Here is a 72089-nt window from a genome sequence, read left to right as displayed (position 1 = left end):
GTAGTGTGTTTGTGCAAAATTTGGTCGCTCTAGCTATTAAATCAAAGGGTTAAATGGCAGAAAAAATTGGCGTGGGCTCCCACGCAATTTTCTCCGCCAGAGCGGTAAAGCCAGTGACTGAGGGCAGATATTAATAGCCTAGAGAGGGTCCATGGTTATTGGCCCCCCCTGGCTAAAAACATCTGCCCCCTGCCACCCCAGAAAAGGCACATCTGGAAGATGCGCCTATTCTGGCACTTGGCCACTCTCTTCCCACTCCCGTGTAGCGGTGGGATATGGGGTAATGAAGGGTTAATGTCACCTTGCTTTTCCCAGTGTGGGATCGGCCATGCTGTCGGCGATCTTCGCGCCAAAGTCGCGTTTCGTATGATGCTTTCAGCGCCATTTCTCAGCCAATGAAGGTGGACGCAGAGTGTGGGCAGCGTGATGACATTGATCTCGGTCCCCACCATCTTAGAGAAGGGCATGACAGTGATTGGCTTGCTTTCTGTGGCATCACAGGGGCTATAAAGGGGCGTGCACGCCGACCGCCATCTTACTTCTGCCGATCTGAGCATAGGGAGAGGTTGCTGTCAGCTTCATCAGAAGCAGGGATATTGTTAGGGAGGAAAGATTAACCCCCAAACTGCTTGTGCTGTAGTGATTTCCACTGTCCAACACCACCTTTTCTTGACATAGGTATTGTCGAGACCCTGGGTATACCGGGTGAGCGCCTCTTACCCCACGCCCCACCCCTTGACCACCTCTCTTTTTCTTCCGTTACCCCTTCACACTCCCATTCACACAAAGACACGTGACAAGAATTATCTTTGGAATAATTTGGCCACAGCAGCCTTTTATTTAACACATAAAATAAATAACAACAATGTAAATATTACTCTTGCACTAGGAGGAGTCCTTGAAGCTACAAAGGATCTGGCGAATATCCAAAACATAACCGTGAACATAACCATAAACACATAGTTACTCCCAGCCGTTACCACTCTGGCTCGGGAGCACCAATAAACCCAAAGGTTTAACTGTTCACAAAACTTCACGGGGATTCGGCCACCCCGGCCGAAAATCCCCACCACAATTCACCAGATCCAACACCTGTTAAACTCCAAAAACAGGGAACCCATATACCGATGGATCCCCATAACCAATTTACACCAACTCCAAGGACTCCCCCCAGCTGCCACCACGAGGGCCGATGACCACCTCAAAGGCCCGAGACCCCACCAGACCGAAAAGCCATGGCCCTTTCAATCCCTTCTTGCAGGCCTAAAGCCCACAGATCACTACCCACCGCATTTAAATGCACACCGTCCCCCAACCAAAAACTCCCTTCAGCCTTCTCTAATTCAAAATGGCGCACCGCCACGCCCCCGTTCCGTGACACAAACGCTGACACAGCCCTATTCACCTTCACCCTGGCCTTGTTAATTTTAACACAAGATCGCATATTCCGCCAACGAGAACGTGGCACAATTTCCGACCAAACGACAGTAAGGCCAGGATACAACACCCACAACCGCAACAAATCCTGCTTGATGTCCCTAACCAATTCCCTGAAAGGTCGTACTCCAAGGTCATTTCCCCCGGCGTGCAACACCAAAATATCCGGTGCCCTATCCAAGCTCACGCTGTTGTGCACTTCTTTCAAAAACTCCGTTCCAGAGCATACCCCGGAAACCCAACCACCGGACCACAGCCACCGCTCGCTCGAAACCCAGTTGTCTCCCCTCTCTCCGTAAGTCCGCACGCAAGGCTCCCCAGTGAACGAACGAGTGACCAAAGATCCACACCAATACCGGCGGAGACCCTGAAACAACAAAAAACAACACTAAACAAAACATCAAGGCAAACAAATACCCCTAAGTCACGAGGCATAACTATTCTGAGGTCACCCACTGAGGCCTAACATAACTACGATACCGAATGGACCGCCACCGTCCGATTCGTCGAATGTCCTCACTACCCAAACCACCCAAAGCGGCCTCAGTTGCCGCCCCAATCCGAAAAGAGTGAGGAGCAAAGCATGAACTGTCCAGCCCCAAAAATCGCACCGCCTTCCTGAAAATCACCGTAAATTGATATCTGGACAGAAACGTACCATCAGAATGACACAATAAAGCACCTTCCCCCATTGGCCGCAGCCTACAAAAATTAGCTAAACAACTCACTGGACACATAACCGAGCTCGCAACTTTCCCCAATACCACTCGCTGACCCCCGACCTTCCTGATCCGTTTTAGACCTTCGCAACCAAAATTCCACCCTCTCAGGAGACAATAACACATCCTTCGCTAGAACGCCCCCAGACACATGTTTACTGGGAGACACCAGCTCCCCAAGTCTAAGCGCCCCGAAAAATGCCAACGAAAATGCCAACCTGAAAAGACTGCATTCAAACTCCGACGAACACACTGAAGGTAAAATCTCCCCCAATCGCTCCAACAGGGCAAACGAAACCGGGCGCCTAGAGTCCACCTGACCTTGCCGCCTCCGAAAACCTTTTACCGCCTGCCTAACCAAAAAGACCTTGGACAGATCTCGCTGCCCCCTTAATTTAAAACCAAAGGCTAGCGCCGCTAAAGTACGTGACACCTTAGCCGCAGACCAACCTTCAGATGCCCAAACACTTAGCCAAGATAATAGTGCCCCCACCTGATCCTCTGTGCTCCCCTCAAAGTGCCTTGCTGCCAATAAACCCTCCCAAGACGACCACACTGACTGATAGGCATCCCACGTTCTAGGCGCGAGCGACGACCTAATCAAACCTTCTGCGTCTCGAACACCACCTGCCAAAGCTCCGCAGGGCATCTCAAGCCGACGACTTCTGCCTCCGGGACCAATAAACGGAAACGGTCGAACTGCGAACGAGAAAGAGAATCAGCAATCGAATTGTGAGAACCTGGCACATGGGATGCTGTCACATGCGCATTCAACGCTAAGCATAACAAAACCAACTGCCTCAGCACGCGCACCACAGGCGGCGATGACGCTGAAAGCCCGTTGATAGCGCAAACGACCCCCATGTTATCACAATTAAAGCGCACACGCCTGTCACGGAAATCTTTTTGCCATAACTGGACCGCCACAAGGATGGGAAAAATCTCCAACAACGCGATATTCCTAACCAAGCCGGCAGCAATCCAAGCCTCAGGCCATTGTTCCGCACACCACTGCCCGCGAAAATACGCTCCAAAACCAATCCCCCCTGCGGCGTCCGTAAACAACTCCAACGTGTTGCTATCCATCACCTCATCCATGATCAATGAGCGCCCATTATAGTCCTTCAAAAACTTGTTCCAGACTACCAAATCCTCCCTCACCTCTGCAGACAATCTGATGAAATGATGCGGGGCACGAACTCCAGCCGTCGCATTAGCTAACCTTCTGGAAAAAACTCTCCCCATGGGCAAAACCCGACACGCAAAATTAAGTTTCCCCAATAATGACTGCACCTCCCGCAAAGATAACTTCTTTAAACGACAGGCCCTGGCCACGTCGGCCCGAAGACCTTCCACCTTCTCCATCGGCAGTCGAAACTCCCACCGCACCGTGTCGATCACAATGCCCAAAAAAGAAAGACACGTGTCCGGACCCTCAGTCTTTCCCGGTGCCAGCGGGACACCGAACAAATCAGCCACCCACTGAACCGCGCTCAACAACCTCCGGCAACAATCGGACCCTGCTGGGCCGATGCACAAAAAATCGTCCAGGTAGTGGATGATAGAATCACAACCAGACACATCACGGACCACCCACTCCAAAAATGAACTAAACGATTCGAATAAGGCGCATGACAAGGAACAACCCATTGGTAAACACCTGTCCACAAAAAAACCCCCATTCCAAAAACAACCTAACAATCTAACACTGGAGGGGTGAACCGGCAGCAAACGAAAAGCTGATTCAATGTCCGTTTTTGCCAACAGCGCCCCTTTTCCACACCTGCGCACCCACGCCACCGCTTCATCAAAAGATACGTATACCACCGAGCAAAGCTCTGGTGCTATACCATCGTTAACGGACAACCCCCGCGGGTAGGACAAATGATGAATCAGACGAAATTTACCCGGCTCTTTCTTAGGCACAACCCCCAGTGGTGACACCACTAAATCCGGCAAAGGTGGCGCCTCAAACGGGCCCGCCATACGACCCAACAACACTTCCTTCCCTAACTTTTCAGTGACCACCGCACCGTGCAACAAAGCAGAACGTAAATTCTTAACCCCTTGTGGTACCACAAAATTAGGTGCCGGTATCACAAAGCCATCCCTAAAACCTGACAATATTAATTCGGCCTTCTCCCTATCCGGGTATCTACTTAGATAAGGGGCCATCTTTTCCAAACTCACTGGAGTCGCCCCCTTGGGTATTACCAGCCCCTGACTTGGGCTTGCCTTTTTTAAAACATTTTGCGGCCCCATGGGAAGAGCCGCTACAATGGGAGCAGAGATGCTTAAATTTGCAGTTGGACCCAAACCTGCACTGCCCCTCATTGAACTGCCAGCATAGTCCCGGCTTACGCTCTCCCGAATTACCCGACTGTGTCCCGGAACCTGACCCACCGGCCTGACCCGAGGATCCGGATCCCCCATGAAAGGAATGCCCGAATTTGTACTGCGCCATGACCCGCAGCCACAAACCGATATCCTTCTGATCCCACCTTATAGCAGGCCGAATAGCTTTCCGCTGCCGAAATTGCTCATCGTACCTGAGCCATGCCTGCCCCCCGTAAACCCGATAAGCCTCACCAATGGCATCCATATAACAAAACAACCCAGCGCCGTTCTCCGGAGCTTTTTCGGCAATCACGCTGGCGAAAATCGCAAACGCCTGCAGCCAGTTCGAAAACGTCTGCGGAATCAGCCGCCACCTCCGCTTTTCCTCATCATCTTTCTTGCTTTCTTCCTTTTTCCCCTTATCCAAATGAAACTTCTCAAGCGGAAGCAACGAAAATATCTCAACGTATTCATCCTTACCAATTTTCTCTTTCACTTCCTTTTTAAGATGGGCCCCCAAAGGACCCTCAAAACATACATAAACTTCCCCGTGAGCCCTATCATCAAGATGCACCCTGCATTCCTTCTCCTTTTCCGTCTGCACCGACACGGAAACCGGAGACGCCTGCACCTGTGCTGTCGCCACCACACCAACTGTGGGCCCGCAAGGGGCTACCCAAGCAGCTAACTGCCTCTGCTCCAACAAACCCCTATCCAACCTAGTCAATAAAGCCTGAGCGCTTTCTAACACCTCCTGCACACCAGCGCCCCCCGCAACCGCAGCCCCATGCACCACATCTACACCTGCCATACTACCCCGCGTTCCACCAACAACCGGTATGGACACATTTGAAATACTTGGACTAGACACAGACATATACTCACCAGGCTGCGAGGAGGCTGTGACTCCTCCAGCCAGAATGCCGGTCTCCTGACGTCCCTGCTGCACGCACTCCTGCCTCGGCGAAACTTGCTGCGATCGTTGCACCTCGTACGAAGGACCCGGTGCCACCGCTGACGAATAGGGTGTCCCTCCGCTTCCGGACGACATGCTCGCCGGTCCTGGTGCTCCTGCCGAATCCCACTGTGTGACACCCGCCCGATCAGGCAGCGCTGCTGCGCCCCCGCTGCTGTCCATTTGTGCAGGATAGCTCCCTGCTCCCGACGACCGGACCGGCACCTGGCTGGGCCGCCCATCACCGTCCGCCCCCACGCTGGCTCCACCGCTGTTCACATGAAAAGGGACAGGCCGTGCGACAGGAGCATCGCCGCTGCGGCCCCCCGCACTGCTGCGCCTCCCTCGCTGCCTGGCGCGCGCTGGCTCTGCCCCCCTTCTGGCGCGAGACTGAGGCCCAGCAGCCGCCGATGATGCCTGCCCGGCGGTAGGATTCCTCCCAGGCCGGGGCCTGCTGGCAACGGTACTCACCGGCGCCCAGCCTGGAGGGTCCCTGGAGGGGCTCCTGCGCCTGCGGGAGGCCCTGGGAGCCATATCTGGGGACAATCTTTCCGGAGGCCTGCATCTCCGCGCACGCCGCTCCGGCGGGGACGCCGCTGTCGCCACCGTGCTCCCGCCGAGGATTCCTGCCACCTGCGCCTCCAGCCAGCCATCAGGGTGTCCAGCAGCCGCTGCCCTGAGGCTCTCCAAGACCCGGTCCAACGCCGACATGGTAGGAGATATGCTCCGGGGGTTAGAAGAGCGGGAACTGACAGACCCCACCCCCAACTACCCCATATAACCCCCCATCCTTAGTTCCTCCTCCCAATTACCCTAAATACCCACCTCCAACCCCTTGTCATGCTGGCCTCCGCTCAGGCCTTGGTTGAGGGGGTTGGGCGGCCCTGCTCCAGCCATTACTTTGCAGGGACAGTGGAGACTAGATTTCTGTGCATCAGCTCTGTAGCTTATAAGGCTCCCTGATAGCTGCATTGCTGTGTGTACGCCGCTGTGTAAACCAACTGCTTTTTTAAAAGCAAAAGTCCTGTTGCTCCTTTCTGCACAGTTCTATTGTTTATTTGTCCCCACTTTTGTGTGCAGCAGTCCTTTTTATTGCTGGCTGCCATACCTGTCCTGACTCCTGAGATCATTGTAGGGAGATTGTTATTGTAGTACAGTCCCTTTTTTTTATATGTCTTCCAGCCACTTTCTGCCACTTATACTGTGTAGTGTAATACAGTGGGCCTGTTTTTTTTTTTGCAACAGTCTCCCACACATAAAAAGGGAGATTTATATTGCCACTAAGTGCATCTGCGTCAGTTCTGTATGGCGTATAGCTGCCAGCCACGTTCTGCCACTTATACTGTGTAGTGTAATACAGTGGGCCTGTTTTTTTTTTTGCAACAGTCTCCCACACATAAAAAGGGAGATTTATATTGCCACTAAGTGCATCTGCGTCAGTTATGTTTGGCGTATATCTGCCAGCCACTTTCTGCCACTTATACTGTGTAGTGTAATACAGTGGGCCTTATTTTTGCCACCGTCTCCCACACATAAAAAGGGAGAGTTAAATTCTCAACAAGTTTACATTCACCTTCTACCTTGCTTTACAGTACAATATAACGGTTGATAGTTTGTTTACACTTTCCCAAAAATGAGGAAGTCTGGTGGAAGAGGCCGTGGGCGGTCATTGCCAGCTGGTAATGATGGTGGTGGTGGTGGTGGAGGAGCATCTGGTGGTAGTGGGAAAAGCAAAATAGCACCTAAGGCTCAAGTTGTTGAGCCAGCATCATCATCTGGCTACAAAAGGCCTTTTCTGGGACTAGAAAACCGCTTTTAAAGCCGAAGCAGCAGGAAAAAGTTTTGGCTTTCCCTGCTGACTCAGCCTCTAGCTCTTTCGCTGCCTCTTCCGAAAGTTCCAAATTTAAAAGCAGAGAGTCGTCAGTGGATGCTCACGGTCAGGAACAAGTCGCTTCCTTGTGTCCTTCACCCAAAGCAAAAGTGAAGGATGCGGCAGGTGACACTACAGTTTACTCCATGGAGCTCTTTACACATACCGTTCCAGGGTTAGAAAGGGAAATATTTCACAGCCCATTACAAGATGAATCGGACATGGAGAGCACAGATGCACAGCCACAGCTAGATTTTTATGCTGTTCCACTGACTCAGATCACAACATTGCCCTCGCAGTGTACTGAGCTAGAATCTGACCCTGATGAGACTATGGTGCCCCGTCCCGAACGCTTTAGCACCTTACACGGTGACACAGAGAAAGGTGCACATGACATTGAAGAGGAGGTGATAGATGACCCAGTTGTCGACCCAGATTGGCAGCCACTAGGAGAACAGGGTGCTGCTAGCAGTAGCTCTGAAGCGGAGGAGGATGAGCCGCAGCAGGCATCAACATCGCAACAGCTTTCATCTGGCAGGCCCGTATCAGGCCAAAAACGTGTCGAAAACAAAACCAGTTTTAGGACATCGTGGCCATCCGGTGACAGCAGCACAGCGTGCAATGCCTGAAAAGGTATTCGATAGTAGGAAGAGTGCAGTGTGGCAATTTTTTAACCAAGATCTGAATGATCAGTGCAAAGTTATCTGTAAGAAATGCTCAAAGACCTTTAGCAGAGGGCAGAATGTAAAAAATTTGAATACAACGTGCATGCGTAGACATTTAACCAGCATGCACTTGCAAGCCTGGACTAACTACCAAATGTCCCATACTGTTGGTGCACCTGCTCAGAATGAAGGTAGTCAGCAACGCTACATTGCTTCCCTCACTGTAAGCCCACCGGTTAGGACACCACCAGCAGCAAATGTGGAGGTATCGTCGCAAGGCCAAAGCAGTCAGGGAATCACAAGGTTTTTGGTAGGAAACACAGTATGTAGGTAAACATCGAGAATACCATCACCAACCCTCTCTCAATCCGCCATGTCCACCACCACCACCACCGCTTGTTCCACCATATGCACCTCTACAGTCCAGCTCACCCTACAAGAGATTCTCGTTAGGAAAAGAAAGTACTCACCCTCTCATCCGCGTACACAGGGTTTGAACACCCACATTACTAGACTAATCTCGTTAGAGATAATGCCCTACCGGTTGGTTGAAAGCGAAGCTTTCAAAGCCCTGAAGGCCTGAGCAGTACCACGCTATGACCTACCCAGTCGACACTTCTTTGCGAGAAAAGCCATCCCAGCCCTCCACCAGCATGTCAAAGACCACATTGTCCATGCACTCAGGCAATCAATCAGTAGAAAGGAGTGCAGCGCCCCAGAGTCCTTGTCGTTGCAGTAATGTCGCTTTTCCACAAGGGGGAGTGATGTTACGTCTGATGGCACTAAAGGAGTTCACCTGACCAGGTATCACAGTCACACACTACACTTCACACTCCAACCACCAGGGGGAGCAAAGAGTTCTATGTATTAGGCCACTCCTCACACTCGGGTAAAACTGGGGGTTGGATAGGAAGTAAGGGGAGAACGCTACTGGGTGAGACTCAGGAAAGACCTGTCAGGCAGACAGGGGGAGAAGGAGGAACATCTGAGCTGCAGACAGAGGTCCCTGTCAGGGGTGGGATCCTGGCAGAGACTTAGCAAGAGATAGAATGTTACAGAGCTGCGCCTGCACCCCATTGCGGCAGCATCCTAAGAAAGGACAAGAAGCGGAGTATATTGTGAAGAAACGAGCTCAAAGCACAAGGAGATAATACCGGGAGGAGTTTTGCCTTAAGATCGGCAACATCATTCTGAGGCGCATAGCCGGTGGCCGGAACACCGAGGGAGTAATAGGCTCTACGCATTACTTTAAACTACGGCAGGACAGTTAATTCCAAGTTGGCTGCCCAACCTTTAACCTAATGAAGACAACGGAGGCAAATTGTGGGAGAGGGGCGTCTCTAGGGTCCCTATAAAATAGCTCCAGGCCTACCCCGTCATACAGGTCATCCTATCCATACCATCTGGGGGATGGAGAGAGAGAATATCAGAAACATACACCACAGTTGTGAGGACTATCCCATGGTGCTCAGCAGGGAGGTACTACAACACACAGGCACAAGTAGGCAGGCTACTGATTTCCACCTGCAAAGGGAACTCTGGATGTGCCTTCGGACCGGCCAGATTCAGCCAGCCCTGTTAGCAGTGCTCTGGATTGTGGATGCTGAAGTCTTCAGTAAAAGGTAAAGAGACTGCAACCCTGTGTCCTCATTATTTACTGTGACCTACATCATCATCATCTACCTTACTGGGAAGCCCTGGGGACATACATCACCTGTGAGAAGGTATACCATCTAGCTGCCATTCCATCACCCCAGTGGACCCCTAGCAGCGTCGGTCATCCTGACCGAATACCACAGGTGGCGTCATGAACACCGTACAAACAATTAACTACACCTTTAATTGGGCGCCCCTTAGCAGGGCCACGGACCGGGTCGGGCCACCGTGACATCCTCAGAACCGAGACAGAAAGGACCCGGTACAGAGTACCCCACTGCCCTGTGCCTGGGGGCGATCCAGGTGCACCTCACAACAGATGCATGGACCAGTAGGCATGGCCAGGGATGTTACGTGTCCATCACGGCGCACTGGGTTAATGTGGTGGATGCAGGGTCCACAGGGGACAGCCATAGTGGGACAGTTCTGCCTAGCCCAAGGTCTAGGAAACAGTTGGCAGTAGGTGTTCGACAACCCTCCTCCTCCTCCACCTCCAGAAGCGAAAGCTCGTCCACAGAGCGCAGTCACCCTACCACTCCATCCGCAGCTGCCAGTGTTGCACACGAGGTGTCCCATTATGGAATAGCTAGTGGTAAGCGTCAGCAGGCTGTGTTGGAAATGAAGTGTTTGGGCGACAACAGACACACTGCGGAAGTTCTGGCCAAGTTCTTGCAGTAAGAAACTCAGTCCTGGCTGGGCAGTGTACATCTTGAGGCAGGCAAGGTAGTCAGTGATAACGGAAGGAATTTTATGGCTCCCATAGCCTTTCAGAACTGAAACACATACCTTGCCTGGCTAACACCTTGAACCTGGTGGTGCAGTGTTTCCTGAAAAGTTATCCGGGGTTACCAGCCCTGCTCCTGAAGGTGAGAAGACTTTGCTCGCACATCCGCTGGTCGCCCATACACTCCAGCCGTATGCAGAAACATCAGCGATCGTTGAAGCTTCCCCAGCACCGCCTAATAATCGACGTTGCAACAAGGTGGAACTCCACACTGCACATGCTTCAGAGGCTGTGCGAACAGAGGCATGCTGTAATGTATTTGTGGGAGGATACACATACACGGGCAGGCACTTGGATGGCAGACATGGAGTTGTCTGGTGTGCAGTGGTCGAAGCTTCAAGACCTCTGTCAAGTCCTTCAGTGTTTTGAGAAATGCACACGGCTGGTAAGTGCAGACGACACCATCATAAGCATGAGAATCCCACTATTGCGTCTGCTGATGCAAAGTTTGATGCACATTAAGGAGCAGGCATCTGCAGCCGAGGAGGAGGGAAGCCTTGATGACAGTCAGCCATTGTCTGCCCAGGGAACTCTCCTGGACGAGGTGGCAGACGAAGAGGAGGAGGAGGATGATCGGGATGAATATTTATGGGAGGAGGAAGCTTCTCAGGGAGCAATAGAAACTGGTGGCATTGCAAGGTCAGGTACAGGGTTTTTGCGGGAGACATCTGATGTTGATTTGCCAGAAAGTGCTCCTCAACCCAGCACAAGCAGTGAATTGACACCTGGAACATTGGCCCACATGGCTGATCATGCCTTGCGTATCCTAAAAAGGGACCCCCGCATTATCAAAATGATGACTGATGACTAGGGTTGAGCGAAACGGGTCGGCAATTTTCAGAAGTCGCCGACTTTTGGCAAAGTCGGTTTTCATGAAACCCGACCCCTGTGTGGGGTCGGCCATGAAGTCGGCGATCTTCTGAATCTGGAATCGGAATTCCGATACCGATTCCCGATATGTTTAAGATATCGGGAATTGGTATCGGAATACAGATTTAAGTGTAAAATAAAGAATTAAAATAAAAAATATCGCTATACTTACCCTCTGATGCGCCCTGGTACTAAGCGGGAACCTTCCTTCCTTAGAATCAGCCTTCCAGGACCTTGCGGTGACGTCGCGGTGACGTCGCGGCTTGTGATTTGTCGCGCGGCCGCCCATGTGACCGCTCGCGCGACCAATCACAAGCCGCGACGTCACCGTGACGTAACCGAAGGTCCTGGAAGGGCTGATTCTTAGGAAGGAAGGCTGCCGGAAAGAAGCAGGGCGCGTCCGAGGGTGAGTATATACCTAATAGGAATATACTCACCCTCGGCTTCTTTCCGGCAGCCTTCCTTCCTAAGAATCAGCCCTTCCAGGACCTTTGGTGACGTCACGGTGACGTCGCGGCTTGTGATTGGTCGCGCGAGCGGTCACATGGGTGGCCGCGCGACCAATCACAAGCCGCGACGTCACCGCGACGTCACCGCAAGGTCCTGGAAGGCTGATTCTAAGGAAGGAAGGTTCCCGCTTAGTACCAGGGCGCATCAGAGGGTAAGTATAGCTATATTTTTTATTTTAATTCTTTATTTTACACTTAAATATGGATCCCAGGGCCTGAAGGAGAGTTTCCGCTCCTTCAGACCCTGGGAACCATTGGAAACCCAATGCACTGCATTGGGTTTCGGGTTTCGGCCGACCCCGACCCCGATTTTTTTATAGGATCGGCCGATTTCACTCGACCCGACTTTTGAAAAAGTTGCGTTTCGTGAAACCCGACCCGATCCTATAAATGTAAAGGTCGCTCAACTCTACTGATGACGATTACTGGTTGGCCTGCCTCCTGGATCCACGCTATAAAGGGAAATTGCAAAATATCATGCCACATGAGAACCTTGAGCAAATATTGGCTACCAAACAAGCAACTCTTGTAGACCGTTTGGTTCAGGCATTCCCAGCACACAGCGGCTGTGATGTTTCTCACACGACCTGCAGGGGGCAACATGGCAGAGGTGTTAGAGGTGCACAAATCAGAAGTGGCATTGGACAGAAGGGTTTTATGACCAGGTTGTGGAGTGATTTTGCAATGACCGCAGACACGACAGGTACTGCTGCATCAATTCAAAGTGACAGGAGACAACATTTGTCCAGTATGGTTACGAACTATTTTTCCCTCCCTTATCGATGTTCTCCCTCACCCGTCATTCCCCTTTGATTACTGGGCATCTAAAATAGACACCTGGCCTGAATTGGCAGAATATGCATTACAGGATCTCACTTGCCCAGCTGCTAGTGTGCTATCAGAAAGAGTATTCAGTGCATCTGGTTCAATAATGACCGAAAAAAGGACTCATCTGGCTACCCAAAATGTTGATGATCTAACCTTCATTAAAATGAACCAATCATGGATTTCAAATTATTTTGCCCCACCTTCCCCTGCTGACACGTAGCTTTCCTGTAAAAAGGTCTTGCTTTTGGCCTCCTCTTACTGACTACTCCAATTCCTCCATTTGCAGCTGCTGAATGTCCACCATAGGCCATTTTTACACCTCCCTAAATGGGCTGACTCCCTCCACGGGGCTGTGGTCACCACTTGGCGCAAGCACCTTTGCGAGTGCCATTTGCCTGGACAGGTGGGTGTGCCCACTTTTGGGCGACGGCACTGGCACAGGGTTCTGTTATGATCCTAGTGGCTGAGGATCACAAAATGGACTAGCTAAGTTTATGAACATAGACACGAGCTCTAGGGAGGTGGTAACTGAACTGACCGCAAACCTGATCCTAACCAACACACTAAAGGTAGTTGGTGAACGTGCCTAAAATCCTGGACGTCTCGACGCAGCCTGAGAAACGATCTACTCCTGGAGGGAAAGTAAGACCTCACTTGCCTCAAGAGAAATCACCCCAAAGATATAGGAAGCCCCCAACAAATAATAACGGTGAGATAAGGGGAAAACACAAACGTAGAAATGAAAACAGATTCAGCAAATGAGGCCCGCTAATACTAGATAGCAGAAGACAGATAGTGAACTGTGCGGTCAGTAAAAAACCCTATGCAAAATATCCACGCTGAGAATACAAGAACCCCCACACCAACTAACGGTGTGAGGGGAGAAACTCAGCCCCCTAGAGCTACCAGCAAGCAAGGAAATCACATATTAGCAAGCTGGGCAAGAAAACAAAAATAAACCAAGAAACATATGACCACTGATGGTCAAAAAATGAATCAAGCAAAACTTAGCTTCTCTTGAAGAGACTGATAACGAAGGACTGCAGGAGAGCTCCAAAATAGCACTGAAGACATTGGCAGCAGGCAACAACTGAGAGTCCAGGTGAACTAAATAGGAAACCAGCTAACAGATAACGAGACAGCTGATCAGCCTCAGACCTGCAGAATGACACAAAGAACCACCAGAGGGAGCCCAAAGACAGCACTACACAGTACCAGTTGTGACCACAAGAGGGAGCCCAAAAACAGAGTTCACAACAGTACCCCCCCCTTGAGGAGGGGTCACCGAACCCTCATCAAAACCCCCAGGGCGATCAGGATGAGCCACATGGAAGGCATGAACCAAATCGGCCGCATGAACATCGGAGGTGACAACCCAGGAATTATCCTCCTGACCATAGCCCTTCCACTTAACCAAATACTGAAGCCTCCGTCTAGAAATACGAGAATCCAAGATCTTCTCCACCACATACTCCAATTCGCCCTCAACCAGCACCGGAGCAGGGGGTTCAACAGAAGGAACCACAGGCACCACATACCTCCGCAACAAAGACCTATGGAACACGTTATGAATGGCAAACGACGCTGGGAGGTCCAAACGAAATGACGCCGGGTTAAGGATTTCCAAAATCTTATAAGGACCGATGAAGCAAGGCTTGAATTTAGGAGAGGAAACCTTCATAGGAACATACCGAGAAGACAGCCACACCAAATCCCCAACAAGAAGTCGGGGACCCACACCGCGACGGCGGTTGGCAAAGCGCTGAGCCTTCTCCTGTGACAACTTCAAATTGTCCATCACATAGTTCCAAATTTGTTGCAACCTATCCACCACAGAATCCACCCCAGGACAGTCGGAAGGCTCAACCTGACCCGAGGAAAAATGAGGATGAAAACCAGAATTGCAGAAAAAAGGCGAAACCAAAGTAGCAGAACTAGCCCGATTATTAAGGGCAAACTCGGCCAATGGCAAAAAAGTCACCCAATCATCCTGATCAGCAGAAACAAAACATCTCAAATAAGTTTCCAAGGTCTGATTAGTTCGCTCGGTTTGGCCATTCGTCTGAGGATGGAAGGCCAACGAAAAAGACAAATCAATGCCCATCTTAGCACAAAAGATCCGCCAAAATCTGGACACAAACTGGGATCCTCTGTCAGACACAATATTCTCAGGGATGCCGTGCAAGCGAACCATATTCTGAAAAAATAGAGGAACCAAATCGGAGGAGGAAGGCAACTTAGGCAAGGGCACCAAATGGACCATTTTGGAAAAACGATCACACACCACCCAGATGAAAGACATTCTCTGAGAGACTGGAAGATCCGAAATGAAATCCATGGAAATGTGCGTCCAAGGCCTCTTCGGGACAGGCAAAGGCAAAAGCAAACCGCTGGCACGAGAACAGCAAGGCTTAGCCCGAGCACAAATCCCACAGGACTGCACAAAGGAACGCACATCCCGCAACAAGGAAGGCCACCAGAAGGAAAAACCACCAAATCTCTGGTACCAAAAATCCCAGGATGGCCTGCCAACACCGAAGAATGAACCTCGGAAATAACTCTGCTGGTCCATTTATCTGGGACAAACAGTCTCTCTGGTGGGCAACGGTCAGGTCTATCCGCCTGAAATTTCTGCAGCACTCGTCGCAAATCTGGGGAAATGGCAGACAAAATCACTCCCTCTCTGAGGATACCAGCCGGCTCTGAAACTCCCGGAGAGTCAGGCACAAAACTCCTAGAAAGAGCATCAGCCTTCACGTTCTTCGAACCAGGTAGGTACGAGACCACGAAATCGAAACGGGAGAAAAACAACGACCAACGAGCCTGTCTAGGATTCAGCCGCTTGGCAGACTCGAGATAAATCAGATTTTTGTGATCAGTTAAGACCACTACACGATGCTTAGCTCCCTCGAGCCAATGTCGCCACTCCTCAAATGCCCACTTCATAGCCAACAATTCCCGATTACCAACATCATAATTCCGCTCGGCAGGCGAAAACTTTCTTGAAAAGAAAGCACAAGGCTTCACCACAGAGCAATCAGAGCTTCTCTGCGACAAAACAGCCCCTGCTCCAATCTCAGAAGCATCAACCTCGACCTGAAAAGGAAGAGAGACATCAGGCTGACACAAAACTGGAGCCGAAGAAAACCGGCGCTTCAGCTCCTGAAAGGCTTCCACGGCCACAGGAGACCGATTAGTCACATCAGAACCCTTCTTGGTCAAATCCGTCAAGGGTTTAACCACGCCAGAAAAATTAGCAATGAAGCGACGGTAAAAATTAGCAAAACCCAAGAACTTCTGAAGACTCTTAACAGATGTAGGCTGAGTCCAGTCATGAATAGCCTGGACTTTGACTGGGTCCATCTCAATAGTAGAAGGAGAAAAAATAAAACCCAAAAAGGAAACCTTCTGTACTCTGAAGAGACATTTTGAGCCCTTCACAAATAAGGCATTAGCACGCAGGACCTGAAATACCATCCTGACCTGCTTCACATGGGACTCCCAGTCCTCAGAAAAGACCAAAATGTCATCCAGATACACAATCATAAATTTATCCAGATATTCTCGGAAGATGTCATGCATGAAGGACTGGAACACAGAAGGAGCATTAGAGAGTCCAAAAGGCATCACCAAGTACTCAAAATGACCTTCGGGCGTATTAAATGCTGTTTTCCATTCATCCCCCTGCTTAATGCGCACAAGGTTATACGCACCACGAAGATCTATCTTGGTGAACCAACTGGACCCCTTAATCCGAGCAAACAGATCAGACAACAATGGCAAAGGATACTGAAATTTGACCGTGATTTTATTTAGAAGACGATAATCTATACAAGGTCTCAGAGAACCATCCTTCTTGGCCACAAAAAAGAATCCTGCACCAAGAGGGGAGGAGGACAGGCGAATATGTCCCTTCTCTAAAGACTCCTTTATATAGCTCCGCATTGCGGCATGTTCTGGTACAGACAAATTAAAAAGTCGTCCCTTAGGGAACTTACTACCAGGAATCAAATTTATAGCACAATCACAATCCCTGTGAGGAGGCAGGGCACCGGATCTGGGCTCATCAAATACATCCTGGTAGTCCGACAAAAACTCAGGGACCTCAGAAGGAGTGGAAGAAGCAATTGATACCAAAGGAGCATCGACATGAATCCCCTGGCAACCCCAACTTGACACAGACATAGCTTTCCAATCCAGAACTGGATTATGGGCCTGCAGCCATGGCAGACCCAACACGACAACATCATGCAAATTATGCAGCACAAGAAAGCGAATCACCTCCTGATGCACAGGAGTCATGCACATGGTCACTTGAGTCCAATATTGAGGCTTATTCTCAGCCAATGGTGTAGCATTAATTCCCCTCAGTGGAATAGGGAATTCCAAAGGCTCCAGGACAAAACCACAGCGCCTGGCAAATGACAAATCCATCAGATTCAGGGCAGCACCTGAATCCACAAAAGCCATAACCGAGTAGGATGACAAAGAACAAATTAAAGTAACAGACAAAATGAATTTAGGCTGTATAGTACCAATGGTGACAGGTTTAGCGATTTTTTTAACGCGCTTAGAGCATGCTGAGATAACATGAGTTGAATCACCACAGTAAAAGCACAACCAATTTTGACGTCTATGATTTTGCCGCTCAATTCTGGTCAGAACTCGGTCACATTGCATAGACTCAGGTCTCTGTTCAGAAAACACCGCCAGATGGTGCGCAGATTTGCGCTCCCGCAAACGCCGATCAATCTGAATGGCCAAAGCCATTGAGTCATTCAGACTTGCAGGCGTGGGGAACCCCACCATAACATTCTTAATGGCTTCAGAAAGACCTTCTCTGAAATTTGCAGCCAGGGCACACTCATTCCATTGAGTAAGAACCGACCATTTCCGAAATTTTTGACAATACACCTCCGCTTCATCCTGGCCCTGAGAAAGAGCCAGCAAGGCCTTTTCTGCCTGGTTCTCAAGATTAGGTTCCTCATAAAGCAGTCCAAGCACCAGAAAAAACACATCCACATTCAGCAATGCAGGATCTCCTGGCACCAGAGAGAAAGCCCAATCTTGGGGGTCACCACGTAACAAGGAGATAACAATTTTAACTTGCTGAGCGGAATCACCAGAGGAACGAGGTCTCAAAGATAGAAATAATTTACAATTATTCTTAAAATTCAGAAACGTAGATCTATCTCCAGAAAACAACTCAGGAATAGGTATTTTTGGCTCTGACATAGGGCTATGAACAACAAAATCCTGAATGCTTTGAAACCCTTGCAGCAAGACAATCCACACTAGAAGTCAGACTCTGAATATCCATGTCTGCAGCTGAACACAAAACCACCCAGCGATTAAGGGGATGAGAGAAGCTGGACAGACTGCAGCAAAGATAGAGAGGAAAAAAAAAATGTTCTCAGGGCTTCTCTTATCCCACTTCTGCGATGCATTAAACACTTGTTGGCCTGCTGTACTGTTATGATCCTAGTGGCTGAGGATCACAAAATGGACTAGCTAAGTTTATGAACATAGACACGAGCTCTAGGGAGGTGGTAACTGAACTGACCGCAAACCTGATCCTAACCAACACACTAAAGGTAGTTGGTGAACGTGCCTAAAATCCTGGATGTCTCGACGCAGCCTGAGAAACTGTCTACTTCTGGAGGGAAAGTAAGACCTCACTTGCCTCAAGAGAAATCACCCCAAAGATATAGGAAGCCCCCAACAAATAATAACGGTGAGGTAAGGGGAAAACACAAACGTAGAAATGAAAACAGATTCAGCAAATGAGGCCCGCTAATACTAGATAGCAGAAGACAGATAGTGAACTGTGCGGTCAGTAAAAAACCCTATGCAAAATATCCACGCTGAGAATACAAGAACCCCCACACCAACTAACTGTGTGAGGGGAGAAACTCAGCCCCCTAGAGCTACCAGCAAGCAAGGAAATCACATATTAGCAAGCTGGGCAAGAAAACAAAAATAAACCAAGAAACATATGACCACTGATGGTCAAAAAATGAATCAAGCAAAACTTAGCTTCTCTTGAAGAGACTGATAACGAAGGACTGCAGGAGAGCTCCAAAATAGCACTGAAGACATTGGCAGCAGGCAACAACTGAGAGTCCAGGTGAACTAAATAGGAAACCAGCTAACAGATAACGAGACAGCTGATCAGCCTCAAACCTGCAGAATGACACAAAGAACCACCAGAGGGAGCCCAAAGACAGCACTACACAGTACCAGTTGTGACCACAAGAGGGAGCCCAAAAACAGAGTTCACAACAGGGTTCCTCATAGTACAATGAAGTGTCTCTGGCGGTGGTGGTGCACACCCAACGTCAGACACACCGTCATATTATGAGTGGCCCTGGGCCAGTACCGCCGCCAACGACAGAGTGTTCCCCCCCAGCTCAAACAGTGCTCTACCACTTGCAAAACTTACCTCTCACTGCTCCACCACTGTTTAGTCTGTGCTGTTAAATCCTTCAATGGCACTGCCAATACAAATTTGTTGAAATGATAGATGATAGTAAAAATATACAGGGGTCCTGCCCTTCATTTAGACCTGTGAATACTGTGTGCGAACTACCACTGTCTGCTACTCAGCAGAGGAACCCACCCCTGTACCTAGCTTTGCCACCTGTTTATTTAGGAACATTTTTTTTGCAGATATTTAGCCCACTTTACTATTTTGGCCAACTATCTGTGTCAGCCACTTCTTCCAGTTGTCCTCCACCGAACAAAGCAATGCTGCCAGTTCACTCCTGTTACCTGTTTTGAACTGCATTTAGCCAACTTTTTTATTGTAGGCCTACAACCTGTGTCTGTCTGCGCCACACATTACAGCTGTCCTCCACTGATTAAAGCAATGCCGCCCGTTCACTCCTGTTACCAGTTTTGAACTGGATTAAGCCTACTTACTTTTTGGGCCTACAAACTGTGTCTGCCCCTCATTACAGCTGTCCTCTGCTGAACAAAGCAATGACGCCACTTTACTCCAGTTACCAATTTTGAACTGAATTTAGCCTACTTTTTTATTTTAGGCCTACTACCTGTGTCTGTCTGCGCCACTCGAATCATTACAGCTGTCCTCCACTGAACAAAGCTGAGCTTCAATCTTCAGGCTTTCGGTCTGTATATAGAATGTGAAACTGCATTTGGCCTACTAGTTTGGTTGGGCGTACTTACGGTGTCTGCCGCTCCTTGGTGTTCCCCTCCACTGATCAAAGCTGAGTGTAATAATTATAGGGGATAACACAGGAGACTCTTTGCGTGGAACAAGACAACTACAGGACACAGTTTTATAAGTGGTAAAGTCTATATTATCACACGGTGATTCAAACAGGTGCAGAGAGAAACTCAAGTCCACAACACTTGGTGCAAATAATAAATGCAGCTTAGCAGTCTATAGGAAACTTCAGAGGAAAATGCAATGAAGCAGAAAGTCTATGAAGCACAGTTATTCTTGAGGATACTTGACACGAATAAATCCTTGTCTTAGTCCAGGCACAGATAGATATTCTTATTAGGCAGTTCAAATCATATCTTAGCTCAACCAGGGAGGCCTGGTTAATAGTCTCAGGTTATTGCAAAGCAGAAACAGCTTACATGTCCAGCAAATGCAGATGGAAGCAACACGAGCAGCAGATGAAGGAGGATTACTGGAAACTTGTGTATGCTGCAGGAACTCAGAGCAGAGTAGCAGGATCACCACACAGGTTCACAGGAGCAGGTGTATAGCCAGGGAGTAATCAGAGATCAGGAGCTGGATGCAAGGCAGAATACTCTAGCACAGACTGAAGGCTGGGGTGGAGTTTTATAGCAGGAAACACAGTGCACATGAGACCAAAGACGCCATCTTGAAAAAGGGCAGTAATGCACAAAAGGTAAAAAATGTTCAGAGTCCTGACACTGAGCTTCAATCTTCAGGCTTCCGGCCTGTATATAGAATATGAAACTGCATTTGGCCTACTAGTTTGGTTGGGCGTACTTACGGTGTCTGCCGCTCCTTGGTGTTCTCCTCCACTGATCAAAGCTGAGCTTCAATCTTCTGTCATGGGGAGACAAGGAGGGCGAGAGCTAATAACCCGGGCCCCTGCAATTTCCCTCAGACTAGGGAAACCCTGTCTGACCCTCTACCTGAAGTTTACACTGAAGGTGTGCATGTTCAGGCCTCCACCCTCACCCTGACTCCTGATTCAGCCCTAGACTGGACACCACCACCCACCACCCAGTGAATGCAATAGACCAATACCCAGAGTAATAACAAACAAGGATAAAGGAAAATATACACCACGCCGCAGTCAATCAGGAATACACTATAAATGTGCACGGCAAAATAAATACAAATATAGGAAGGAGTAAATAAGACAAAGGAAAATACACCACCAGCAGCGATTCTCCACCAACCAGCTCTCCACTCCGGACCGAGATAACTAAGGATAAGACAGAAGCTATAATCGGCGACGCCCAAAGATCCGGAGAACCATTTAAAGGAAATGGGCATGGCCCAGCTTCCAATCCGAGGATCAGATAAATTAACCCCGGAGCAGCCAGACGAAAACTAGCCGACGCCAATGAGCAAACAGTGGTCAAAGAAAAATTACCGCTGTCTGTCAGACGACCTGGTCTGAACAGTGTCAGACATGACATCTTCAGACTTTCGGCTTGTATATAGAATATGAAAGTGCATTTGGCCTACTAGTTTGGTTGGGCCTACTTATGGTGTCTGCCGCTCCTTGGTGTTCTCCTGTGCTTTTCTCCTGTGCTTCAATCTTCAGGCTTTCGGCCTATACTTAGAATATGAAACTGCATTTGGCCTACTAGTTTGGTTGGGCCCTACTAACGGTGTCTGCCGCTCCTTGGTGTTCTCCTCCACTGATCAAAGCTGAGCTTCAATCTTCAGGCTTTCGGCCTGTATAACATATTAAACTGCATTTGGCTTACTTGTTTGGTTGGGCCTACTAACAGTGTCTGCCGCTGCTTGTTGCTCTCCTCCACTGAACAAAGCAGTGACGCCTGATTACTCCTGTTACCAATTTTGAACTTTATTTGGCCCACTTTATTATTTGGGCCTACTAACTGTGTCTGCCACTCATTACAGTTTTCCTCCACTGAACAAAGCAATGCCGCCTGTTTAGTCCTGTTACCACATTTGAACTGCATTTAGCCTGCTTTATTTTTTGGGCCTACTTACTGTTTCTGCCACTCATTACAGTTTTCCTCCACTGAACAAAGCAATGCCGCCTGTCTACATTTGAACTGCATTTAGTCTACTTTATTATTTGGGCATATATCTGTGTTTCCTCCTCATCTTGCCCATTGCCCAGCCACTGCTAGATGAGTCTGCTGGTACATTGACCCAGACCACTACATTCCCCTTGCACTCTACACAGCCAGTATCTGACCCTGCTGAAAGTCTGGTTCCCTTTCCCGCATACTATACCACCTTACACGGGGACAAAGAGGAAGGTGCAGATAAAAGTGCAGGTTCCTTCATCAGGTGGGGGGGCATACTCGTTGGCGACGTCACTGGCACAGGGCCCGTCATAGTACGCAAAAGTGACTCTGCCGGTGGGAGGCGCCCCCGCCGTCAAACAATTCCATACTTTGAGGGGCCCTGTGCCAGTGCCAATGCGAACGATTGTGCCCCCCCTGCTTGCTCAGGATTACAGCACTTGCAAAGTTGAAATACTTACCTCTCCCTGCTCCCCCGCCGTGACGTAGTCTGTGTTTCCTGGGCCCATGAAAAACTTGAGCCAGCCCTACCCCCCCACAGCTTTAGCCAAATGATACCCAATTTTCAATGCCTAACTATTATTATAAGGTAAATTAAGATTGACAAGCTTAAGTAACAAGAATTGATGTTTTTGGCATTAAAATTGGCACTGTAGGTGTTTTCCTGTCCTCCACTCAATGCCGACTTTGCTTCCCCATTGACTTGCATTGGGTTTCGTGTTTCGGTCGACCCCCGACTTTTCGCAATAATCGTCCGATTTCACCCGACCCGAATTTTGACAAAGTCGGGTTTCACAAAACCCGACTCAATCCTAAAAAAGTAAAAATCGCTCAACTCTAGTGTGGAATATGCAAAAAAAAAAAGGGATATGAGATGGTTTAAAACCATGTCTCATATCCTGTCGGGTTTGTGAAGGAGAAATGAAAAGCCGGCAATTGAATTACCGGCTTTTCTGCTATATAGCGCTGAATTAAATATAAATGTATATATATATATATGTGTCTCAATTATGTATATATATATATATATATATATATATATATATATATATATACTGTATATATGTTTTACCGAACATTTGAGGCCATAAATCCCTTAGATGTCGTTTTTGCAAGCCTGCGAGAAAATATCGCAGTACGGATGCCATACGGATTACATACGGAGGATGCCATGCGCAAAATAAGCTGCCACACCCTGCCTACGGATGACATACGGATCACTATTTTGGGAACATTTCTGCGTATTACGGCCGTAAAAAACGGACTGTATTGTCTTACGCCTAGTGTGACGCCGGCCTAACAGCTGCGGGTGTAATCGTGATCCATCCATGGATGTTAACATGTTAAATGCTGCTGTCAAAGTCTGACAGCGGCATTTAACATACACGCACAGGAATGGCGTTATTAACACCACCCATCGGTGCCCGTGTCTCATGACCGCAGGTCGCCGATGGGTTGCATGACAACCTGGGGTCAGCAGGAGAGCCCTGTGGTTGTCATTGCTGGATATTTGCTAGCATATTTGCTACATACAGCAGGGCTGCAGCAATCGGACAAGTGCAGCTTCAAGTCTCCCATGGAGACTATTGAAGCAAGTAAAAAAAAAATACGTTTTTAAAAATATTTAAAATAATAAAAAATTTAAAAATAAAAGTTCAAATCACCCCCTTTTGCCCTATTTAAAATAAAACACACAAAAAAAGCAAATATACATATGTTTGGTATCACCACGTTCAGAATCCCCAGATCTATCAATATCTAAAAAGTATTAATCCAATTGGTAAATGGCGTAATAAGAAAAAAATCAAAACGCCAGAGTTACATTTTTTTGTGGTCGCTGGAACATTGAAATAAAATGCAATAACTGGCGAGCAAAATATCAACGTCAGATTGGCACGCAAAAAATAAGCCCTCACACAGCCCCAGATCCTGAAAAATGGAGACGCTATGGGTCTCTGAAAATGGCATTTTTTTTTTTTTATTTTTTTTTACAAACGTTGGATTTTTTTTTTCACCACTTAGATAAAAAGAAAAGGGACCTAGATGAACTCAAAATGACTTGGAAAATCATAATGGCAGGTCAGAACCTACTAAAAAGCCAAACAAAAACAAGTGTGTCATTGCACTTTTTTTGCAATTTCACCACATTTTGAATTTTTTTTCCCATTTTCTAGTACATGACATGGTAAAACCAATGGTGTCGTTCAAAAGTACAACTCGTCCCTCAAAAAAGCAAGCCCCCACATGGCCATATTGATGGAAAAATAAAGTTATGGCTCTGGGAAGAAGGGGAGCAAAAAATGAAAATGCAAAACCAAAAATACCTCTGGTCGTTAAAGGGACACTGTCACCCCCTCCAGCCGTTATAAACTAAAAAAGCCACCTTGTTCAGCAGTAAAGCTGCATTCTACCAAGGTGGCTCTTTTAGTTTTTGTTGCTGTTATTCCCAAAATAAAGCGTTTTATATCTTCTCCAAAATACCTTTCTTTAGACCTGGAGGCAGGTCTGAACCCCCCTCTTTGAAGCGCCAAACTGCCGTCAGTCATATCTTCTGGGGCGCTGGTCGACGCCCCCTCAGCGCTGTTTTTCTCGGAAATCCGGCGCCTGCGCTGTGCTCTTCTGCCTTGGGCAGGCGCATTGAGCATTGGCCGTCTGACCTCACCTGCTGGGTTGCAGACTGCGTCTGTGCGGGCAGTGCGGCCACCCAGCTACTGAATCCCTGCCCCGCAGTGTGTTATGCATTATGCACAGTGCGGGGCTGGGATTCCAGGGCATGCGCACTGCGCTTGTCAGATGCTCCCCCAGGTCCCCAGCCTTCCAGCCCCGCACTGTGCATAACTAATGCATAACAGTTCTTCAAGTATCCCAACATATTCCGTTAAGTAGATATGGCCAGCGCAGCAAAATAATTTTAAAAAGACCACTGTATGAAGCAGAAACCTAGATGGAAAGAATAGAACAGTGGTGTTGTGCAATTGCTGTTACCACCACTGGTGCAATCAGGGTACTTAGAGTAACAAGAGCATGTTATTGAAGGACAGTTTGGAAAATGGGCTTGCAGGATGTGACATTTTGAAATTCATTCAGTAGCATCCAAAAACAATAGAACTAAGCTAAAAAAAAGGTCTAGAAGTTCTTAGCAGCCTCTCTGTCATTTGCTGTTACTGTATAACTGTAATAGACTTTAGTTTGGGATATTACACTTTTAGTTTTCTATATTTCATTGTCTGTTGAACACAGGGCTGAATAATGAGGTGGGCATTCAAGTAACATGCGCATTGAATGCCAGTGATAAGAAGTGAAAGGAGCAAAACAACAAAACTGACCCAGCAAGTTATCGTAACAGCACCAAGACTAGCAAGACTCAGCTCAATCTTACCAAGTTCAAAGGGAGTCTTGGACAGACTTAAATCAAACTTGTAGGTGGCACAGACAATGCCAAAAGACTAATCTTTTTTTATAGTGGCCATAATCTTAGGGAAGGTGCAGACGACTGTGTACTACCCTCATCAGATAGAATTGGGTCAATTTGTGACAATTATATGGGCACTATGGAATCTGATAGCGTGGGATAAAATGAATCTGAGACCAAAGCGGAGTCAAACAAGGGTATTTAACAAAGTAAGAAGTGGAACAAAAACTAACAGAGATCTTCCTGCAATTGTAACAAAGTGCACTGCACAATATAGAAATGTTCAACAAACTGAATAGCAGGGTGCGACTGGAAATATGAACCAGTCCAGTAGTATAATGACGCTGGAGAGCACACGGCACGTAAACGTGGAAGTCAATCAGTAATATAATCATAAGTGCGCTTGGCACTTATATGTGGAAGCCCAGAAATACACAGGTGGAGCGTTAACAGGAGAATGTCTCCAAATGTACCTTTTAGGCTGAAATGTCCCACTCAAGTCCAGCACCACAGCCCAACAGACACAGTCCAAGAAGAGATAATGTCGGAATTTCTTACTGACCACAGCAGCTCCAGAGGCGAGTAGCTCCTCACTAGAAGTCCGGAAAATAGATGACCCTGGTCAGGATCAAGGAGCTGCACCAAGGACTGAAGGCAACTGAACATGGAGAGGTAGAGCACTGAGTAATGAGCAGCAGCAGCTGCATGGAGTCTAGAAGAAAACAGGCAGAAACTCAGGAGCCAACAGCAGCAAAATACTCAGACAAGTAGGATATCCTGACCCAGTGTTGCGACCAAGAGGACGGAAGAAACGGACAGGGTGTGGACCCTCTGGGTCACGGCACTGAACCTCCAATGGGCGAGCGAACCTAGGAGACCAACACCTATACGGGGATCGTGAGGTGCAGACCCGTGGAGTCAGATACCGCAACTGCTGGAAACTAAGAGGGACGGCTCAGAAGAGTAAGCGAGAAAATACGGACAACAGAGGAATCCAGCCAAAAGGTGAGACAGAGAAACAAGGACGAGACAGATACGGGGCCAGAAGCATGCATGGAATGCACACGATAATCAGGCATCGCTGGTAGGGTGGAGACGCCAGATATACCTGATGCCAAAATCTGATTGGAAAGCAGGGACTGCTGGGAAGAAGCAGAAAAGGGGTAACTAGAACAAGGAGTCCGCGCCCGTGCCCTAAAGCACCTGAATGGAGCAGAGACAGACCGAGAGAATGCAGGAAGAGGAGCACCACGCAGAGGCCCCCTAGTGGCAGAAGAAGAGAACAGAGAACCAGGGAGACAACTGGAGTGAGGAGGAGCCAGCCGCACAGGAAGCTCGGGAACAGTGGCGGCAGCGGCCGCAATGGAGGGGAGGACAGCGAGGCGACGAGAGCGGCGAGGAGAAAGTGAAGCAACGGACATCGCAGCAGAACCCACAGCGGGAACGGCTGCAACTGAGGAGGAGCCAGCACGACGCCTGGACAGGTAAGTAGAAGCGGCAGTAGTAACACCCGGGCTAAAATAGCAGGACATTCAGGATGTTCAAAGGCAGGGCAACGAACCGGACTACATCTTGGACAAGGGCAAAACAGGCTCCAAGGAACATCTGGAACCCTTATAGTATTCCCACCTTAGGAGCAGCCTCAGGACGATCCAGGACCTGGTTTCCCAGGCTATTTTTGATGGAACAAAGCAATCTTTTGAGGAGCACAGATATTACTTACAGGCTCCCAAGAGTTCTCCTCAGATGAATATCCCTGCCACTTAATGAGGTACTGCAACTGATTCCTATGAATCATAGAGTCCAGAATCTTCTCCATAACAAATTTTTCTTGTCTGTCCACCAACACAGGCTGAGGAGGATGTGTAATATGACCCTGAAAAGTATTGAGAGACACTGGTTTTAATAGGGAGACATGGAACACAGGATGTACCTTCATGGTCCATGCTAAATTCAGACGACAGGCAACGAAACTCACGATCCCAGAGATCTTGAATAGGCCAATTAATTTTTGTCCCAGCTTCTACGAGGGAACATTCGATTTCAAATTTTTTCGTGGATAACCACACAGAGTCCCCTATCTTGAACATAGGTGCAGGCCTTCAAAACCTATCGGCAGATCTTTTATATATCTCCTGTGCCATAGATAGTGATTCCATGAGAGTTTCCAGATTCTGTTTCATCGCCGCCAACCTCTCATGTACTGCAGGCACCGATCGGCGATCTGGGAAGAATACTAGGATGCCAGGTTGGCAAAGAAGGGTGTTACCTAAGTAGATGCAGTCTGAGTTGTTGTAGTAAAACTCTGCTAGAGGAAGCAGCTCCAACCAGTTGTCCTGCAAATGACTGACATAGCATAGAAGTCCAAAGTCTGATTAGTCCGCTCCATCTGCCCATTCATCTGAGGATGATACACAGAAGACAGACAAACATTAACACCAAGCGCAGAACAGAATCCCTTTCAGAATCTGGATGTTATCTGCACTCCCAGATCAGAGATTATTTCATCCGGAACTCCATGCAGCCGGAACACATTCTGAATGACCAGATCTACCATCTCCTTGGCTGAGGGAAGACCAGTACAAGAAATGAAGTGATCAGCTTTAGTAAGGCAATCTATTACAACCAGGATAGAATTCTTTCCCCCAGATGTGGGCAATTCCACCACTATAAAGTCCATAGAAATTGACCTCCAAGGGTGAGAGAGGACAGGTCATGGTTGCAGCAATCCATTAGGTGATACATGAGGAGTCTTAAATACATACCTCACAAAAGAGAACGTAGCTCTTCACATCCTTCGGACAGGTAGGCCACCAAAAGAAACTCCGGAACTCCTGTGTCTTCTGTACCCCCTGATGAGCAGCCAACTTGGAGACAAACTTGAGGACCTGCAACTTTATGGCCTCCAGAACATATAAACATTGATCCCAAACCCACATACCATTCTTGAGAACTAAGTTCACATCATCAGTCAGTTTAGCAAGAAATTGGTCCACGTCATAGGCATCCTTAATATTTTCCATAAGTTCTTATTCTGGATGACTCCTACAAAGTTGGCATTCAACAAAATGGTCTTGGACAGAGTCCCAGGTACGGAATCTGTGGCATGGATTCGGGCCAAAAATCCACTTTCCCAAAACGTAAACCTGGGTGGTGCGAAATGACAAAGTTAAATTGATTCAAAAATAGATTCTTGCGAGCCTGGCATCTAGTAGATCTAAGAAATTTCAGATAGTGATGATCCATGAGCACAATAACCTGTTGGGCTGCCCCCTGCAGATGGTGCCTCCATTCCTTAAATGCAGCGATAATGGCTAGATGCTCTTTATCTCCCACATCATAATTCTTCTCTGCAGCAGAAAGTCTATGATGTCTACATGGATGTAACAGACCCTTCTCTCCTGTTCTCTGCAAGAGGATGGCCTCCAGAGCACAATCCAAAGCATCCACTTCCATGATGAAAGGAAGTGCTGGGTTAGGGTGCATCAATACAGGTGCAGAAGTGAAACAGGTCTAAAGAAAATCAAAAGCCTCTTGAGCCTGTGTAAACCACAAGAAAGTATTTTCCTTCTTTATTAGTTGGGTAATGGGTCGAACAATTTCAGAAAAATTACGAATAAACCATCTATAAAAGTTCACGAATTCAATTAAACATTGTACCTCCTTGACATTTTTAGGTGTGGGGCCAATCAAGAATAGCCTGAATCTTACTTGCCTCCAAGTTATGCCCTTGTGGTGAGAGGACATAACCCAGAAATTGAATCGCTGTGCAATGGAACTCACATTTCTCAGGCTTGATGTAGACATGATTCTCTTTCAGGTGTTTCAGTACAGTTTTAACGTGCTCTTGATGTTCCAGAAAAGCCGTACTGGAGCCACTGGCCTTGAGGGAAGGCCGTCATCATAGGGTATCATGGGAACATACTGAGATAGTAGGGTTATGGATTAAATGGGGTTAATAACTTTAGTTTAGGTGGAGCCGAGGGTTGAGTGATAGGGAGGTGGGGCCAAGAGTCCAGCATATAAGGGTCAGCCATCTTATAGTTAGGAACTATTTTAGGTACCCCTTTACTTGGAAACAAGAAGCTGGTATCTGTTGTAATGGAAGTCAAGGCCTTGCTGCAGCAGTTGATGGACGCGACGGGCACTCAGGGCAGTGGGTGGCTGCAGGCATCGGTTAATGGCCTGCTTTGGGGGGGATGATGACTGGAACTGCCCAGGAACCTCCTCAGGGCCTAGGCCTCCGGCGCTCTTGAGCCCGGAGGTTACCCAAAGGGCCCATTGCCGAATCAGGAGACCCTCTGGGGACCCTCCTGCAGGTAGCACAGGCTGCAGGCATAGCATCTCATGGGCGGGAGGAATCGGCCGTGCGGCGGGGCCTACAGCAGGGGGAGGAATCAGCCTCCTCCTCGTCATATGCAGTGCAGGTGGTGACGGGAACTGGAGCAACGGGCATTGGTACTACAGCTGGGCCTGCTCAGCGGAGGAGTCGGTGGGAATAGAGGACATGGGGGCCGTACCAGTCCACCTCAGCATCGGGATCATCGTGGGCGGCGGGCGGCCGGCCCTGAGGTCAGCATGTTGCCAGTGGCAGGGCAGGGAAGCAGCAGCCTGCTCGTGATAGGTCAGGGAGGACATGCGGTGCAAATGGGATCAGCAAAGCATGGGCAGCACTCAGCTGCCTTGGATACGGGTCCAATGAATTCGCCACAGAATCCAGCAGAAATCATTCTCGGCGGGTAGAAGGATGCTGGCCCTGTAAGTAGGTTGGCAGCAACTACAGATCAGAGGGTTCAGCCTCAAGCAGCAGGCAGTGTCAATGGCAGCAGTTGGCTGTCTGAGGGCCGGAAAAACCCAGGAGCTGTGAACACTGCTTCAGATCTTCAAAGGATGGGGCCTCTACAGGATTCCGGATCTTCGGCTGCTGGGTTCACAGCGTCCAGGCAGCTAGGTGAGAGCAGTCATTTGTTATCTAATATCTCAGTGCTGGCTTTCCCTGAGTTTTGGAGTCACGATGCCTTTTTTGAGGGAGTTAGTTGGGGACTAGGGTTAATTTTGCATGATTTGAAAGATTTAGCAATGTTATGGGGTTCTGAGGGGTTTAGAGGCAGGTCGTCATCGTCCGCCGCATGCCTGGGTAATTCTAGGGAAGCTTTGGGGACTGTGAGATCATTGGGACTGTTTGATCGGTTTGGTAATTTAGGTACAGGGACAAATGTTTCAGCATCCTTTGGGGGTGGTGGTGGAACATCCGGGTTTTCTACACCAGCGGTCGAGTCACCAAAGGCAGGCCAGGCTGTGGGGACCAACGGGGAAAAAATAACAGGAAGACGTGATTCATTTGGATGACACTGCAAAGGGAGAGGTATTTGTGTTAAGTGTCAAGATCCCGCCTCTGTACAGGGGGAATCTCGAACCATCTCTGCTGCAGTCTCCCATTCTTCTCCAGTCGCAGTGGAGTCTGCTCAGCTGAGACGTCAGTCCCAGCGTCTAGCTCAGGCCGATACTGGACGACTGGCTACTGCTGCCCTTCCAGGCTCTGTCCTTGTAGCCAGCAATGTTCAGCAGCAAGCAGGTCTTTCTGGGACTAAGTCCTGCTTTTCCCATACTGAGCATGCCCACGGGACGCTCCGGTCCAGTTGCGGCTCCTATTGGTCCATGTGGAAGGTCTTGTAGCACTGCCGCTATAAAAGGTTTGCATGGCTGCTCGGCCATGCGCTAGTGTATTCTTGAAATCGTGTGTGTTGATGAGTGAAAGTCATTCATTAATTATCCCCTCCTTTGTGTTTGACTGCTCAGTGTCTGCTATCTAGCGCCCGGCTGAGCTATCAGCAATAAACACACAAAACAGCGTCTAATTGCTGTTACCGCCAGTGCGGCGCCGTGCACTATTAGAGTGCTTTCCTATCCCAAGTCTGGGGGGTTAGTGGCATCTGCCAGAGCGGCACTACACGCACTCATGTGCATTTAAGTTATTTTGCCGTTACCCTGACACCCCAGTTGTGGTGGCGAGCGCAAGTGGCCTGAACGTACTCTAATCCTGTGTCTTGGGATAGAGTCCTGAGACTCTTTGCTTGCGCTCTTGGTGCGGTACCGCGGACCTGAGAAGCAACAGGGTTTGTTTACTTTATATACGAATTGAGGGGGCACCACGGTCTGTGGGATACACACCAAGACCTATGAAATGACCAATAATAAAACACAAGGAAGCAGAGTAGGTCATATAAATGGGGATCATTACTATATAGGTCTTACATATTTGGCCCATTGCCTACTTTGAGCCAATAATATGCCCTTAGTGTCTTCAATCTTACTCAAAGGCACACACAAGTATATTTCTCTTGTGTTTTGTCCTAGTCATGCCATATTACAAACTTGCTCTCCCTTTGCAGCATTGTTCTTAGGGATGGCTACTTATGGCTGATCAAGGTCTTACGTGGCAGAATATTAAGCAATATTATGGATACATGGATGGACAAAACACAATGTTTATAGCTGAAGTGTTTTAATACACTTTTTAGTTCCTTTATTAAACAGTCCTTTCATTAAAAAAGCTATTAAGTCTCAAGTGGAAAATTTCCCCCCCAGGATTATTAACTGCGTCTCCCTCTCCAATTCAGCTCATTATAAATCGAGCGGATCATTGTTATATTTGATCTCAGCTTTTATTAATCTATGAGCTATGAGAAGATAATGCGCTGTCACCAAACAGTATTACCTACATGTAAATATGGGAGATAGATCAGAGGTAAATGCATTTTTTAGTTTCTTATTTTTTGCACCATGTCATGTCTACATTTTGGCAAATTTTGGCAATGGATTTTCAACTTTTAGAATTCCAGGATTTGAAGGTTGGAAAAACTTGTATTTCCACCATTTTTACTTTCATAGTACTTTATTTTCTTGCATCTTTTTGGTGTGAGATTCTCACTGGATATACTCCACTTTTAAACCAGCATGACCAAGAGATGTGTAAAATAATGAAGAGATCACTCATGAGAACAGGCATATTTTAGGATTTTTCAATTGGGAGAGAGAAATAAGCTGCTACCAGAGAAGTCAATTGAACAGGCATATTAAAAACCAATATGTTTGAGCTTTCCATTGACATTTTATATCTGGAAAAGAAGGTTCAGGACATACTTAATAGTTGACTGTTGAGCAATAAGAAGTCATTAACATTTATCACAGTCAAACACTGCCTACATTCAATGCCAAAAAGGTCCATTATTTGCGGTCTTAGAGAAAATTAGAAACTGAATATGAATAACGCTTATTTTGTAGCAATTTTTAACCTGCTTAAAATATTCTTACCAGTACAATTGGATGCAGGGTAATAATTCCATACTGTGGTTTGAGTTTGTATATAAATTAAAGGGAACCTGCCACCCCCCAAATCGAATGTGAGCTAAGCCCACCGGCATCAGGGGCTTATGTACAGCATTCTGTAATGCTGTAGATAAACCCCCGATGTATCCTGAAAGATGTGAAAAATAGGTTTGATTATACTCACCTGGGGGCGGTCCCGCTGTGGTTCTGGTCCGATGGGCTTCACAGTCCGGTCCGGGGGCCTCGTATCTTCTTAAGTACTTTGTCTAACCTGTTGAGGGCAGAGCAAAGTACTGCAGTGCGCAGGCACCGGGCCTCTCTGACACCCCTCCTCATTACAGAGATGCACATCACCTGATTTACTTAATTGGTAGTTGGCTCTCAAGCCTGAACAGCTTGGAGTAGGACAACATGTATAAAAAGTATCATGTGATCAAAATACAACTTGCCTAATAATTCCGCACACAGTGTATAGAAATAAACACCATACTAGATAAGGTTCAAAAGCCGATGGATGAGATCCACCCCTTAACCTGTACTTCAGCCTTGAAAAGGAGGATGCAATAGGCTAATTGTGATGTCTAAATTTTCATACTGATTCAGAATTTAGATTTTATTTATTTAACATATTGTGGTCCCCCATAAATTCATAAAGACGTTTGGAGCGCAGTTGAATATATATGAATATTTTTTAAATTAAATCTGATTTTACATTGAGAAAACAGACAGCAATAAACCATTTCTGCATTCTCCACAGAAAGTATCCATATGTGCTGCTGCTTCGGTATATTATGTATGACTGTTTTAGAACAACATGGCAATGTAGAACATAAACTGGTGAGACAATTAAAATCAATGAACAGTCTGGAAGTAGAAAATACATCTAAATTTTCTTTGTAAATGAAAAGCGTCATACCATCCACAACTTTAGTGATACAATATAAACTTCCAAAAGTTCAGTGATGTTAGCTAAACACCAGAATTTCTTGTATTTTTCAACAAATTATCAATTTCAAATGTACACTACGTTGCATAGTTTTACTAATTAATATTTTTCTCACTTTTATAGGAATTGGTATCTTACAGAATCCATGACTTCAATGCGACCACAGTAACGGAATTCATACTTCTGGCCTTTTCTGATTTGCAGCGTCAACAGATTTTTCTTTTTCTATTTGTCCTGTTGGCATTTACATCCTGTGTTGTGGGGAACAGTGTCATACTTGTCTTAGTAGAATATGAGCTTACACTTCATACACCAATGTACTTTTTTATCAGTGACTTTGCTCTTTTGGAAATAATATTTGCATCGGTCACTGTTCCTAAACTACTAGCTAATTTAATAGAAGCTAGCCAGAAGATATCATTCATTGGATGCTTTGCCCAGTTGTATGCTTTTAATTCTTTGGGAGTAGCAGAATGTTATCTTCTGGTGGTTATGGCTTTTGATCGGGATTTAGCCATTAACAAACCCTTGCATTATTCCATGATAATGAACAAAACTTTTTGTATTGAACTTGCAGTTGCCCCGTGGATTATTGGATGTGTGATAGCTGCTATACCTACAATATTTACAGTCGAACTTGAATTTTGTGGACCCAATGAAGTCAACCATTTTTTCTGTGATTTGGCTCCAATACAGAATCTGGCATGTTCTAATCCCATGGTCAGCAACCTCGTTACAAGTTCAGCAGCTATTTTTGCAAGTGCTCTTCCATTCCTTATAATTTTAGGATTCTATATCCACATTGTTGCCCTAATCTCACAAATTAAAAGCACTATAGGCAAGAAGAAAGCCTTCTCTACCTGTTCATCCCACCTCATTGTCACCTGCTTGTTCTATGGCTCAGTCATTATCGTATATCTTAGACCTAAAGGCAGTCAACATGACAAATTCCTTGCCCTCATATACACTGTCATTATCCCATTCTTAAATCCAATTATATATACCTTAAGGAACAAGGATGTCAAAGCAGCTCTAAGAAAATCAAAATTAGCAAGAATCCTTGGTCAAATAAGGTTAGCCACATTTGCCTAAACCAATGTAGAAGGAAGAAAGAGGGAAGGATAAAGATGTTCAAATGTTACAAAAAGTTGTATTTTGAATCCTCCTACAATTATATCACTATGTATATCTGGGTTAATCACTCAATCACAAAAAAACTCCTTCTTCCAAATGTTATTTATTAAAACAAACAAAAAAGAATAAATAGGTGAATATTCAAGTTCAATGTCATATAGTGGTTATGTAATTTATACTTTTGCATGAATATATTTTTAATTATTTGAGTTTTGTCAAAATTAAATATATTTTTCCATCCACCCAGTTGATTCTCTTCTTCTCCGTTAGTTCTTTGACATCACATGATTACAAACAGACTAGCTAAATCCTTCTATGTGCTATGTAGAAACATGAGTCTATTTTCCCAGCATGAATCATCATTAGAACTACAATCCTACGTCAGCCAGATAATGACAAAGAAAGGCATTTTGGAAACTATGATAGTTGAAGGAATAGGTTTGTAGGAGTTAATAACAATGTTGGACTCAATGAGCAAAAATTATATGAGGTTTAAGAAGACAGTCTCTAAACCCCTACTAAAATATATGTGCAACAATTACATTAGCCTATAGAAAATCTAGCATAGGCATTAGAAATCAGCAATTCATTAGTTGCATGTGTGGCTATGAAAATCAATGCAGAATGGTCAAAACATTTAGGCTCACCAGAGTATTCAAATTTTCTTTTGATTGACAAAAAATATCTTTTAAATTTATGGGTGGGAGGAGGCTAACCATATATTTTTTCCCTAATTTTGGTAAAGGAAGTAAATGTTCCATTTTAAGAAACATTTTAGTTGCATAAGAGACTGCTTTATTGTTAATTTATTCTTGCCATGTATTCAATGGTATATTGTGTAACTCAAGCAAGTAGAAATATATCTGGCAACTGGTATAGTGTTGATCTAAGGCTACGTTCACATTTGCGGTCCTCGCCGCAGCGTCGGGCGCCGCAGCGGCGCCGCATGCGTCATGCGCCCCTATATTTAACATGGGGGCGCAAGGACATGCGGCGCACTTGCGTTTTGCGCCGCATGCGTCGCTGCGGCGCCCGCGTCGGTGCGCAGAGGACGCAGCAAGTTGCATTTTTGCTGCGTCCAAATTCAATGAAAAAAACGACGCATGCGGCGCAAAACGCAGCGTTGTGCATGCGTTTTGCTGCGTTTTTATTTGCGTTGTGCGTTGCGGCGCCGACGCTGCGGCGCACAACGCAAATGTGAACGTAGCCTTAATGACCAAGTCAAAAAGGTGATGTCACAAAGAGGTTTTCTCGAACAGCTCCATGACATTGGTATTGTCGATGCTCTGGTGGGCACTTCTCTTTAGCTTAATCCTTCCCTGTCCAAATACCCAACCACTCCCCTGACCTAAGCCCCCAAATTAAGAGAATGACACCATATGTTGGATAATAATGGCCACAGCAGCCTTTTGTTTAACCCCTTTACCCCCAAGGGTGGTTTGCACGTTAATGACCAAGCAAATTTTTACAATTCTGACCACTGTCCCTTTATGAGGTTATAACTCTGGAACGCTTCAACGGATCCTGGTGATTCTGACAATATTTTCTCATAACATATTGTACTTCATGATAGTGGTAACATTTCTTTGATATTACCTGCCTTTATTTGTGAAAAAAATGGAAATTTGGCGAAAATTTTGAAAATTTTTCAATTTTCCAACTTTGAATTTTTATTCAATTAAATCACAGAGATATGTCACACAAAATACTTAATAGGTAACATTTTCCACATGTCTACTTTACATCAGCACAATTTAGGAACCAACATTTTTTTTTGTTAGGGAGTTATAAGGGTTAAAATTTGACCAGCAATTTCTCATTTTTACAACACCATTTTTTTTTCGGGACCACATCTCATTTGAAGTCATTTTGAGGGGTCTATATGATAGAAAATACCCAAGTGTGACAACATTCTAAAAACTGCACCCCTCAAAGTGCTCAAAACCACATTCAAGAAGTTTATTAACCCTTCAGGTGTTTCACAGGAATTTTTGGAATGTTTAAATAAAAATTAACATTTAACTTTTTTTCACACAAAATTTACTTCAGCTCCAATTTGTTTTATTTTACCAAGGGTAACAGGAGAAAATGGACACTAAAAGATGTTGTACAATTTATCCTTAGTACGCTGGTAGCCCATATGTGGGGGTAAACCACTGTTTGGGCGCATGACAGAGCTCGGAAGCGAAGGAGCGCCATTTGACTTTTCAATGCAAAATTGACTGGAATTGAGATGGGACGCCATGTTGCATTTGGAGAGCCCCTGATGTGCCTAAACATTGAAACCCCCCACAAGTGACACCATTTTGGAAAGTAGACCCCCTAAGGAACTTATCTAGAGGTGTGGTGAGCACTTTGACCCACCAAGTGCTTCACAGAAGTCTATAATGCAGAACCGTAAAAATAAAAAATCATATTTTTTCACAAAAATTATCTTTTTACACCCAATTTTTTATTTTCCCAAGGGTAAGATAAGAAATTGGACCCCAAAAGTTGTTGTACAATTTGTCCTGAGTACGCTGATACTCCATATGTGGGGGTAAACCACTGTTTGGGCACATGGGAGAGCTTGGAAGGGAAGGAGCGCCGTTTGACTTTTCACTGCAAAATTGACAGGAATTGAGATGGGATGACATGTTGCGTTTGGAGAGCCACTGATGTGCCTAAACATTGAAACCCCCCCACAAGTGACACCATTTTGGAAAGTAGACCCCCTAAGGAACTTATCTAGAGGTGTGGTGAGCACTTTGACCCACCAAGTGCTTCACAGAAGTTTATAATGCAGAGCCGTAAAAATAAAACAAAATTTTTTTCCCACAAAAATTATTTTTTAGCCCCCAGTTTTGTATTTTCCCGAGGGTAACAGGAGAAATTGGACCCCAAAAGTTGTTCTCCAATGTGTTCCGAGTACGCTGATACCCCATATGTTGGGGTAAACCCCTGTTTGGGTGCACGGGAGAGCTCGGAAGTGAAGGAGCACTGTTTTACTTTTTCAATGCAGAATTGGCTGGAATTGAGATCGGACGCCATGTCGCGTTTGGAGAGCCCCTGGTGTGCCTAAACAGTGGAAACTCCCCAATTATAACTGAAACCCTCATCCAAACACACCCCTAACCCTAATCCCAACGGTAACCCTAACCACACCTCTAACCCAGACACACCCCTAACCCTAATCCCAACCCTATTCCCAACCGTAAATGTAATCCAAACCCTAACTTTAGCCCCAACCCTAACCCTAACTTTAGCCCCAACCCTAACTGTAGCCTTAACCCTAGCCCCAACCCTAGCCCTAACCCTATCCCTAGCCCTAACCCTAGCCCTAACCCTAACCCTAGCCCTAACCCTAGCCCTAACCCTAGCACTAACCCTAGCCCTAACCCTAGCCCTAACCCTAACCCTAATGGGAAAATGGAAATAAATACATTTTTTAAATTTTTTAATTTTTCCCTATCTAAGCGAGTGATGAAGGGGGGTTTGATTTACTTTTATAGCGGGGGTTTTAGCGGATTTTTATGATTGGCAGCCGTCACACACTGAAAGACGCCTTTTATTGTAAAAAATATTTTTTCGTTACCACATTTTGAGAGCTATAATTTTTCCACATTTGAGTCCACAGAGTCAAGTGAGGTCTTGTTTTTTGTGGGACGAGTTGACATTTTTATGGATAACATGTTCGGGCATGGGAGATTTTTTGATCGTTTTTATTCCGATTTTTGTGAGGCAGAATGACCAAAAACCAGCTATTCATGAATTTCTTTTGGGGGAGGCGTTTATACCGTTCTGTGTTTGGTAAAATTGATAAAGCAGTTTTATTCTTCGGGTCAGTGCGATTACAGCGATACCTCATTTATATCATTTTTTTATGTTTTGGCGCTTTTATACGATAAAAACTATTTTATAGAAAAAATAATTATTTTGGCATCGCTTTATTCTGAGGACTATAACATTTTTATTTTTTTGCTGATGATGCTGTATGGTGGCTTTTTTTTGCGGGACAAGATGATGTTTTCAGTGGTGCCATGGTTATTTATATCCATCTTTTTGATCGCGTTTTATTCCACTTTTTGTTTGGCGGTATGAGAATAAAGCGTTGTTTTTTGCCTCGTTTTTTTTTTTTTTTTTTACGGTGTTCACTGAAGGGGTTAACTAGTGAGATAGTTTTACAGGTGGGGTCGTTACGGACGCGGCGATACTAAAAATGTGTACTTTTATTGTTTGATTTTTTTTATTTAAAGAAATGTATTTATGGGAATAATATTTTTTTTTTCTTTATTTAGGAATTTTTTTTTTCTTTTTTTTTTTACACATGTGGAAATATTTTTTTTAACTTTTTTACTTTGTCCCAGGGGGGGACATCACAGATCGCTGATCTGACAGTTTGCACAGCACTCTGTCAGATCACCGATCTGAGTTCCAGTGCTGCAGGCTTACCAGAGCCTGGTCTGCACCCGGAAGTAATCCCTGCAGGACCCGGATGCAGCCCCGCGGCCAATTTGGATCCAGGGCCTGCAGGGATAGGAGGTAAGAGACACTCGCAGCAATGCAGTCACATCACGTTGCTCCGGGGGTCTCAGGGAAGCCCGCAGGGAGCCCCCTCCCTGCGCGATGCTTCCCTGTACCGCCGGCACACCGCGATCATGTTTGATCGCGGTGTGCCGGGGGTTAATGTGCCGGGGCGGTCCGTGACCGCTCCTGGCACATAGTGCCGGATGTCAGCTGCGATAGGCAGCTGACACCCGGCCGCGATCGGCCAAGCTCCCCCCGTGAGCGCGGCCGATCGCGCTGGACGTACTATTCCGTCCTTGGGAATTAGGGCCCACCCCACATGGACGGAATAGTACGTCCAATGGCAGAAAGGGGTTAAATAACATACAAAAATTTAACACTATATCACTGGGAGGGTCCTTGAAGCTCTCAAAATCCAGTGACTAACCATACAAATTAATTTGCGGACAAATACAAGACCATTACCGTTACTCCACTGGCTCGAGAGCACCAATACCCCAAGGGGTTCCATTGTCCACTTAAACCTTGGGGATCCGACCAACCATTGCCTAAAATCCCCCCAAAATCACCAGACCAAAATATAATATAATAATAATTGAGGAAGCCATATACCCAATGATCTTCCAGACCAATTTAGCACCAACTTCAAGGACTACACCAACGGCCACAATAAGGGCATTTGACCACCTTGAAAAGCCTGAGACCCCCCACACCGAAATGCTATGGCCATTTATATCCCGTCCTGCAAATCAAGTGCCCACAAATCAATGTCTACAGCATTCAAATGTTTTCCATCAGCCAACCAAAATTTTTCATCCCCTTTTTAAAAATCAAAATGATGGACCGCAACACCCCGTTCCAAGAAACAAAATTGGACACAGCCCTGTTAACTTTTATTATGGCCTTGGTAATCTTTTCCAATAATCTCGAGTGATGCCAACATTTCCATCAACCCTCTAAAAGATTCCCACAATCTAAGCAAATCATGCTTAATGTCCTTTACTAATTCCAGAAATGGGTGAACCCCCAGATCATTACCACCAATGTGAAGCACCAAAATATTAGACCTATCCAGCCTGGCACTGTTATGGACTTCTTGAAGAACCCTGCTCCAACCCATTCCCATGAAACCAAGCCACCTGATAACTGCCACGTTCCTTGAAAAACCAAGCTGCCTCCCCTCACCCCGCAAATTTCCAGTGGACATATGAGTGGTTCAAGATCCAGATCAACAAAGGGTTGGAAGCTACAATAAAAAAGAAACAATTTGCACCACAAACTCTTCCCAACAACACGCCAATATAAATCACCTCAAGTGCACAGCTCTGCCCCAACTCCCGAGGCCTATTATAACTCCTATATCACCTGGAATCCTATCTCCCTATTTGCTTCACTACTTCTGGGCCTTGACCACCAACTGCTGCTTCCGTCACTGCCCCAATCCTGAAAGAGTGAGAAGCAAACCTGGAAGCATCCAAACCCAACAACACCAACCCCTTCCTGAACACTGTACAAATTGGAACTTTGATAGAAAGGAACCATCAGCATGACACAATAAAGGCCCCCTCTTACCAGGCCGAAAACCATTGAAAATTTGTAAACAGCGTATTGGACATATCAAAGATCCCGGCAGCGCGCCCAAGACAACCCGCTTCCATTCCGTTCCTGATCAGTTTTTGACCACCTGATCCAAAACTCCAACTTCCCTTTCGTGATTACCACATCCTTGACTAAAAGACCACCCCCTCTACTTCTACTGGGGGACACCACTTCCCCTACACTTTAAGCCCTTAAACCCTTTTAATGCCTGCTTTACCAAACACAATTTCATCAAATCCCTCTGACCCCGAAGTTGCAAACCAAAAGACAAAGCTGCCCTAATCCGCGATACCTTCGACGATGACCTCCCTTCTGCAGGCCCTGGATTCAACCACAACAACAAAGCTCACACCTGATCTGCAACAGAATCATTACCCGCAGACAACACCAACCAGCTTTCCCAGGAGCACCATACCAAGTGATAAGCAGCCCACGTGTTAGGAACCAGAGACAACCGAATCAAAGATTCTGCAGCCCGGAGACCACACTCCAAAGTCCTGCCAGGCACTCTAAACCTGCTTTTTCTGCACCCGGGGCCAATGAAAGCACTCCCACTGCAAACAAGACAGCGAATCAGCAATGGAATGCTTCACACCTGGCACATGAGAGGCCATAAAATATGCATTTATGGACAAACAGGTCAAAACCAACTGCCAAAGAGCACGAATCACAGGAGGTGAAGATGCGGTCAAACTGTTAATCGCACACACTACCCCCATATTGTCACAATTGAAATATACCCTCCTGTCCTGAAAATTCCTCTTCCACAAATGCACAGCTACCAATATAGGAAATATCTCCAACAATGCGATAATCTTGACAAGGCCTGACAAAAACCGCTCCTCATGCCACCTAGCCACTCACCACTGATTTCTAAAGTATGCCTCAAAACCAACCCCACTTGACGCATCTGTGAACAAATCCAAATCTCCATTTTCCACCGCCTCTTCCATGAGCAAAGAACGGCCATTGTATTGCTCCAAGAACCTATCCCAAAGCTCCAAATCAGCCCTGTGCTCTCCTGATAACAGAACAAAATAATGTGAGGCCTTAATTCCTGCAGTGGCGCTAGCCAACTGCTGACAAAACTCTCTTCCCATTGGGATAATGCAGAAAGCAAAATTCAGCTTACTGAAAAGCGACTGAACCTCCCGCAATGACAACTTTTTAAGGCACCTAGCCTGTGCCACCTCCTCCTGCAAAGCTCTTACCTTTTCCTCCTGCAATCTGAACTCCTAATTAACCGAGTCTATCACGATTCCCAAAAAAAGAAAGGCATGTACAGGGCCCTTCTATCTTCTCCTGAGCTAGCGGTACCCCAAAACGCTCCGCTACCCATTCCACTGATCTCAGAATCACCTCGCAACACCTTACCTGAGCAGGAGCAATGCACAAAAAATCATCCAAATAATGTATAAGGGAATTGCAATCCGACACATCATGGACGACCCATTCGATAAATGAACTGAAAGCCTTAAAAAACGCACAAGAGAGGGAGCAACCCATTAATAAACATCTGCCAGCAAAAAACTCCCTCCCCAAAAAACAACCCAACAATTTAACATTCTCAGGATGAACTAGCAACAATCTAGAAGCAGATTCAATGTCTGTTTTAGCCAAAAGTGCCCCCCTCTCACAACTCCGAACCCAACGCGTCATTTTATCAAATGACGTATAAACCAAGGAGCAGAGTTCCGGGTCAATACCGTAATTTACCGACCTCCCGCAAGGAAAAGACAGGTGATGGATAAACCAGAATTTATTCAGCTCCTTTTTCAGAACAACTCCTAACAGGGAAACCACTAAATCCACAAAAGGAGCAAAAGGAGGAACACTAAAAGGCCTGGACATCTTGGCCAAAAGCAAATTCCTAGTCCAACTTCTCATGTTGCCCAGCCGACCTATGATTCTTAAAAACCCGGGAGATCTCAAAAGGAGGGGAAGGAATTTTAAAACCATCCCTAAAACCGGACAACAACAACCCTATCCAGATATCTAATTAGATAAGGGACCAATGTGGCCAGCTTCACTGGAGTCTCCTCGTTTGGTAGTTCTACCTTCCACCTTTGCCTTGTTCTTTCTAAAACATTTGGCAGTGCCATGGGAGGAACCACTGCAGTGTGAGCACAGATGCTTGAACTTGCAACTGGCTCCACACTTACACTGACCTTCATTAAACTGCCAGCATAATCCAGGCTTCTGAGCTCCTGTCAGCCCTGACTGCCACCCTGTCCATTGCAGACTCCCCTGAGTGGTTGACTGGCAACCCCACCCTCCCCATGAAAGGAATGGCCAAACCTAGATGGCGCCATAACTCGCAGCCACAAAACTATGTCCTTCTGATCCCTCCTGATGGCTGGACAAATAGCTTTCCGCTGCCGAAACTGCTCATCATAACGGGGCCAGGCTTGACCACCATAAACCTTATGGGCCTCTTCAATGGAGTCCATATAACAGAACAAAGGAGAGTAATTCTCTGTTGCCTTTTCCCCTATTACACTTGACAAAATAGGAAAAGCCTGCAGCCAATTGACAAATGTCTGAGGGATAAGGTGCCAGCTACGCTTTTCTTCCTCCTCCTTTTTACTCTCATCCTTTTTCCCTTTGTACAAATTAAAACTTCTCTAAAGGAAGTAGTGAAAAAATCTCGACACATTTGTCCTTCCAGATTTTTTCATGTACTTCCTTCTTAAGATGAGCCCCATGCGGACCCTCAAAACAAACATAAACCTCCCCATGTGCCCTATCATCTAAATGAATTCTACACACCTTCTCTTTATCTGTCTGCACAGACACTGACACCGGATCAGAACTTCTGCTGGGCACCACCGATGCCAAACCCGAAAAACTAGGACCCAACAACTGCAAACCCACCCATGCAGCTAAATGTGCCGGAGTCGACTTTCCACCCTCCAAACATGCCAGTAAATCATGCACAGAACTCAAGACCTCACTAAACACCTCAACCCCCAGACTTGCCTGAACCCCAACACCCTGACCCCAAACTCCTGACCGAGCCACCAGACTCCCACCCACAACCAGGGATGTAAACAGTGAAGACAACGGACAACACAAAGAATCATACTCACCGGACTGCGAGGGAGCTGTGATCCCCCAGCCACAGATCTCGCATCCAGATGACTGTCCATAGCAATGATCCTGACCACCTGACCCTCTAGGGCTTGAGATCCGAATGCCGATGATCCTGAAGACACCAATATCGTGACCATGCAGAGCCGTTCCACCCTGGACGATACCATACCATAATTGCTGGGACCAGCAAGCTGCACCTGCAAGGGGGACCCCCAAGGCACAAACCTGCTGCCCAATCCTCCCACCAGGACCAGAAGCTGATGCCCATCCAACGCAGAACTGGCTGCTTATGAGGGAACTCCTGCAGCCAATACCAGGGCTGACAGCCGCTGCTGAAGAGAAGCGCCACCCACCACCGGAGCGTCCATGGTAATCCCCTGGCTGTGTGAAGAAGCAGAGCTGGGTCGCCCGACTGGAGCATCACCCTGACGTCACCAGAAGTCGTCATTCTGGCACGCACAGGCTACGCACCCAACGGCGACAAAGGCCTGCAAACCACCTCTGGACCCAGCCCGGTTCTTGGATTCCTTCCAGACTGGGGCCTGCTAGAACATTTCAGGCCCGGCACCTGGACTGGAGGGTCACTGGAGGGGTTCCTGCGCTGACGCTGGGTCCAAGGAGCCTCATCGGGGACAAGCATTCAGGGCGCATCATCCGACGGGGATGCCGCTGCCACAGAGATTCCACTGCCATCATCCTACTTCCACCGCCAATATTCCCTGCCACCTGAAGCTCTAGCCAGTCCCTTTGTGTATTTCCATGAGAGCGTATTTATATCCCTTTGTGTATTTCCATGACAGCGTGTTGTGTGACAGTTTCAGTTGTGCCCTGTCTGTCTGATTTTGTATTTCCCCATACATGTTCAGACTAGTACTGCTTAGTAGCATAGTAAGGAATGGGACTCGGTCATTTCCACTTTCAGAAGTAATCTCAGGACAAAACGAGTTGTCTCGTGTTTGAAGGTTGCCTTTTCCAGATGGCATGTTTCAGCTCTTTCCAAAGATTCAATCATACCATCAAGCGGAAGCAAATGCCAAATATATAGAAAACTTTACATACTTTATTGAACATATACAATACAATATATATTAAAAGATAGGGGATACAAGTACAAAAAAACTGCAAGCACCAGTGGCGTAGGAAGGGGGGTGCGGGGGGGGGCAGGCTTTTTTTTTTTCTTTATGTCTGACTCAGACACACTGGGGGTAATATGCTGGACACACTGTCTGGGGGCAATGCTGGACACTGGGGCAATGCTGGACACTGGGGCAGATTGCTGGACACACTGGGGCAGATTCCTGGACACACTGGGGGCAATGCTGGACACTGGGGCAGATTGCTGGACACACTGGGGGCAATGCTGGACACTGGGGCAGATTGCTGGACACTGGGGCCGATTGCTGGACACACTGGGGCAATGCTGGACACTGGGGCAGATTGCTGGACACTGGGGCAGATTTCTGGACACACTGGGGCAATGCTGGACACTGGGGCAGATTGCTGGACACACTGGGGACAATGCTGGACACTGGGGCAGATTGCTGGACACACTGGGGCAATGCTGGACACTGGGGCAGATTGCTGGATACACTGGGGCAATGCTGGACACTGGGGCAGATTGCTGGACACACTGGGGCAATGCTGGACACTGGGGCAGATTGCTGGACACACTGGGGGCAATGCTGGTCACTGGGGCAGATTGCTGGACACACTGGGGGCAATGCTGGACACTGGGGCAGATTGCTGGACACACTGGGGGCAATGCTGGACACTGGGGCAGATTGCTGGACACACTGGGGGCAATGCTGGACACTGGGTCAGATTGCTGGACACACTGGGGGCAATGATGGACACTGGGGCAGATTGCTGGACACACTGGGGGCAATGCTGGACACTGGGGCAGATTGCTGGACACACTGGGGGCAATGCTGGACACACTGGGGGCAATGCTGGACACTGGGGCACATTGCTGGACACACTGGGGCAATGCTGGACACTGCGCCTGTGCGGCCGCCCTGCTTGTGAATCCCAGCCCCGCACTCTGCATAGTGCATAACACACTGCGGGGCTGGGATTACCAAGGTGGGTGGCCGCACTCGCCGCACAGGCGCAGTCTTCAAGCCTGGCTGTGACGTCAGATGGCCAGAGCTCTCTGCGCCTGCACCAAACAGCGATACACAACGCAGGCGCCGGATTTCATGGGTAAACAGCACTGAGGGGGCGGTGCCCGGCGTTGAGTGATGCCAATGGGGGGGGGCGCCAAACTCGGGAACAGCCCCGGGCGGCAAAAGCTCTAGCTACGCCAGTGGCAAGCACATGATATTAAAATATCTCATCAGATGAATACTGTATAGATTATTACACTCTATATAGAGAATCTTTAGATACAGTAAGTGGCAAATCTTAATATTGTGTGAATCACAAAGAACTATTATAAATGACCAGGGAGTTCCAAGGGTAAAAATGGCTCATGAGCAAATAAGTCAAGTATCAATTATTAAAGTCAGTTCCCTAGGGGACCTTGGATATATCAAAGACACTTCCTGTAAAATAATAATTCTCACATGATAGCACTGAACTGCTTAATTTGCTTATTAAAATCCCAAACAATTAATAAGTGCCAAAGTGCTCAATATGGGTTCAATGCCAGGTTTGGGGGAAAGATAGTATTGCTATATGCAGTTGGTTAGGTATTAATTAGTCATTGTCTCCAACATGTTAAGGTGCAACGTGCTCCATATTTGTTCAATACCAAAGTTGGAGGATTAATAATAGTGCAATGTGTAAGCATTAAGGTTACTCAATGGCTTATTATTGTCCCAAGCAAAATTATACCAAAGTGATCAGTTTGGATTAAATATCATAATTATGGAACAAACACTGCTGCAGTGAACAAATAAGTAGGTATCAAATGGTTATTGTCACTAAATTGTTGCTAAAGTGCCATATGCTCAATATGGATTCAATATGCGCTGAACGTCTGTGGAGAAAATCTAATCTACCCGAAGATTTCATCCATTATAAGTTCATGCTAAAAACATACAACTCTGCCCTTCACCTCTCCAAACAAACCTATTTCAACACCCTCATCACCTCACTGTTAAATAACCCTAAACGTCTCTTTGACACTTTCCAGTCCCTACTCAACCCAAGAGAGCAGGCCCCAACCACGGATCTCCGCGCTGACGATCTGGCCAAAAACTTCAAAGAAAAAATTGACCACATTCGACAGGAAATCATCTCCCAATCTCTTCATACCATGCACTGTCCTCCCTCCTCCACTGCATCTAGTTCACTCTCTGCCATTGAACCAGTTACAGAAGAAGAAGTAATCAGACTCCTTGCATCTTCTCGCCCGACCACTTGCACCAGTGACCCCATTCCGTCACACCTCCTCCAGTCCCTTTCCCCGGCTGTCACCTCTCAACTAACAAAAATATTCAACCTTTCTCTCACTTCCGGTATTTTTCCCTCCTGATTTAAGCATGCCATCATACACCCAAAAACCCTCCCTCGACCAAAACTGTGCCACTAATTATAGACCTGTCTCTAACCTTCCCTTCATCTCCAAACTCCTGGAATGCCTGGTCCACTCCCATCTTACCCGCTATCTCTCAGATAACTCTCTTCTCGACCCTCTTCAATCTGGCTTCCACTCTTTACACTCTACTGAAACTGCCCTCACTAAAGTCTCTAATGACCTACTAACAGCTAAATTTAATGGGCATTACTCCATGCTAATTCTCTTGGATCTCTCCGCAGCATTCGATACTGTGGATCATCAGCTCCTCCTCACTTTGCTCCGCTCCATCGGCCTCAAGGACTCCGTTCTCTCCTGGTTCTCCTCCTATCTCTCTGACCGATCCTTCACTGTATGTTTTGCTGGTTCCTCCTCCTCTCACCTTCCCCTTACTTTTGGGGTTCCTCAAGGATCAGTCCTAGGCCCCCTCCTCTTCTCTTTGTATACTGCCCCTATTGGACAAACAATCAGTAGATTTGGTTTCCAGTACCATCTCTATGCTGATGACACCCAATTATACACCTCTTCTCCTGTTATCACGTCGACCTTTTTAGAAAACACCAGTGATTGTCTTACCACTGTCTCTAACATTATGTCCTCCCTCTATCTGAAACTGAACCTATCAAAAACTGAACTCCTGGTGTTCTCTCCCTCTACTAACCTACCTTTCGTGACATTGCCATCTCCGTGTGCGGTTCCACCATTACTCCAAAGCAACATGCCCGCTGCCTTGGGGTCATCCTTGATTCCGAGCTTTCATTCACCCCCCACATCCGATCACTGGCTCACTCATCTTATCTGCATCTCAAAAACATTTCTAGAATTCGCCCTTTTCTTACTTTCGACTCTGCAAAAACTTTCACTTATTCATTCTCGTCTGGACTATTGTAACTCTCTTCTAATCGGCCTCCCTCTTACCAAACTCTCCCCGCTCCAATCTGTCCTGAATGCTGCAGCCAGGATCATATTCCTCATCAACTGTTACACCGATGCCTCTATCTTGTGCCATTCATTACACTGGCTACCCATCCACTCTAGAATCCAGTACAAAACTACTACCCTCATCCACAAAGCACTCCATGGCTCAGCACCACCCTACATCTCCTCTCTGGTCTCAGTCTACCACCCTACCCATGCCCTCCGCTCCGCTAATGACCTCAGGTTAGCATCCTCAATAATCAGAACCTCCAGCTCCCATCTACAAGACTTTACACGTGCTGCGCCGATTCTTTGGAATGCACTACCCAGGTTAATACGATTAATCCCCAATCCCCACATCTCCCTGTATAGGGGGCAGTCTATCTGGTCAGCTCATCCGTGAGGGGTTCGTCGTCTCGGTCTAGAGGGTCCACTTCCCGTTTTCCCTCTTTGAATCGTCACTCACAATAGGACTGCACTCGGATGACATCTGAGTGCAGCCTGATTCTTAGAGCATAACAGTATAACCAGGCCATGGACCCCGCTGGTGTCTCTGCCACTCAAAAACAGTTACTTTTTTTGCGGGAGAACCAGACTAGAATCATGTCCTTTCTCAAGAACATGGAGTCTCGTCTCGCGACGTTACAGTCTACCGACCCTGGTAACGCTACTCAGTTGGCGGCTCTTCAGCAAGAGTTAAGTCAGCAACGGGACACTCAGTCCCATATTTTGAATTTTATGGCCTCTGTCGGTAATCGACTTCTCTCTCTTCAGACTGCTGCTTCTGCTCCTGTACAGGCGTCTGCTCCACAGCCCTTGACCCGTCTTGCCAGGCCACCTCGGTATGGTGGGGATCCTAAATTATGTCGCGGGTTTCTCAACCAGTGTCAACTACACTTTGAATTATCCCCGCTACTGTAACCAACTGACCGAGCTAAGGTGGCTTTTGTGATGTCCTATTTGGAGGGCGAGGCTTTGGCTTGGGTGAACCCTCTTTGGGAGCGAGATGATCCAGTGGTTTCTCAACTTGCTTTTTTTTAGACACCTTCCGCAAGGTGTTTGATGAACCTGGTCGTCTGGTATCAACTACTGAGTCCCTTTTCAACCTTAGTCAGGGGACCCTTTCTGTAGCTCAATATGCCATCCGTTTGCGGACGCTCTCCTCTGATTTAGGTTGGAATAATGAAGCTTTGGTGGGAGCATTTTGGCGAGGTTTGTCTTCTCGTATTAAGGATAAGCTGGCAGGGCGGGATACTTCTTCTGCTTTAGATGACCTTATCTCTTTGGCGACTCACATTGATTTGCGGTTCCAGGAGCGTTCTCGTGAGGTTATCAGAGAGAGGAGACCTCCTCGTCTATCCTCCGTTACATGTGGTACTTCTCTTTCCCAAACCACTGCAGCTTCTTCATCTTCTTCCCCTGAGCCTATGCAGGTTGATCGCCTCAAGCTTGCCGGACAAAGCCGAAAGGAGAGACTCGCACAGGTCTTATTCTTTTATTGTGGCAGCGCTTCTCATCTTCTGCGTTCTTGTCCCCAGAAGCCGGGAAACGCCTCCGCCTAGGTCAGGTAAGAGAGGCCTCCCTAGGTAGTCATGATTCCTCTCCACCTTTGATTTTGCCTGTCATTTTACACATGGGTTCCAGTCGCTTCTCTCTTGAGGATTATGTAGATTCTGGTGCGGCTGGGAATTTTGTTCAACTTGAGCTGGTCGAGAGACTTGGGATTCCTGTCAGATCCTTGGAGGTTCCTAGGCAAATAGCTTCTGTCGACGGTCAGCCTTTGCTGGAGGTTGTTTTTTCTGTCACAGAGGAGATTGAGATTCAAATTGGAGCTTTACATCTAGAAAAGTTGGCATTTTATGTTTTACCGTCTTTATCCCATACATTTCTTTTAGGACTCCCCTGGCTAAGAAACCATGAACCTACTCTGAATTGGCGTACTGGGGACGTTCTATCCTGGGGACAGCAGCCGCAGTGGAGTCTGCTCAGCGGAGACATCGGTCCCAGCGTCTAGCTCAGGCTGATACTGGACGACTGGTTACTACTGCCCTTCCAGGCTCTGTCCTTGTAGCGAGCAATGTTCAGCAGCGAACAGGTCCTGCTTTTGCCTTACTGAGCATGCCCACAGGACAACCTCCCATTGGAGGTTGGGGGTCACATGCTCAGGTCCTGTTGTGGCTCCTATTGGTTCATCTGGAAGGTCTTGTAGTCCTGCCGCTATAAAAGGTTCGCATGGCTGCCCTGCCATGCGCTAGGGTACACTTGTAAACATGTGTGTGTTGACGTGTGAAAGTCGCTCATTAATTATCCCCTCCCTTGTGTATGACTGCTCGCATAAGGCGGATGATTGCTATCTAGCGCCCGACTTAACTATCAGCACGTGACACACAAAACAACGTCAAATTGCTGTGACCGCCAGTGTGGCGCCGTGCTCTTTCACAGCGCTTTCCTTACCCAAGTCTGGGTGGTTAGTGGCGTCTGCCAGAGTGGCACCGCATGCACTCCCGTGCATCTAAATTATTATTTCGGTTACGCTGACACCCCAGTTGCAGTGTCCCGAGTCTAGGGGTAGAGTTCTGTGACTCCTTGCTTGCGCTCTTTGTGCGGTACCGCGGCCTTGTGATGCAACAGGGTTCGATTTCTTCATACTGGGTGAAGTTAACCTGTGTGTAAATCCATATTGTCCTGCCAAATAGTCTGTCATTACTTAGCAGAAGGTTCCATCTCTGCATGGTGGACCCCGGGCTGTGAACGCACCTTACTTTATCTTTCTAATTATTTGGTGCATTCCGCTAGCCCTAGCAGTGTCTTAGAGTCCCACTAAAGCCTCGGTCTTCTGGCTACTGATGTCTGCGCTCAATTAGGGATGTATCCCAGTCTCAGCTATTCTCCCCTTTTGTCACATTCCTGTGCTTCGCTCTCCAGTGCGTTAGCTAAAGGCTGTTCTTCCCTCTGTATCTCGCTATCTAGGAGCTACGGCACATCAGGCTGTACGGCACCTTCCCTCGTCCTTCTGCCTCAGACTGCTCCAGTCTGCTGTCTGGCACCAACTGTCTAAATCTTCCCAACTGCCTAGCAACTGCCTAGCAACTAACTCCTCCTCCTGACCAAAGAGAGAGCAGCTCCCCTGATTTTGGGTGCAGCACTCCCAATTCTGGCCTGAAGTCAGAATGGTGTTGTATGTGCTAATTACATGTTAAGAGGAATCTTCCATCTCTTCCAAGTGTGACATCACTCTCCCCGTGAGGAAAGCAATTAAGCTGTGACAACCAGGACCCTGGGGCTTCACAGAAGCACTGCAGCACTGCCTCAGTCAAGCGGCAACAGGCTGTGCTGAAGCTAATCTGCATAGGTGACAAACCACACAATGCAGAAGAATTGTGGACAGCGCTGAAAGAGCAGTCAGATGTTTGGATGACACCGCTGAACCTACAGCCAGGCATGGTCATGTGTGACAATGGCCGTAACCTGGTGGCGGCTCTGAGGCAAGGTGAGCTCACACACACCTTGCTTTGCTCATGTGCTTAACCTCGTAGTTCAATGTTTTCTGGAAAGCTACCTGGAGCTGCCGGATCTGCTAGTGAAAGTACATCATCTGTCTTCCCATTTTAGAAAGTCAGCTACTGCTTCAGCCGCCAGTGCTGTGCTTCAGCAGTGCTTGCAGCTTCCAGCTCACCGGCTAATGTGTGATGTCCCCACGTGCTGGAACTCTACACTGCTTATGTTGAAAAGGCTTTGTGAGCCTTGTGAAGAGGGCAGTTGTTGACTACCAACATAAACAAGGCCTTTGATATTCAGTTCATACTCCACACAAAAGACCTCAGGAGTGGACATGGATGTCCGACATATGTACCATCCTCCAAAACTTTGAGGGCTGCAGCAAGATGGTGAGTGGCGATGATGTAATAATTAGTGTCACCATCCCGCTTCTCAGCATTCTGAAAACCTCTCTGCTCACAATTAAAGAGGATGCATTGGAGGCAGAGCATGAGGACATGGAGCAAGGAACCATACAGGAGGATTACACTCAGCCCTGCCTCATGCCTTCTCATCGTGGATTGGTAGTCAATGAGGAGGTGGAGGAAGAGGAAGAACAGGAGCTACTTTCATGCGCTATAGACAGTACTACAAACACAGCTGTCACACCATCTGTTCAGCGGGGATGGCCTGAGGACAGGGGGGAGGAGGAAGAGCAGGAGGAGGACAGCATGGTCAGTTGTCCTGTTGGTGAGGACATGGAAGTCTTAACTGTTAGCAGTCTGGCATGCATGGCTGACTTTATGTTGCGCTGCGTTTCACGTGACCCTCACATTATAACAATTGACCCACGCTACAAGTAGAACTTTCAATCTCTTCTACCAAAGGCAGAGAGGTGTACTAAAGTGTTGCAGTACCAGAGGGCCCTAGTAGCGGAATTACTTAGAAAATTTGTGAGAACACTGGCAGCAACACTGGCAGCAGACGTCAGAGTTTATTGTACAAACAATGAGTCCAAGCGAGAGAGACAGAAGTGCAATCCAGCTCAGGCAGGGGAACAATGGCAAAGTTCTGGGACAGTTTTCTCAGACCCTCCCATCTTGACGGCACAGAGGCAAGGGGTGCTGTCACAAGAAGTGCAATGTTTGTGAAGATGGTGAGGGAGTACCTTGCAGATCGTACAAAATGTCATCTGTGATTCCTCTGTGTCTTTTTATTACTGGGTATCCAAGCTGGACATGTGGCATGAACTGGCTCTCTTCGCCTTGGAGGTCCTGGCCTGTCCTGCTGCTAGCTTTCTGTCAGAGCGGGTTTTTAGTGCCTCTGGTGGAATTATAACAGATAAGCACATCCGCCTGTCAACTGAAAATGCTCACAGGCTGACTCATAAAAATAAACAAGGGCTGGATTGGGAAAGACTTCTGTACACCACCAAGTGAAAACAGCGAAACATAACCTCAAATACATTCTCTCTTTTGTGGAGGTGTATTTTCATGCATCTCTTCACAACCACACATGGGTATACGCTTCCACATTTGGTCTGTTTGTTGTTATCCTCCTCCTAATCCTCATCCTCATCCTCCAGAACCACTAGATGACCAGGGTGAACGTGCTCTGTACTGTTATAGGCCGGTGAATTTTGGGCATGGGGGCTGTGAAAGCACTATTTTATTTAGTAAAAACAGGACCCCATATTGGGGAATTTGGCATTACATTACATTGGGCCCACTTCTTAAGTCTGTCTCCTGCAATGTGTCCTTTAACTGCATTAGATGACCAGGGTGAACGTGCTCAGTACTGTTATAGGCCGGTGAATTTTGGGCTAGGGGGCTGTGATGGCATTAGTCTATTTTTAAAAAATTTACCCCAATAGGGAATTGTTTGGCAGCTCATGCACTGCATTGCAAGTCTCAGAGACACACAGCACTACATTGGACCAACTTCTTTACTCTGTCTCCTGCATTGTGTCCTTTACCTGCCACTAGATCACCAGGGTGAACGTGCTCTGTATGGTGCATTTTGGGCAAGGGGGCTGTGATGACACTATTTTAATTTGTAAAGAAAGGACCCCACATTGGGGACTTGGTCATTACATTACATTGGGCCTACTTCTTAACTCTGTCTCCTGCAGTGTGTCCTTCACCTGCCACTAGATCACCAGGATAGATGTGCTCTGTACGGTGCATTTTGGGCAAGGGAACTGTGATGGCACTATTTTAATTTGTAAAGAAAGGCCCCCACATTAGGGAATTGGGCATTACATTACATTGGGCTTACTTCTTAACTCTGTCTCCTGCAGTGTGTAGTTCACCTGCCACTAGATCACCTGGGCGAACGTGCTCTGTACGGTGCATTTTGGGCAAGGGGGCTGTGATGGCACTAGTCTATTTTTTAAAAAGGTACCCCCATTGGGGAATTGTTTGGCAGCTCATGCACTACATTACAAGCTTCAGAGGCACACACCACTACATTGGGACTAATTCTTAACTCTGTCTCCTGCAATGTCTCTTGTTTAACTGCCACTAGATCACCAGGGTGATTGTGCTTTGTACTGTTATAGGCCAGGGAAGTTTGGGCAAGGGACCTGCGATGGCATTAGTCTATTTTTAAAAAAGGTACCCTCATTGGGCATTGGAGAATTGTTTGGCAGCTCATGCACTGTGGAGCGCCCCCACACCGCCGCAGGGCCTAGGGGTACCCGGAGCCGGGCTACTAGGTCTCAGTCCTGGGGTTGTCACGGTGGCTAGACCCGGTCCGTGGCCCTGTGTGTCAGTGGGGGACGTCCGGTGCAGTAAGTGGTGTTGTAACGGTGCAGTTGTGGGGTGCAGGTCGCGGTAAATAACGAGGACACCTTCCTGCCTGACCCCCAGTTTACCCACTATGGTGGGGAGTGGCCTAATGAATAGCACCCTTAGCTCCCCCCGGAGGCCCAGCTGTGAAATGTATTGGTGTCTGTGATACCTGATCAGATGAACTCCTTCAGTGCCATCGGACGCACCGTAGCTCCCCATAGTGGCGGAGCCACAGTACTGCAACGACCAGGACTCTGGGGCGCTGCACACTGCATTACATGTCTCAGTGACCCACATCACTACATTGGGCTAACTTCTTAGCTTTGTATCCTGCAATGTCTCTTGTTTAACTGCCACTAGATCACCAGGGTGAACATGCTTTGTACTGTTATAGGCCGGTGAATTTTGGGAAAGGAGCCTGCAATGGCTCTAGTATATTTTTTAAAAAGATACCCCCCATGGATGAAACAACATCCTTGTTGGCAAAGACTTTATAACATTTATGTACCTTAAAGAGCTCCCTTAAAAAGCTCCTTTTTTGTTGCCTGGTTGCTCACATTGGACACACTACACTTCATATTAATTTGATAAAGCAATGCTGTTAGTTTGGCTCAGTAGTTCATTAAAAATATTGCTTCATCCGCTATATTAGTTTCTCTCCTTGAGAGCCATAACTTTGGCTGCCTCAAATGCATAAATGGCGAACATACAAATGGCGATTTATAACCAAGATTTAAATACTGTATACCCAATGCATTCAGACAATCACATAGCTGCATTTCTTGTAAAACATTTACAGATGTGACAGACAATGCTCATAGTTACACAATCTTGATAAACGTTTGTTTAGTCACTTCACAAACAGTTCTAAGCATCTATAGGCTTGCTGTTTGTCATTGTAAAACATTAAGGTTTACTGGAAACTATGTCGGTGGTGGTTTGATCTAAATCCTTGTGGCTTTTATTTTCTAGGGGTTTGTAGCCCCTCGTCTGATGACTCCATGATATTTCAGTTTCATCCAACCTTGAAAAGTGGCCACTTGAAGGTCTAGGTGAAACTAGAGTTACTACTTAGTGTAAATCACTGTATAAGACCAGAGAAACATGACTAAGACAGGTGCCAAAACTGGGGTACCTGTACATGTACAGTGTGCTTATGCCTGCATAATTGGGGACACCCATGCAGTGTAGGTAATCTCCCAGGGGTTCTCTGTCTTGGTGCTGCTTCTCTGATATTCCCGACGGATGATGTTTAAAAGCCTCTTGCTGATGATCTAAGTATACTGTATGTAGTTAATCTTCATATATACATAATCACTATATTTATGTAATCCTTATATGTACTTATTAACCTTTGTATGTTAACATATACAAAAGTGTACACTCTCACACTGTTTAATCATACTATTCCTTGAATTTTGTAGATTGCAATAACATTGCATTGTATTGCAAGTGTTAGCCTTTTTTATAGCCGTATCTGAACCTTAGTGTTAACAACATGGCAAATAAAATTGTCAAATTCTCCTGTAAATAATTGTGCAAAGAGGGAACCATCATACTATTAAAAAATATGAATGGATTTTCATGGGCCCATCCAGTACATAGTTACATAGTTACATAGTTATTAAGGTTGAAGGAAGACTGTAAGTCCATCTAGTTCAACCCATAGCCTAACCTAACATGCCCTAACATGTTGATCCAGGGGAAGGCAAAAAAACCCCATGTGGCAAAGAGTAACTCCACCATGGGGAAAAAAATTCCTTCCCGACTCCACATACGGCAATCAGACTAGTTCCCTGGATCAACGCCTTATCAAGGAATTTAGTGTATATACCCTGTAACATTATACTTTTCCAGAAAGGTATCCAGTCCCCTCTTAAATTTAATTAATGAATCACTCATTACAACATCATACGGCAGAGAGTTCCATAGTCTCACTGCTCTTACAGTAAAGAATCCGCGTCTGTTATTATGCTTAAACCTTCTTTCCTCCAGACGTAGAGGATGCCCCCTTGTCCCTGTCTCAGGTCTATGATTAAAAAGATCACCAGAAAGGTCTTTGTACTGTCCCCTCATATATTTATACATTAAAATAAGATCACCCCTTAGTCTTCGTTTTTCCAAACTAAATAGCCCCAAGTGTAATAACCTATCTTGGTATTGCAGACCCCCCAGTCCTCTAATAACCTTGGTCGCTCTTCTCTGCACCCGCTCTAGTTCAGCTATGTCTTTCTTATACACCGGAGACCAGAACTGTGCACAGTATTCTAAGTGTGGTCGAACTAGTGACTTGTATAGAGGTAAAATTATGTTCTCCTCATGAGCATCTATGCCTCTTTTAATACATCCCATTATTTTATTTGCCTTTGTAGCAGCTGCCTGACACTGGCCACTGAATATGAGTTTTTCATCCACCCATACACCCAGGTCTTTTTCATTGACGGTTTTGCCCAGAGTTTTAGAATTAAGCACATACGGTAGTTATACATCTTATTACTTCTACCCAAGTGCATGACCTTACATTTATCCCCATTAAAGCTCATTTGCCATTTATCAGCCCAAGCTTCTAGTTTACATAAATCATCCTGTAATATAAAATTGTCCTCCCCTGTATTGATTACCCTGCAGAGTTTAGTGTCATCTGCAAATATTGAAATTCTACTCTGAATGCCCCCTACAAGGTCATTAATAAATATGTTAAAAAGAAGAGGGCCCAATACTGACCCCTGTGGTACCCCACTGCTAACCGTGACCCAGTCCGAGTGTGCTCCATTAATAACCACCCTTTGTTTCCTATCCCTGAGCCAGCTCTCAACCCACTTACACATATTTTCCCCTATCCCCATTACTCTCATTTTATGTAACAACCTTTTGTGTGGCACCGTATCAAAAGCTTTGGAAAAGTCCATATATACTACGTCCACTGGGTTCCCTTGGTCCAGTCCGGAACTTACCTCTTCATAGAAGCTGATCAAATTAGTCTGACATGAACGGTCCCTAGTAAACCCGTGCTGATACTGGGTCATGAGGTTATTCCTCTTCAGATACTCCAGCATAGCATCCCTTAGAATGCCCTCCAGGATTTTACCCACAGTAGAGGTTAAGCTTACTGGCCTATAATTACCGAGTTCAGTTTTTGCCCCTTTTTTGAATATTGGCACCACATTTGCTATACGCCAGTCCTGTGGTACAGACCCTGTTATTATGGAGTCTTTAAAGATTAAAAATAATGGTCTATCAATGACTGTACTTAGTTCCTGCAGTACTCGGGGGTGTATCCCATCCGGGCCCGGAGATTTATCAATTTTAGTTATTTTTAGACGCCGCTGTACTTCCTGCTGGGTTAAGCAGGTGACATTTAATGGGGAATTTTTATCACTAGTCATTTTGTCTGCCATGGGATTTTCTTTTGTAAATACTGATGAAAAAAAGTCATTTAGCATATTGGCTTTTTCCTCATCCTCATCCACCATTTCACCCAGACTATTTTTAAGGGGGCCAACACTGTCATTTTTTAGTTTCTTACTATTTATATAGTTAAAGAATATTTTGGGATTATTTTTACTCTCTCTGGCAATGAGTCTCTCTGTCTCAATCTTTGCTGCCTTGATTTGCTTTTTACAGAATTTATTTAATTTTCTGTATTTATTTAATGCCTCCTCACTACCTACTTCCTTTAATTCTCTAAATGCTTTCTTTTTGTCCCTTATTGCGCCCCTTACAGCTCTATTTAGCCATATTGGTTTCCTCCTATTTCTAGTATGTTTATTCCCATATGGTATATACTGTGCACAGGTCCTATCCAGGATGCTAATAAATGTCTCCCATTTTCTTTGTGTATTTTTGTGTCTCAGGATATTGTCCCAGTTAATTGCACCAAGATCCTCTCTCATCCGTTGGAAATTTGCCCTCCTGAAGTTTAGTGTCCTTGTCACCCCCCTACTACCCATCTTATTAAAGGTTACATGAAAACTTATTATTTTGTGATCACTATTCCCCAAGTGACCCCAACCCTTATATTTGATATGCGGTCTGGCCTGTTGGTTAATATTAGGTCTAGCAGTGCCCCCCTCCTTGTTGGGTCCTGAACCAGTTGTGAAAGGTAATTGTCTCTCATAGTTGTCAAAAACCGATTACCTTTGCTGGAACTGCAGGTTTCTGTTCCCCAATCTATTTCAGGGTAGTTGAAGTCCCCCATAATAATGACTTCTCCTTGAGTCGCAGCTTCATCTATTTGCTTTACGAGAATATTCTCCATTGCTTCCATTAGTTTTGGAGATTTATAACAAACCCCTATCAGTAATTTATTATTTTTTCCCCCTCCCCTTATCTCCACCCACAGGGACTCTACATTTTCATTAAATTCACCTATATTATCACGCAGGATGGGTTTTAAGGAAGATTTTACATATAGACACACCCCTCCCCCTCGCTTATCTGTACGGTCATTTCAAAGTAGGTGGGTTCAAAGGCGTAATGGGGTGCATATGACTGACTATGCTGCAGTGCTGGCCTTGCTGCCAACGTGTAAAACAAAAGAGTACGGGAGTACAAAATGCATATTGTGAAGTGGATTTTCATCAGCCCATCCAGTTTGTGGGTTCCAAGGCCTAATGGGGTGCATATGACTGACTATGCAGCAGGGCTGGCATTACTGCCAATGTGTAAAACAAAGGAGTATGGGAGTACAAAATGCATATTGTGAAGTGGATTTTCATAGGCCCATCCAGTATGTGGGTTCCAAGGCCTAATGTAGTGCATATTACTGACTATGCAGCAGGGCTGGCCTTGCTGCCAATGTGTAAAACAAAGGAGTATGGAGCAGAAAATGCATATTGTGAAGTGGATTTTCATGGGCCCATCCAGTATGTGGGTTCCAAGGCGTAATGGGGTGCATATGACTAACTAAGCAGCAGGGCTGGCCTTGCTGCCAATGTGTAAAACAAAGGAGTACGGGAGCACAAAATGAATATAGTGAAGTGAATTTTCATGGGCCCATCCAGTATGTAGGTTCCAAGGAGCAATGGGGTGCATGTGACTATGCAGCAGAGCTGACATTGCTGTTACTATGTAAACAAAGGAGTACGGGAGTACAAAATGAATATTGTCGAGTTGATTTTCCTGGGCCCATCTAGTATGTGGGTTCCAAGGCATAATGGGGTGCATGTGACTGACTATGCAGCAGGGCTGGCCTTGCTGCCAATGTGTAAAACAAAGGAGTATGGGACTACAAAATGCATATTGTGAAGTGTATTTTCATAGGCCCATCCAGTATGTGGGTTCAAAGGCTTATTGGCATGCATATGAATTGGTAGCTGGGCAGGCCTTGAATTCAATACACCACTTTTTTCAGGAGTCCCCCCTGGACATCCTATGACAGGGGTATTGTGGTTAATCGTAATTCTTGGCAGACCATCCACTCACAGCATAGGCTACAACAGCTTAGGAGACCCACTGTTTTATAATGGCCCTTTAAGAAGATTAATGCCACCTGATGCACCAGTAAAAATAGGCTCAGTGACTTTAAGAGTCCCTCCTTCATAAATGAAAAAAGATGGGTCTGCTTATGTGTCACACACCACATGGCCAGCTAGGGTTGTTAAATGTTACAATGACATTTCCCAGTGAATGCATTTGTAGTGGTTGAAAGCAATGTTAAAGTTGAAAAACGCTTCAAAAACGCTACGTCTGAACTAAGACTAAGTGGGGGAGGAAATTTTCAGTCTGGGGTTAAATATTTGGCCTTACAGGCAAGTCACTAACCTGTAAAGGATGTACCTTGACATGTTTCCAAGCAAAACCCATTTTAGTTTCGTTTTAATGTGTTTTTTGTGGCACCAGGAAAAGTGACATGAATCTCGAAAAAATTGATTATGTCTGTGAACTAGGAGTCAGGAATGCTTCCAGAGGGGATCCCCATGATGTCCCTGTGTCATTTGTGCAGTGTTTCCATAATTTTCAGACGTTTGACGTTTTTAGACCTCAAAAGGACCCCCGGGGGGGATCGAGGTAAAAATACTCAGGTCTCCCTTAAACTTACATTGGGCTCGTTGTTCTGGCCGAGTACCTGAGTATTCCAATCTCCTCGACCCGAGCAACGAGCACCCGAGCATTTTAGTGCTCGCTCATCACTACAGGCAAATTGACAGCATTACACACAAGGATGCCTACCCGTTACCTAGACTTGAGGAATCACTAGCTGCACTGAGATTCGCTTACTGTTTCTCCACCTTAGATCTCACAAGTGGATAATGGCAGGTTCCCATGTCAGAGGCGGATAGAGAGAAGACAGCGTTTATGACACCAATGGGCATCTGCGAGTTCAACTACTTGCCATTCGGTCTTTGCAATGCATCTGGAATGTTCCAAAGGATGAAGAAGTGTTGCCTCGGGCACAAGAACTTTGAAACCGTTCTGTTGTACCTGGATGATGTCATCATCTTCTCCAAGACCTATGAAGACCACTTGAAGCACCTGACCGAGGTGTTCGAAGCCCTGTCCAATTTTGGCCTGAAAGTGAAGCCTTTCAAATGCCACCTGCTGAAGCCCAAGGTGCAGTACCTATGTCATTTGGTAAGCCCCAAAGGTGTGGCAACAGACTCTGACAAAGTGACCAACAGGTTAGATGAATCCTTCATTCGGATGAAGCTGGCTCTCACGGGAGATGAAGTCCTGGCCTCCTGGCCTACCCTGACTATGACCAACCATTTGTACTTTACACAGATGCCAGCAACATGGGATTAGGAGCAGTGCTGTCACAAATGCAGAAAGGCAAGGGAGAGAGTGATTGCCTACACCAGCAGGAAGCTTCGTCCCACTGAAAGGAATCCTGACAACTACAGTTCCTTTAAACTGGAGTTCCTCACCACAGTCTGGGCGGTAAAAGAGCACACTGCCTGGCGTCAGCAAATTTTACTATCTATACAGACAATAATCCACTAACCCACCTTTAAACTGCAAAGCTGGGTGCACTGGAACAGAGATGGATGGCCTGGCTATCCAACTACGAGTTTACCATCAAGTATCGAGCGGGACAAAAGAACGCTAATGCTGATGTGCTGTCCAGAAGGCCCAATTTACCAGATGAGGGAGATTCGGAAGCATTCAAAGAAATTGAGTTACCAGCCCTCCTCCTTCCCTCCTCCGCCCACCACTGCCCTGTTGTGGATTCTGTTTTTGGGCTCCCTCTGGTGGTTACAACTGGTACTGGGTGACTTTGGTGGGTTGCGGTCTCTGGTTTCCACCTGTCCATCAGTGGCTGGGTGTTTCCTATTTAACCTGGCTTTCCTGTCATTCCCTTGCCGGCTATCAATGTATCAGTGTGTGTCTCTGTTACCTGCTCCTAGGCCTTCAAGACAAGCTAAGTCTGTATTTCCCTGTTTCATGATTGCTTTCATGTTTTTTAGTCCAGCTTGCAGATATGTAATTCTCTGCTGCTGGTTGCTCTAGTGGGCTGAAATTACCACTCATGTACCATGAGTTGGCACATGAGTTCAAGTAATTTCAGGATGGTATTTTGAAGGGTTTTTCAGCTGACCGCGCAGTTCACCTTTTGTATCCTCTGCTATCTAGCTTAAGCGGGCCTCATTTTGCTGAATCTGTTTTCATAACTACGTTTGTGCCTTCCTCTCATTTCACCGTCATTATATGTGGGAGGCTGCTATCTCTGTGGGAATATTTCTCTGGAGGCAAGTGAGGTCTGTTATTCTTCTGATAGGGGAAGCTAGATCTCCGGCTGGCGCGAGACGTCTAGGGGCCCCCCAGGAACGTCCCCCGGCTACTGTTAGTTGAGTGTTGAGGTTCAGGATCGCGGTCAGCTCAGGTTCCATCACCCTAGAGCTCGTCCTGTTTTTGCCCATGTTATGTTGACAAATTCCCTGCCATTGGGAATCATGACACTGCCCCCTCCGAGTTCCCTAATCATTACCGAGGACTTTGCCACACACTTCAAAAATAAAAAAGACCAAACAAGGCAAGTCTTTGTTGCCAAAAAACCACAACCTCTTTGTGTTCCAGACCAATGCCCTAACCCCATAACTCCCTCTCCAAAATCACTGAAGGGGAGCTTGCTCATCTTCTCTCCAAATCACACCTCACTACTTGTGCGCTTGACCCCATCTCATCCCACCTCCTCCACAACCTCACCACCACACTAACCCCATCCCTAACCCACCTCTTTCACCTATCACTATCTTATGGCACCTCCCCTCTGCTTTCAAACATGCCACAATCACACCTATCCTCAAAATCCTCAAAAAGCCATCCCTTAACCCGAGCGCTATATCCCACTACCGCCCCATATCTTTGCTCCCATTTGCTTCCAAACTCCTTGAGCAGCACATCCATGCTGAACTTTCCTCTCACTTTGCATCTAACTCTCTCTTCTACAGCCTACAATCTGGCTTCCATCCCCACCATTCCACTGAGACTGCCCTGACCAAAATTACTAACGATTTACAACCAAAGCTAACCAAAAATTTTCTATACTTCTCCTTCCAGACCTGTCCTCTGCCTTCGACAAAGTTGACCACTGCCTCCTACTACAGATCCTCTCTTCTTTTGGTGTCAAAGACCTTGTCGTATCTTGGTTCTCCTCATACCTTACCAATCGCACATTTAGCGTTTACTACTCCCATACTAGCTCTTCATATTGCCCCCTCTCTGTTGGTGTCCCTCAAAGCTCTGTCCTAGGACCCTTACTCTTCTCAATCTATACACTCGGCCTGGGACAACTCATAAGGTCCTATGGCTTCCAGTACCATCTATATGCTGATGATACTCAGATCTATTTCTCTGGCCCAGATGTCACCTCTCTTCTCTCCAGAATCCCAGAGTGTCTATCAGCCATATCCTCCTCCTTCCCCTCTCGCTTCCTCAAACTCAATGTGGACAAATCTGAACTAATTATCTTTCCTCCATCTCGCATATCTTCCCTACCTGATCTATCTATCAAAATAAATGAAATCACACTTTCCCCTGTCCCCAAAATCTGCTATCTCGGGATAACCCTTGACTCTGCCCTGTCCTTCAAACTGCACATTCAAGCTCTCGCCACCTCCTGTCACCACCAGCTCAAAAATATTTCCAGAATCTGCCCTTTCCTCAACCCTCACTGTACCAAAATGCTTTTGCATGCCCTAATAATCTCCCGCCTCGACTACTGCAACACCCTCCTTTGTGGCCTACATTCTAACACTCTCACCCCTCCAGTCCATCCTTAACTCTGATGCCCGACTAATAAATTATCTCCTCGCTACACTCCTGCTTCCCCTCTTTGCAAATCCCTTACCTGGCTCCCGATTTCCCACCGTATCCAGTTTAAACTACTAACACTGACCTACAAAGCCATCCATAAACTTTCTCCTCCGTATATTTCCAAACTAATCTCTCAATATCTTAAATCACATAATCTCCGGTCCTTCCAAGACCTCCTTCTCTCCTTCACGCTTATTCGCTCCTCACCCAATCGCCTCCAAGACTTCTCACGAATATCTCCCATCCTCTGGAATTCTGTGCCCCAAACACGTCTGGTTATCCACCACATTTGGATCCTTCAAAAGAAACCTGAAAACCCATCTCTTCAAGACAGCTTACAACCTGTAATGACCACATGGCCACCTCAACACCATCGGAGCTACTGCAACCCATGACCTACTGTCTCCTTCCCCATAATCCTGTAGAATGTAAGCCCACAAGGTCAGGGTCCTCTTCCCTCTGTACCAGCCTGTCATTGTTAGTTTATTTACTATAAGTGATAATTGTATAAATGTATTTTGATGTAACCCCTTCTCATGTACATTACCATGGAATTAATGGTGCTATATAAATAAATAATAATAATAACCATCCTAGCTGCATCACCAACGGCCCCAGCGGTCTCCATAAGCAGCGTCGGCCATTTATAGCCGAATATCACAGGTGGCATCACGAACAATTTCCCTATACAAACATTATTCCCATTTCCACCATCATCCATCCCTTTTAATTGCGCACCCAGGACCACGGACCTGGTCACCGCTGCTGTGATTACCCCTTTAAGAGCTGTGCGACCCGGTTTCGAGTAACCCATGGCCCTAGCAGGTGCCACAAAAGCATAAGTCCTCTCAGGAATCCATCAACGGACAAAAAAAAAAACATATATGTGGCACCCCAGGAGTCCGGTTGCCACAGTGAGATAACCTACTTCACAGGGGGTAATGTCATGCCTGGAAGCAAGGAGGGGTCCCCTTACCAGGTAATACCAGCATCCAACACCTTCCTGACTCCAGACCAGAAGGGGGAGCTTTAACATCTGGTTTCAGTTGAGCTTCCCTATAAGTTCTGGTCTGGAAATGGAGTTAGCTAATTGGTAGTTGGAATCTAGTGAGGAGAATGCGAGGAGAGCAGGCAAGTTGAGGAGAACCTGGGGAGTGGAGCTGTAGCCAGTCTAGCCCCAGAACAGAGTGCTGACAAAGAGGATGCCAGAGTCCATGGCTGTGTGGGTGCAGTATGCCCCGACAGCCAAATCCTGAGGGCAGGGAACTGCAAGCTCCCAGGCCATACTGAATGCCAGGAGGCACCACAGCAGACCAAGAGCCAGAGCTGCCAGTGAAAAGGAAGTGCTCATGATAGGCTCACACTGCCTGCCATACAGGTTAGAAGCAAAATGCAGGAGAGGAACTTGGACAGAGCTTAAAGCAGCAGGGACCTAAAAGAATAGCGCAGAAGGAAGGCCTCCAAACCCACCTGGTTAGGTGGATCCCAAGTTGCTTCCAGGCTGCCCGGACCCCATCATCACCTGTAACCCATGCCCTGGACTGCACCTGTAACTAATAAATAAAGGTAAAGGAAACTGCAATTCTTGTGTCCTCCAGTCATTTCCCGCACCCTCAGTCCTGCACTCCATCATCTACGATCCCTTACCAACTAGACCAGTAGCCCTGGGGCCCCGCTCCACCTGTGGGAAGCAGAACCATCCCAGCTACGTCACCATCGGCCCCAGCACTCCCCTTAAGCAGCATTGGCCATTCATTGCCGAACACCACAGGTGGTGTCACAAACTAACTCCCTATAGACTCTATTTCCCCTTCATTTCATTATTTTATTGGATGCCCAGGGCCACGGACCGGGTCACTGCTGCCGTGACCACCCCCTTAAGAACCGTCAGACACGGCCCGAGTACCCCAAGGCCCTAGCGGGCGCTCCATACAGGTCTCAGAAAATGGCAATGCAATCTAATTTTTAAATTTATTTTCATTTCCATTTTTTTCACCATTATACAAGTTTGGTATTGCAGTAATCATGCAAATTTGGAAAAATCATATATATACTAAAAAATGAACGCCGTGAAGACAAAACCCAGTAAATAATGGTGACATTTTGTAATTTTCTTTTGTAAGTTTCTTTTTAACATTTAACAATGCTTGGATTTATTTTTCCATTTTCAATGTATTATACAGCAAAAGAATAGCATCAATCAAATTACAACTTGATTGATATAAAAAAAAACAAGTCCTCAAATGGCTGAGATAATAAGAAATATTAAACTAAAGTATCATGAGTTGGTTACTGTACAGGTCTCAATTAATTATATCATTAATTGTATTACCATATTTTCATATTTCTTTTAGAAATGGAATTACACACGGATTTTATTCTCTTGTGTTGTAATTCCCCGTTCTGTGCCAATAACAGAATATAAAAAGAATTTTTGTATTATATAGTAAACTTGTCCAACCTGACATTACGGAATAAAGAGGCTTCCATATGTTATTTAATGAAATATATGCTTTTGCATCATGTGAAACAAGTAAGTATAATCATTTTTCAAGAGGATGGAGGCTTCCAATATTAACTTTTACATTCTAAGTGTTTATGGCATCATTTGTCACATAAAAAATAAAAAAAAGTTCTTAGAATGATAATTTCCCGATACTCAACAATGAGAAATTTTACAGTTCTTACATATTCATAAAGACACAGTGATACAGGTATATCAATGTCACCCTTTCTCCACCAGTTATACATTCTCTACGCCTAGATTACCACACAGCAGCCTTGTACCAAAGCTCCAGAAGCATTACATGCACTTGGGTAAAAATCTGGTTAAGGGACAGGAAACAAAATAGAGTTGTAAATGATACATTCTGGAAATGGGATCCAGTCGGCATTTGGGATCACAGTGGTCTTTACTGGGAGCAGTGGGGATCACAATGGTCTGTACTGGGAGAACTGGGGATGACAATGGTCTGCACTGGGAACAGTGGGGATCACAATGGTTTGTACTGGGAGAAGGGAGGATCACAATGATCTGTACTGGAAACAGTCGGGATCACAATGGTCTGTACTAGGAGGAATGGGGACCACAAGGATCTGTGCTAGGACCAATTCTTTGTAATCTTTATTAATGACCTAGTGGATGGAACTGAAAGTAAAGTTTCAATATTTGTTGATGACACAAAACTATGTAGGATGATAAAAGCTGAATGAGATTCTATAATGTAACTAAAAGGTCTGGAAAAGATGTCTGCATGGGCATGTTTTATCAGCATTTGGTCAGAGTTTCAGCAGTTTTTCCTCCTTCCCCTATCTCACCATCTGTGAAAATCAGACCACACTCGGATTGCATCAGAATGATGTCAGATTTTACCACAGACCCGTAGACTTGCATTGCTAATTTTCATCCAAAACTCGGATCAATATTGGACATGTCTCCGCGATTTTGCAGTGACCTCCAATTCCGCAAGAAATAACAGATATATGGATGACCCCATTCACTATTACAGATACGAGTTCTGTCCTTGAAAAATACAGATAACACTCGCACATAAAAAACGGATATCTGTATGAGACATCAGAAGTTGATTATTTTTAATCCATTCCATGGCAGTTATAATATATGCACATTTTAGTTTTTGCAACCCTGGGACTGTTCTACTAAAATGGACTTGTATGAAAAAATATATTTACCAGACAGCTGACAAGACACCTGGAAGTCCGGCACTGTGTGAGAGGCCGAAGATTCCAAAGTGAGTGAGATTAAAAGATGTGGCAAGAACCGGACAGGTGGCGGTGAGTAGCAGAGGGCGCAGAGAGGTGAGCTGTGAGTTGAGTATAATGATTTTTTTTGTTAAAATTTTTAACCTTTTTTAACCTTTTGATGGCTCATTAAAGTTCAGAAAAAGTCACCGACTGCCATGTTGCTGAATCCAACCAGTAGCAAATTACAAAAAATCCAAATATCGATTTTTGCAAAATTCAAATAGAATTCAATTCCACTTAGTTTATTTTTTCATCTCTATCAGTTCAAAGTGTTTGAAAGTTTTACTCACTGAGTTTTTATGTTATTTTAGATTCCAGCGGAAAACAAGTTCAACAGATCCACAAAAATATTGGTAAAATGTTGGAAAAGTTTTAGATTGATGGTTAATTCTAATTTACTATGAACAATTCCTTAAATATTGCACTCACCAATCATCACTCTATCATTCCTGAAGATATGGATAAGTTTAAACTGTGGGAGTAAGTGAGGACACATTGGGCAGCAGCTGATGGTAGATGTAGTTGGTGGCACTAACAATTTGTGTCAATTTTTGTTATTTTGATTTCATTTCAAAATGCAAAATTTTAATAAAACTGCTGCAATGGAATTTGTTCTCATGGGATTTTCCAATTGCCCTAAGTTTCAGACCTTTCTCTTTTGTGCAGTCCTTCTGGCATATATTATTTGTATTTTAGCAAACGTCATGATCTTTCTGCTAGTAAGAACTGAGTCTTCTCTTAATTCTCCAATGTATTTTTTCATTAGCACATTCACAGTTTTGGAAATCATGTTTGTTTCTGTAACGGTTCCAAAATTGTTGGCTATCCTCATTCACACTGAGAAGACCATCTCGTTTTTTGGCTGTTTCACACAGTTGTATGCCTTCAATGCCCTGGGAGAGACAGAGTGCTTTCTTCTTTCTTTGATGGTTTTTGATCGACACCTAGCTATAAGCAATCCGTTACGTTATTCGACTATAATGAATAGCCGGTTCTGTAATGCGTTGGCAACCTTGCCTTGGATATTTGGTTTTACAATATCTTTAATTCCTACAGTTGAAACTTTTCTTTTGGACTTCTGTGGACCAAACAAGATCAACCATTTCTTCTGTGATCTGGCACCACTGCAAAATTTATCATGCTCTGACCCGTTAATTAGTAATATGACTACGATCGTGGCCGCTTTTATTTCAATAGTTATGCCTTTTTTTGTAATAGTGGGGTTCTATATCAATATCATTTATACGGTGTTGAAGATTGATAGCAAGGATGGTAAAGCAAAAGCTTTTTCAACATGCTCATCCCACCTCATAGTTGCATCTCTGTTTTATGGCTCAGCCATTATTGTGTATGTGAAGCCTAAAGGCAGGAACTTTGACAAATTTCTTGCGCTCACGTACACTGTGGTTACACCCCTTCTAAATCCATTTATTTATACTTTAAGAAATAAAGAGGTAGTAATTGCTTTTAGAAAAGTAACTAGACACATCCAGTCTCAATAATTTGTGAAACTCTGTACTATTAAGATTAATTTTAACTGGTACCTAAATGAGTAAAGCAGCATTTATAAAAGGTAAATATATTACACATTTGTAATGACCAGGCCGAACGTTCCCTTCTATCCACCCCCACATGGTGTCGGCAGCCAAAGGAATTATGACACACACCGGTCATATAACGGGAATTATAACTTTGAACAAATAAGGAAGAGTCTCTCATGGGTAGTCCACGGCAATTACAGTTCACACTTAGATGCTGAGGTGTGATTGGGGTTTGGAGCTTTAAAAGAACTCGACAGTGTATATTGATAGATTACAAGAAGTAGGTAGATGCAGCAATGAGAGGTTACAGACCTGTACTCGGGGTTAACTCTACAATGTGTCATGGCACATGCACAAGTACTTATAGGTGAATGTAAAAACTGAGGTGATTCCAGTCAGAAAGACTTTAGAATGTCACTTATAGGTGAATGTAAAATCTGAGGTGATTCCAGTCAGAAAGACTTTAGAATGATGTCACTTATAGGTGAATGTAAAAACTGAGGAGATTCCAGTCATAAAGACTTTAGAATGATGTCTGCAGAGGTTTTAGAGGGAACCCAGGCTCTTAAGCCTGCAGGAGATCTTGTAGTGAAAAAAGCCTTCACGTGTGTTCTGCTCTCCCTGAGGGCATCCCTCAGACTAAAGAACATTCTAGACTTGCCTAGAAAACAGCTCCTCCTATTGACCATGTGACTAGGAGCTGGCCAATAGGACACCGAATTCACATCTCAGATCCTTACAAAACAATAATTATGAGTCATTGTACACTTTCACGATTAGATTATGCCAGAACACAGCAAATGAGAAATGCATTACATCTAAAATGGAGGTGACTAGAAATGTACAATTACAGCTCACAAATGCAGGGGATAATGTAGAGGGTCAGTTAGAGAGTGAGTAGGGTTGAGCGAAACGGGTCGGCCATTTTCAGAAGTCGCCGACTTTTGGCAAAGTCGGGTTTCATGAAACTTGACCCGACCCCTGTGTGGGGTCGGCCATGAGGTCGGCGATCTTCTGAATCTGGTATCGGAATTCCGATACCGAGTTCCGATATGTTTGCGATATCGGGAATCGGTATCGGAATCCATATTTAAGTGTTAAATAAAGAATCAAAATAAAAAATATTGATATACTCACCCTCGGACGCGCCCTGGTACTAACCGGCAGGCTTCCTTCCTAAGAATGAGTGCGTGAAAGACCTGTGGTGACGTCGCGGCTTGTGATTGGTCACGAGCGGTCACATGGGCGGTCACGCGACCAATCACAAGCCGCGACGTCATCTAAGGTCCTTCACGCGCTCATTCTTAGGAAGGAAGGCTGCCGGAAAGAAGCAGGGCATGTCCGAGGGTGAGTATATACCTAATAGGAATATACTCACCCTCGGACGCGCCCTGCTTCTTTCCGGCAGCCTTCCTTCCTAAGAATGAGCGCGTGAAGGACCTTAGATGACGTCGCGGCTTGTCCATGTGACCTCTCGCGACCAATCACAAGCTGTGACGTCACCGCAGGTCATTCACGCGCTCATTCTTAGGAAGGAAGGCTGCCTGTTAGTACCAGGGCGCGTCCGAGGGTGAGTATATCAATATTTTTTATTTTGATTCTTTATTTTACACATTAATATGGATCCCAGGGCCTGAAGGAGAGTTTCCTCTCCTTCAGACCCTGGGAACCATAGTATCCCATTGCACTGCATTGGGTTTCGTGTTTCGGCCGACCCCGACTTTTTTATAGGATCGGCCGATTTCACTCGACCCGACTTTTGAGAAAGTCGGGTTTCGTGAAACCCGACCCTATAAAAATAAAAGTCGCTCAACCCTAAGAGTGAGCTGTAGTGTACAGAAGCTACTCACAATGCAGTATTACTTAAATGGAAGGACACACTCTTGACTGGATCACTACACATTTATTAGAGACTAGATGGTGGCCCAATTCTAATGCATCGGGTATTCTAGAATATGCATGTCCACGTAGTATATTGCCCAGCCATGTAGTATATTGCCCAGCCATGTTTTTTAATGGATCTGGTTTTTAAAAATGCCCCTGGGAGGCTCCCAAATGTGACTGGCTACTGAAAACCTATATATATAGTGTCCCTTCAGCCCATCTGTGACAGGTAATAGAGGAGCAAGTGGTTGGAGAGCACAGTTTGCTTGGAAACAGTTTGCTTTACTACACAAGTGCCCATCCGGCCCATTTACGGAACAGTATACCAAAGGGGCAATTCCTCAGACTGAGGAGAAATTGCACCACCTTGTCTGATTTCCAGGAGGAATCACGGAAACTGACGGAGAGATTTCGGGCTAGAGGGTATCCTCGTAAAGTCATATCTCAGGCATATCAGCATTTTCAGCGAGTAACAAGGGAAGCAACACTGAAGCCCAGAAATAGGCCTCCGATACGAACGATTAACCTCGTCACCACGTACCACAATCAGTGGGATGAGGTGTATTCTATCTTGAGAAAGGGCTGGGACATTTTGCTAACGGAGCCTAAGCTTTTGCCGTGGCTTTCCAACACTCCCAGAATGGTGTCCAGGAGGTCACGCAATTTAAGGGATGAACTGGTGACAAGCCATTTCAGACGTGCTACAACCAGGATGGGGACAGGCAGTGAGATCCGGGGTTCCTATCCCTGTGGTGGGTGCAACGTCTGTAGCTACGTGATTGCTGATAGCAGAATATTCTTTCTACGCAGTCCAGAGAGGATCCAGGTGCCTGGTTACTTCAATTGTCGTACGAGGAACCTTGTATATGCTTTAATTTGTAGTTGTCCAAAGCTCTACATCGGATACACCACGCAGGAGCTCAGACGCCGGACGCAACAGCACCTTTCAAGTATCAACATGGCCCAGAAGGACTCTGAGAAGGGTAAGAAATTGTCTTCAGTGGCTGCACATTTTTTACACCATCATGGGGGGTCACCAAGGGGGTTAAGG

General features: G+C 46.2%; 2 protein-coding genes across 2 annotated transcripts; both read left to right on the top strand.

Annotated features, from left to right (window-relative positions):
• The first annotated feature begins 33403 nt into the window (after positions 1-33403).
• Positions 33404-34646, top strand: LOC143793877 (olfactory receptor 10A7-like). Its single transcript, XM_077280826.1, has 2 exons — positions 33404-33445; positions 33678-34646. The coding sequence occupies exons 1-2, from the start codon at positions 33404-33406 to the stop codon at positions 34644-34646; spliced, it is 1011 nt and encodes a 336-aa protein (XP_077136941.1).
• Positions 34647-41093: 6447 nt separating this feature from the next.
• LOC143793872 (olfactory receptor 10AG1-like) lies at positions 41094-69115 on the top strand. The gene is made up of 3 exons (XM_077280823.1): positions 41094-41211; positions 43586-43717; positions 68280-69115. The coding sequence occupies exons 1-3, from the start codon at positions 41094-41096 to the stop codon at positions 69113-69115; spliced, it is 1086 nt and encodes a 361-aa protein (XP_077136938.1).
• Positions 69116-72089: the final 2974 nt, after the last annotated feature.

Source organism: Ranitomeya variabilis, chromosome 1 (assembly GCF_051348905.1).
Source record: "Ranitomeya variabilis isolate aRanVar5 chromosome 1, aRanVar5.hap1, whole genome shotgun sequence".
Taxonomy (NCBI): domain Eukaryota; kingdom Metazoa; phylum Chordata; class Amphibia; order Anura; family Dendrobatidae; genus Ranitomeya; species Ranitomeya variabilis.
The sequence above is the reverse complement of the archived record's forward strand: the minus strand, read 5'-3'. Positions and strand labels throughout refer to the sequence as shown.

What these genes read in the sequence shown, in the direction of transcription:
- LOC143793877 (XM_077280826.1), top strand. Translation starts at nt 33,404, where the DNA reads ATGACTGTTTTAGAACAACATGGCAATGTAGAACATAAACTG. An exon ending in GCAATGTAGAACATAAACTG is followed by an intron (nt 33,446 to 33,677) that starts GTGAGACAATTA and finishes TCACTTTTATAG; the next exon opens with GAATTGGTATCTTACAGAAT.
- LOC143793872 (XM_077280823.1), top strand. Translation starts at nt 41,094, where the DNA reads ATGACCTCCCTTCTGCAGGCCCTGGATTCAACCACAACAACAAAGCTC. An exon ending in TCCCAGGAGCACCATACCAA is followed by an intron (nt 41,212 to 43,585) that starts GTGATAAGCAGC and finishes CTGTCTGCACAG; the next exon opens with ACACTGACACCGGATCAGAA. An exon ending in TCCACCCTCCAAACATGCCA is followed by an intron (nt 43,718 to 68,279) that starts GTAAATCATGCA and finishes TCTTTTGTGCAG; the next exon opens with TCCTTCTGGCATATATTATT.